Source organism: Psittacula echo (genome assembly GCF_963264785.1).
Source record: "Psittacula echo genome assembly, chromosome: 3".
In the NCBI taxonomy this organism is placed as follows: domain Eukaryota; kingdom Metazoa; phylum Chordata; class Aves; order Psittaciformes; family Psittacidae; genus Psittacula; species Psittacula echo.
The window spans coordinates 29339612-29400559 of NC_137736.1; the positions used below are offsets into that span (position 1 = coordinate 29339612).

At 40.6% G+C, this 60948-nt stretch overlaps 2 protein-coding genes across 3 annotated transcripts; one reads left to right on the forward strand and one right to left on the reverse strand.

Moving 5' to 3' along the window:
• The first annotated feature begins 5747 nt into the window (after nt 1–5747).
• SOD1 (superoxide dismutase 1) lies at nt 5748–10613 on the forward strand. The gene is made up of 5 exons (XM_080612454.1): nt 5748–5930; nt 6757–6850; nt 7344–7413; nt 9534–9648; nt 10024–10613. The coding sequence occupies exons 1-5, from the start codon at nt 5856–5858 to the stop codon at nt 10132–10134; spliced, it is 465 nt and encodes a 154-aa protein (XP_080468580.1). The 5' UTR covers nt 5748–5855; the 3' UTR covers nt 10135–10613.
• A 2685-nt stretch (nt 10614–13298) lies between these two features.
• Nucleotides 13299–58513, reverse strand: SCAF4 (SR-related CTD associated factor 4). 2 transcript variants are annotated; one of them, XM_080613864.1, is made up of 21 exons: nt 58292–58513; nt 46765–46848; nt 46098–46142; nt 45096–45257; nt 43468–43603; nt 40906–41045; nt 40181–40357; nt 39736–39833; nt 39185–39232; nt 37980–38088; nt 37445–37612; nt 35989–36074; nt 34368–34558; nt 31789–31889; nt 30648–30761; nt 29790–29946; nt 28427–28581; nt 23004–23166; nt 22790–22870; nt 22512–22691; nt 13299–14692 (listed from the first exon to the last, which is right to left on the reverse strand). In XM_080613864.1, the coding sequence occupies exons 1-21, from the start codon at nt 58319–58321 to the stop codon at nt 13851–13853; spliced, it is 3267 nt and encodes a 1088-aa protein (XP_080469990.1). In that variant the 5' UTR covers nt 58322–58513; the 3' UTR covers nt 13299–13850. The 2 variants fall into 2 exon arrangements, with proteins under 2 accessions (XP_080469990.1, XP_080469991.1); XM_080613865.1 differs by lacking the exon at nt 39185–39232.
• Nucleotides 58514–60948: the final 2435 nt, after the last annotated feature.

Here is a 60948-nt window from a genome sequence, read left to right on the forward strand (position 1 = left end):
GCGTGGTGGCAGTGCTGGACACGTTTCAGTGCAGATGCAGGCTTCGGTGGGTGCCGCAGCCTGTTCCAGAACAGCAACAAAGCCTGGCCCTGGCAGACACCTACAGGCAGGCTTTTAAAGGTCTCTCAATGCTTAAAAGTGAATGTGGAAGGATCCTTTCTCTTCTGTTCACCAAAACCAAAAGTCCCAGTGCCTGAGTCCTGATTGGGGACTTGCATATCTGCTCTAGCCACATTTTAAGGCAGCATTCCAGATCACACAAATCCAGAGGGACGATGGTTCCCAGTGTGCACCAGGGGTGCAAAGGCTGCAGGCTTTTTCCTGTGATGCCCTTTGTCCTTTTGGCAAGGCTGGAGATGTCTGCTGACCTATGGAAAAAAATTCCTAACAGATGCCAAGTGGCATCTGTTAATAATAATAAATATTAAGTACATGGTGCTGTGGAAATTGTATTACAAACTGGCTGATGCATTTTGCAGCTGCATTCCCACTTATTAATTGCTTGCATTAAAACAGCACCTCGCTTCATTGACAGCTGTACAAACCCAAGCTGAGTTCTGCTTCTTGCTCGTGAAAGAACTTGTCCACTCCCCAACCACCCAGTGTCCCCAGAGAAGAAATCACGTGTTTAAAAATCCAAATAAAAACACAACTTTGTTATACTGAAGACCTGCCCACATGTATTCTGTTTGGCACTCTTGGTTTCCCACTGCAGAAATGGGCTCATTTACTCTTCCGCATCATTTAGGTATTTTCTAATTGCACATTAATTAGCATTTTCACTGTGGTTTTGTACTGAAGCAAATGATTCCATCTCCAGCCTTACCCAACACAGCTAAGCTAAGCAAAAAACCCCAAACAAAATAAACCAAGAAATCACCTCATCCGGTGGTGCCCTGACACCCGCTGTACTACTAAAATGTAAATGTGGTAAATATTCAAGAGAGAGTGCAGAATACTTTGTGTTAGGGAATGCTGAAAAATATATCCAAATGAAACCACATAGGAAGTTACCTCTAGCATATGCTTATGTAGGGTCGGGATTTGCAAAGCAACTTACATCATCACATGATTTTAGGAGTTTGGTTACAACTATAAAGACTTTAGCAAATGAAAATCTACTAAAAATCTAAGAATAAGCTTTTTTCTCTCCTGTGAATTAAATCCTTATTAGGTTATTATATACGAACATAGATATATGAAAAGGCTTTCTTTAAATTTTTTCTTAGTTTTGTCCTAGTTGATATTTTAAACATATTTTCCTAATACATCTTTATAAACACACACGATGTTTTGCTTGCATTCATTTAGGTGCCCTTCAGTGGACAAAAACAAACCCATTCCTGAATGCATAAATGTTTTCAGATTCTCTAATTTGAAAAAATCTTTCAGATAAGCTTTCTGCACAAACCTCAGGCTTTGACCTGTTTCAAAGGTAATGTTTTCACAAAAACTTCAGTCACCAGTCACCCAAAGTGTGCTTTGCTGTGTTGTCCCAGCTCTGCTCCCTGCACCACTGAGTACCTTTAAACATGTGCGCACCCATTTTCTTCCCGGCAGTGCCAATGCTCGATAAGTGCTGGACACAATGTCGAGCTCGACCTGCTCCTGCTGCGCTGCTCCTGCGCTTAGCATAGGGCTGGCCAAGAGTCTGGCCTCACGCCAGGGAGCTCTGCTGGCGCAGCCTCAGGAGTTACTCGAACACCAGAAACAGGGTGGAGGACTCACTGGGACTTTGGTCTGCCCTTCACTGGCCATGCCAACAGCCCCAAGCTCCCTTGGGAGCAGAAAAACCCAAACCCTCTGGGCCTCATGTTTGCTTCCGTGAGTCCAGCTGCAGCAGGCAGCACCAGGGCTTGCCCCAAGCCTTCTGCCCAGCTTCCCCAGAAGCGGCAGGAGGTGGGGTCTGTGGGGAGCTGCTGCAGGAGAGGTGCACACCAGGTTTGCCATGTTCTGTGGCTGGTGGTTGTGGCTGTGCCTCTCTGCCTGTCACCCAAGTGCGCAAATAAACTGCTGAAGGTGGGGAGTGTATGCACTGAGGCTGATGGAGCAATGCTACTTTAAAAGGAGGTACATGTAGAATACCCAGCTGCTGAGCTGGAAAAATGGGTTAAGAATAGTCAAAGATGTGCTCCAGGTGCAGGAGGAAGGACTGCTGATCCAGCCCTGCTGGGATTCCCAGTCACTAACACAAACTTGCAGAGGAGAGACAGCTGTCTGCTGTCCTGCATGCTGTGATGAGCACACCAGTACCTACCTCACCAGCAGCCTCCCCTCCACACACATGCATCCAAGGTTGTGTAACAGGCCTATAGGAAGGATTATTATTCAAAATTCATATTATTTCCATTTGCTTTTCTTAAGGTAAGCGAACAAACAGAAAAAATTACATTCATGCAGATTTGTGGACAGTGATCTTGATGAGTGAGCACCTATGCACACAAACTCAGGCAATCTGGAGTGATGTTTACCACTGCAGTCTTAGTTTCACTGTGTATTTTTCCATAAATCACAAGTAGAAAATGCTATATATTTGCACAAAGCGCCAGAGGTATGGTTGCTATGGGAACCACAACCCTCAAAATTCCCTCTCTTCTAATCCATACAAAACCTCAATCAGAAAGCATGTTAATGCAGTGCATGGCCTTTATGCTTGATATGTGTCATATTTTTTCAGTACATAAGGGTTTGGGATTTTTGTCACTTTCGTACATTTTGCTTAAAAGTTTATTTGCTTCTGTCTACACAGATTAGGTTTCTGTTGACCTACATCACACTGTAATTATTTCATCTGCCCCTTTAAGTTGGAAAATTAGTAAATAACCAAGACTATCTTGAACCTGTGTTCTTCGGTGGCCCATGTGTGTCTACCCTTATGCAGTAAGAGCAACCCTTTTGATCCATACTAAAAACTGCTTCACTCCTGTGCTACAATGGGGGTGTGTGCTTTGCAGGCAACTACAGAACAGGGAGGACAGACAATGCTGTGTGTCCACCCAGCCTCAAGTTTGTCCCTCCTGTACTTGCTTCAACCCTCTGGGCTCCAGATCAGCCCACCTCACCATCAGTTTACCTCTAAAGCTGCAGCAGGGCCCAAGCTGTAGGCTTCTTCCAAGTTGGGATGGCAGAACCAGGATATGGGGTGAATGGGTATGTCAAATGAGAGGTGCCAGGGTTGCAGGAGGTGCCACTCTTTCTCTTGCCTGCCAGGTCCTCTGTCCTGCTGTAGTTCTTACTACTGAAGTCTGTAATCCCACCTTGCACTTTTTCTGTTTTCCTCTCTGCTTTGACTCTGATACTCCATATAACAAAATAAAGTATTGCTACCAACCACCCTGTTCAGCTTCCTTGGGGTGGTCTTTTTCCCCTACTGGTGGGATTTAAGAAAATAAATGAGTTATAAGGAAGTATGTGGAAGAAAACAGAACAAAAGTCTTTCCCTGGCTTCTTGTATAAGACTTACGTGAAATAGTACCCCTGTAAACTAATCCTTTTGTATTTCTGTCATACTTGTGAAAGAAAAGAATAATAGAAAACACTCTAAGCCAAGACTCATATAAGATTACTGACCTCTTTCTCCATACACTATGCAAACTCTTGCATATTAGTCCTTGAAATTCACATCTGTCCTTTAGCCTCCTACAGCTGACCTCTTCACCCTGGTGCTCCTTACCACATCAGAGTACCTTCACAAGTAACCTGACATTGAAGCCTAATGAGATAAACCTCCAAAATCATTACTTTACATTATTCCACTTCACATATTAAGAAGCCTGATGCATCTGGCTCTGATTCATTTGTTTGTCCAGCACTCATACAGAGGCATGAAAAAGGGCAGATCTCAAACTTATTTCCAAGGAGGAAGGAATAAAGCTGTCTGACACAAACACAGGCAGGTCTGGAGACAGGCCAAAAAATAAAACACTATAACGCAGCACTCAAGAGGTCCCTCTTTATGAAAGGGCACTGACAAGCAGAAACAGCAATATGGGAAGCGAAAGATGACTGAAAACAAAATGAGTCACTACTATCCTTCCAAGTTTACAAGCCATTTTAAATCAAATAAGATTCACCTTGGGGGCACTGGAATCTTTCCTCTTGATCTAGTGAGCACTCAGGGTGCTGCTGCATGTTGTGCCATGAGCACAGACGTATTTGCTCATAAGTAATTTACAGTCTCTTCACTCCAGGCACATTAGGAATTAAGCTCTAGGGAATTTTAACTCACAATGCCAAGATGCTTCCTAAACAGGAAGCTGCCCAGCTTTCCTTCTCCCTCAGCTTCTTACAGGGATTAAACTACAAATATTTATCTGTCTTTCAAATAGTTTCCATGTATTTATGTGGGGTTTTTTTTTTCCCGCTCCTTGTTTCTCATGCAGAGAAATACACCATTCAAGCAAATAAATTCCTGTTTGTTTCAGTCATGTCATGACCCGTCCCCCAAGCTATGGTATCATGAATGAGTCTGATGGGTGAAACAAACCCTGTATCTCCTTCCCTGACCTTATGGCATTCTCAACCACGTGACTTAAAATCACCTGGGCTTTAAGTTGTTTATACCTCAGTCATATATGTACACAGCTTACATAAAGTCCCACATACTGTAAAATCATTTTGTGCTTCTAATTTAACTTCTCCACCAATAACAGAGCAGGAAAACAAGCAACGTGGGCTTGCAAAGGGAATTAATTAAATGCATTTTTTCAGTCTTAAAACATTAAAAGGTCACAGATCTTAGAACAGAACTGCAGTGCTGTATGCTCCCCAAGTCTGGTGTTAACCAGAGCCCAAGCTCTGCCAGCATTATCAGCATGTAAAGAATCTACTCTGTCATCTCTGCACATCCCTCAGAAAAGGAGCAAGCCATGGCTACACCAAGACGCTTTCCACGTTAAGCATAGCTCCAAGGGGCATACTACACCCCCAGCCTGCTGCTGTGGGTAGCCTGCATGCATGCAAAGGTGCTTCTAAGAATAAACTCAGCAGCTGAGCAACAAATGCCAGCTTTGGATCCTAACTTTGATGGTTTCTGTACTAAACATCTCCCGGGCAGGGCAACTGCTTTGAAATGCAAAGCGATCCAGGGAGTTCATGACGTGACACACACCGCGGTGACAGGAGTACTATAAAATGGCCTGCAGGGGAAAAGAAAAGATGCAAAGACACTGAAAAAAGCGTCTGCTGCTTCTTCTCGCCTCAGTACTTCAGGGCACTCCCAAAGATAAAGGGCTTATGTCTGGGATTCATAACATTAGAAGACTGAGCACTGAAACTTGCTGATTTGAGAGGAAGCTTTTAAGTGAGGCTGCTTAAAGCACAAGGTCTCCTCAGGGCCAAACTGCCACCGCGGTGACACGCAGCAGCAAATTCCCTCAGGCTCTCGAGAGAAAACGCGGGGCAGGCCACAACACAGGGCCTGACCCCTTCTCCCCCGGGGGGCCAGCCTGCCCGGGCCAGGGAGAGCCCTCTTCGCCGGTGCCCCTACGGCGGCCGCTCCCGCTCCCCCCCGGCTCTGACCCCTCCACCAGCCACGGCCACAACCACAACCACCGCCACCGCAAGCACCGTTACAAAACTCCCCCAGCCGCGGAGGCGGGCGAACGAGGGGGGCTCACCCACCATTGGCTCAGAAGCGGGTGCCGCCGATTGGCCCGCACCCGCGCACTGTCACGACTCATCCCTCTCAATTGGCCGAGCCCGCCGTAATAGTTGCGCAAGGAGGCCAGGGAGAGTGCCTCGATTGGCAGAGGTGCTGACGGACCGCCCTATATAAAGGCCGCGGGCGGGGCGGACCCGTCGTTCTTGGGTACGGGGCGAGAGGACTTGTTTTGTGTGCCGCCCGCTTCGGGAATATGGCGACGCTGAAGGCCGTGTGCGTGATGAAGGGGGACGGCCCCGTGCAGGGCGTCATCCACTTCCAGCAGCAGGCAAGGGCTGACGGCGGCGGGCGCGACCCGGTCGCTCTGCACTTCCCCTGGGGGCTCGTCTTGGCCGTACTGCTGAGTCACGATGCAGGGCGGGCGGCGCGGTTCTTCCTCCCTCCCCCATCTCCTTCCCGCCGGTGGACCTGCGCTAGGCGGGCTTGTCCTGAGCTGTGGCCCCGCACCGCTGCAGCGGTGGGAGGGACCGGTGCTGCTTAGTCTCTGGGTGCTCCGGGTGCTGGGCCCGGCCGGTGCTGAGCCAGCCGGGCGCCGTGAAGCGAGCCGCGGCGCGGAGGGCTAAAAGGGGATGGCTGTCCTTCGCCCTGCTCGGGGGTGTGCCGCTGGGCTAAGTGTTGGAGCCGGCATTGGCCCTACTGCAATGCTTGTTTGACACGCTGAGAGTGGGGCTTAACGGAGCTCTAATTGCTAAATGGCCTGAGCTCCTTTATACTGTCGTTTAAGATTCGTTTATACTCAATAGAGAACTTGGGGTTTTATATGGGCAGTACTGTATCTGTAAAGGAGGAATGACTGCAGGGTTACTTGTGCTTGCAAGTGGAAGTACATAATTATTATTAAAAGCAAAAGATGTGGTAAAAGGCATTCCTTTTGTTTATTGTTGCATAATACACTTTAGGTGGCTAAATAAACGTAGGCATTCTGTGAAACACTATTGGCATATAGAATCAGTTAATGTAAAGTAGTTGTTAATATCTTTGTAGCTGAATTTGTAGAGAAGTCTCTAGTGCTTTCTGTTGACTAGAAGCTTCATTTGACACAAGGCTATTTAATGCTGTAGCTGTTTGTTGATAACAAACCGTTTCTATTAAAGGGTAACGGACCAGTGAAAGTTACTGGAAAAATCAGTGGCTTGGCTGATGGAGACCATGGCTTCCATGTCCATGAATTTGGTGACAATACAAATGGTAAGATGTGTATTCCAGCTTTTGAGTTACATCTGTTATGTGGTAGCTCAGGTTTAAAGAGTTTCTTCTAGTGCTGCAGCAGCAACTGGTAGAAGTCTACTTTGGTCTCATGACTGCAAATATGTGTTAAGATATAGGGACATTTCCTAAGGAATTGCTTCCCCTGTAATACTTTGAACATGTTTAGGCTGGTGTTCAAGGTCTCACACATCAAGCACTAACCTAAACGCTTTGATAACCTAGTGTTAAGAAGTAAGAAAGCTTTCAGCTGAGCCCTGAGTGTTCTAGAATGAGTAATCTTACTTTATTGAACTTGTAAATCTGTAGTAGGTTACTCACCTCTAGAGGTTTAGAACATCTAATGGGAGAGTAGCTGTTTCATCATCAGTGACTTCATGGCCTCTGGGTATACACATTAGTGTAGTGTATGAGCAGCAGATTTAAATTGGATACTGCAAAAAAAGCTAGTTTTGGTGGCTGTGTTCTGTTTCAGGGTGTACCAGTGCAGGTGCTCACTTCAATCCTGAAGGGAAGCAGCATGGTGGACCAAGTGATGCAGAAAGGTGAGTTTAATGTGTCTGGGCTGTTCCCTGCAGCAGCCATCTAAGTGCTACTTTGTGCTTGGGAAGCCACTTCATAAACAATGCTAGGACAATACCAGAAGAAAACTGGTAGTTCCTGCAGGACTTCTAGGGTCACTTGACAAAGGCTCTGATAAATCTACACTGATTAGTTAGATACCTTGTCTCCAAGAGTATGTGTAAAGCGTAGTCTTTGGGATATATTCGTGGTTTTGTCATAGCCTAGGGAGAAGAGGCAATATGAAAGTTCTTCGGCATGTTAGTGTAGGGGATTCATGTGTTAAAGCCTTCTTTAGTCAGTGGTGATTTGCTTCTGTTGTCAAAAGCTGGCCCTGAAATGGGGGCACTAAAACTCTCAGTTGCTGAGCTTGTATGCAGGCTTGTCATGTGGCAGGTCAGGTTCATCAGTAGAAGGTGCTGGGGCTGCAGGGGAAACTGCAAGATGAACACAAAGCTGTGTGTGCCTGGGCATGGTGATTCTCAGTGGGTGTGCTGGGCTCTTCTTAGCCTGTTAGCTTAGGTGCTGTACTGCTTGCAGTATGTACCCCTGAAGCTGTGCAACCTGTCAGTGCAGAGTGCGATGTTCGTACCTCAGTGGGAGCTGAGACCAGGCTCTTCCCCTGGAGGCAGTTTTCATAATCCCATTTATCTTCAGGGAACCCTTGAATGTTTGAGACCTGATGTCTGAGCAGCTGGTTTAAACAGTATGCTGACTGGGTTTGGAGATCGGAAGGGACTGCACAAATGCTGAAGACCAGTGTGGTAGTGAGTGGAGCTAGGAGCAAGTGTGAAAGGCTGGTCTTGCACAGGGGGTGTCTGGACTAGCACTGAGGCCAGTGTGGCATTTTGGTTGGTCTTTAAATGCTCATATTTATGTCCATAACTGCACTTTCTGTGACTGGTAAGTTTGCACTGGAGTGATCAGTTGCATGCCAAACCAAGCAAGCTGGCTGGTGGCCAGCTGTGTGGATGATAACAGCATAAAATGGTGTGTTCGTGGACTTCAGTGGCAGCCAACTGCTCTGGGGCTAAAGGTCAAAACTGCATGAATACTGTGGCTTCTGCTCTGTCAAATGCTGCTTCTGGTGTAAGCTGCCTGCTCAGGCAGCTGTGGGCTGGGGAGCTCATTAGGAGGGTGTGAGAACTAGGTTGTGGTTTTTACTAGTGTGGAGTTGAAACATTTGGACTGAAGCTTCTCAGAAGCTTAAAGCAAGCAAATTACTCAAGGGAAAACTGCCCTTGGCCTGATTTTGTAGGTCTTGGTTACAAATACAAAATTGGTACTATGCTGTCTTAAGAAGCTGGCAGTCAGCATGCAGCTATCTGAGCTGGTCACCCTGCATGCCTGTGGAGTTCTGGAAACAAGCTGGTATTCCGTGTTCTTCATCTGAATAGAAGAATCTTGCAGAACATCACCAACTTGCCATTTGAGTGAATGCTCTGCTTGGCACAAATCTGTAGGAAATAAGACACTGGAATGTCTGGAAGTTCAGTGAAAACTGAACTGCTTGAGGCTTAGTTCTTAAAGGAAGTCCCAGTGGAGACCTAGTGCTGATAAAAAAAACTATGGTAGAGCATAATGCCAAGTGTGTGGGGAAAATGTGAAGCAAACTCAGCCAGTCATCGCTGCTGTTCATTAGAACTTAGCTAATGCTTGATGCCTCCACTTTGACCTGTCACTTGACAACTGCTTTTACTTCCTATTTAAACCTAAATCCTGCAGCTGCTTGTGAAGTAGCTGATTTGTGATAGACATTAAGGGCTCTTAAGAGCTTTATTTCTAAAGAGCAGTGGCAATGCTTACACCAAGCCTTGTACGTGCAGAAGTGATGGCATTCCTTTCCCCAAAGTTGATGAACTGTCTACTATAAACTCCTTTAGTTTCAAGGGACAATTAAAATTTAGTCCTAGGTATAACCTGAACCTGGAAGTGTTAAAGGTTGGCTGGTGATGGTAAATGAGGACATAGTGAGTGCTGTTTAAGGTAAGATGGTGGAGTATTTGAGTGTAAGAACTATGGGTATTGCATTGTCCTGGCCAGCATATAGAAAAGCCTTAAATTCAATGAAGTTTTCAATGAGTCTCTCTGCATCTTTGTGTAGGCATGTGGGAGACCTTGGCAATGTGACTGCTAAAGGAGGAGTAGCAGAAGTGGCAATAGAAGATTCCATCATTTCTCTTAGCGGACCACATAGCATCGTGGGACGTACTATGGTGGTAAGTGTCTTGGTGCCTACTTGGATTACTACTCGCCTACTACTTGCTTACTGCTTGGGTACTTACTTGCCTACTGCTTTAGGGAACTGTAGAGCAGTCTTGACAGTAAGCAGAGGCTTTTTGATGCTGGAGGCCTTTCCCTGGTGTATGTTATAGAACTTGCACTGCAAGATTTCCAAGACAGGGAGTTATTTGAAACCTTGCCTGAAAGTCCTCTGTTCGTTAATTAGTGTGGCGCTTCACTGCTGTGAGATCGTAACTTCCTGCCTGATAGCTGGCAAAACTGCTTGTCGCTGCTAGTACTAGTGCAAGTAATGATAAATGTTGATTAGTTCTGCAATAACATGAACTAAGGTATCTTCAATTCTCTTCCAGGTCCATGAAAAGTGTGATGATCTGGGTAGAGGGGGAGATAATGAGAGCAAATTGACTGGAAATGCTGGACCTCGTTTAGCTTGTGGTGTCATCGGAATAGCCAAGAGCTAAGTGTTGTACCTGAAATGTTTCAGATGTTAGTGGTGAATGGGCTGTATTTCATTGCAAATGCTGTACTTGCCCTTTCTCATGCAAAAGATGTATCACTTAATCCCATTACTACTTTGCATTCTGAGTATCACTTAAGCTGGTGAAGACTGACTTAATTTTGTATGATGTATATTGCCATTAAAGTGACCCTGATGGAATGTCTCTGTAGTCTTCTACTGAAGCATCTGATGTAGCCATTCAGTACAACTTCACTTACTGGAATCCCTGCTCTTTCTAATGGCAGGTGGGTGGTAGTGGGCATGTTGTGAACACCAGAACCTCCACTATACTGTGTGATTTGGAGGATTAGCCTTAGGAGCTTTGGCAAGGCTACTCACTGAAGAGCAGGAGCCACTGTGTATGCATTGGGACTTCATCCTGATAGAGTTGCAGCATCTGTAGGTTTCAAACTTGTGTAATAAACTTTCTGGGCAAATACACTTTGGTCTTGCTGTCTATAAAAAAAAGAAAAGCTAACTAGCACAGCCATACCTCCTGACTTGCTAACAGGGAAAGGCAGGCCCATAGTTACCTGCTAAACACCAACAGCACACAGGGGGGTGCTGACAGCCAGTGTTAACCCAGGGGTTTTATTTACCTGAGGACAACTGCTGCTTTGCATTTCACATCAAGAAGATATTTCTGCTTGTGATAATCCCATGTGCTTGTGAAAGTGTGTGTACTCCTGTGGTGGGGAAGCTGTGAGCAGCATATGAGATGATCTGGCTTCAGTGTGTGTCGCTGTGTGTTGTCTGTGCCCCTGGCACTGCTGGGTAGTGGTGGGCTGTGTGAAGTCGAAGCCTGGAGTGGTTGGTGGAGCCAGCATTTCTCCAAGCAATGCAGGTGCCTAGTGTGGAACAGGTATTCCCTTTAAAAGGGTGTACATAGCTGCATGTTCTGTATTTAATTTCATAAAGCTCTGCAGCAGTGTATTTATTGCACACTGCTGCCAGCTTTTGTTATTTTCTTATATGTAGCTTTTAAATGTATTTCGAAGTATTTTATTAGAGAAAGCTACTAATTTTAAGGAAGACCTGTAAGAGCAGTTGGCTGTAGTTCTAGATGCCTAGATTCCAGTGTAGCATGTTACATGTGAAATGGCTTTTGGTAGTAGAGTGCTGTAAAAACACATTAAACTTACTTAGGTTTGCTGCAGGTTCTGTTACTTAACCACCTGTACCTGTTCCTGTGATGTAGTCTGTGCTCTGATTCAGCTGCTGCACAGAACTAAGTCAGCATCACTCGGGCTTCCTCTCCAGCATTAGGGTGCTGCACATGTAACACCCGTAACCAACCACCCTCACCTCGTTGCAGCTTGGAGGGTGGTTACAGTGTCCCCCCTTTCCCTGAGGGGAAAAAACAGAGTACTTGGGAACTGTAGGTTGAGCTGCAGTGGCACAAGGCTGGTGGCAGCTCTGCAGTTTGCCTTTCCTCTCCTGGCTGTCTTGGCACTGAACTTTGATACTTTCAAACCCTGATATGTGCCAGTCTCTGCTTTCAAACCTGTTTCCTCTTGGCAGGCTAAGTGACAGCCTGCTAGCCCTGAAGTCAGTGTGCTGTTGGAGGATGTACCAGTAATGCTTGGTTTATGTGTTAGTTGGTGTAACCTGCAGGTGTAGGCTTCTGTTAATTGCCAATGCTGTGTGTTGTCTATCAGTAATGGGTGCTGGCACTGAACTGATTAATCTTCATGTACCAACTTCTGGCATGGCTTATTTCAAAGCCAGAAATGTGGTAGTTGTAGAAGCAAAAGGTGCAGTTCCACTGGTGATGCTCCCTTGCCAGTAGGTTTATTATACACTTGCTGCTTCGAAAGGTGGCAAGAAACTGTTCTGCAAAGTACACCCAAGGTTTTCCTAGGCTTTGCTTTCAAACTCCTAATACAGGAAATGGAGACACTGAGGTGGCATTTCTGTGGACAAGCCTTTGTCTCTTTCACTCTTAAGTCTTTTAATTAAAACACTCCTACCTCCTTACAGAATTATGGTGGTTTTTACCAAGACAAGTGTTAAGTCTAAGATGTGAATGTCTGGCTTTGCAGGCAGATGGTTCTGCTGGCCCAGCACGGAACACATTAAGGACGTAAGTTTGAACACATGACAGTTGAGTTCAGTACAAGTGTGTAAACAGGTTTTTTCTCTCTTTATTCTGCTATTGCAAGAACATAAAAATAGATGTCCTTTCCCCCGTCCATGGCTCCACATTTGCTCTCCTTCCCTCCCACATCCCTCCCCCAGAAAAATTCCCTCTGCTGCGGAGCAGCTCTGAAAAATGTAAGAAAGCAGCTGCCCTTCAATTACTTAGGGGAAAACACCAACTTTAAAAGTCAAACACAGCTCTATCAGTATCAAGGAGGAAAAAAAACCAAACCCAAATTAAATACGCACAGGATTCGTACACCTTTTCCACTATGCTTCCAGAGTCAACCCAGCTCCAACCGCAGGGCCAGTGCCACCTGCGCAGCTAACGGCTGGGTGGCGTGAGGGCTCTGACCATCCAGAACCAGCGTCCACCCTCTCCAAACCTGACAGCGTGACTGGGGTGATCTTGTGAGGTGATGGTGAATCCAAATGCAGGCAGGAAAGTGCTCTCCTCCTCCGTCCCTCAGCCGGGTAGGTACAGCAGCACCAGACGGGCAGAGGTTTCACACCTGTGGGGCTACAGGAGGCAGACAGTGCTCACACAGGCAACAACCCGCATCTGCCTGAACGCAGAGGTGGCATTTTTACATCCTCATGCACACCAGCCCCACTTGGAAAAACAAAGTTTAGCATTTTATAGCGGGGTTTGGTGCCCTTTTGATCTCCCTTTCACCCCACTAGCACAGGAGCACCTGTGAGTACCAAGTCCACCAGCTGCTGACTGGGTCGGCGCCTCCCAGCCCGCCACGCACACATGTAATCACATAGCAGAGGTGTCCACTTTTTAAACAAAAGGCAAATCAGGGCAACATTGACCACAGAACCAGCTGGGGGCAGGGGGGGAAATAAAACAAATGAGAAAACCCTGATTCCATTGCAAACACTCAACAGTCAACTCTTCGATTCATCTTAAACCCACCAACTTCTACCCGCTCTGGTCAAGTGAGATCATTAAAACGCAGCACTCTTGAGAACCAAGATGACTCTTTCTTACAAATAAAAATTTGTTTCTGTGAATAGCTACACAAACAGATGTATTTTTTTTAACAAATATAAACAGAACAGTCTAATTTAGACTCCAGTACAGCATTAACAGTTCCAACTTTAAGATGCTGAACACTCGTTTTCCACTTCAGTGCAGTGTAGGAAGAATAGCACACCGTAAAGTTTGTTACGAAAATAGAGTTTATTAAAAACACATTCCTATGGTTTCAAGGAGCTTTCACCGTTACCTTTTCTTAAATTAAAAAAAAAAAAATAGAAAGCACTTCTACTTCTGATTTGTAAACTTTTTAAAGTCAAAACTTTAAAAAAGTTACAGCAAAAATGGGTAATATTTTAATCATATCTTCAGTATTTCATGTTACGCTGTGGCTATTTTAAATAGAAGGGAAGCAATCAAATTGCTTACAATTCCCCACCAACTACCGAGGGGCTGTGAGATCAGCAGAAGCAAATATAATACAGCAGACTGTACAACCCTAAAGCTCTACACTCCAACAAATGTCACTGTCGTTTCACGACAACTTCCAGTCCCTAGCGAGGAGCCTCCGACACTGAGCCCAGATCCTTTTCTGCCTGTTCCAGGGATGAGGTAGCCGCTGGTGTCAACTCTTCCGCAGGTTTTACACCCGTGGGTTCCGAGTCTCCCGAAGTGAGTTTGGAAACAATGTCTGCGTCTCCCATTTTGCTGCCATGAGATTCGTGGTTTTTGTCGCTGTCTGCCCTGTCAGTCATCTCCTGTTTTTCTTTCCCGCGCGTTTCCTCCTTGTCTCTGCGAGACTCCCTGTCTCTGGAATCCCTCTCCCTGTCCCGATGGCCACCGGAACGCCTGTTCCTGTCCTCCAAGTCTCTGTGTCTGTCACGCTCAGGGCTCCTCCGTCCCCACTCTCGCCTGTCACGACTACCAAGCCGCTCGTGATCTCGTTCGTCATTGCGGTTACCGTAGCGGTCACGATCGTTTTCTACCCGATTTCCATAAGACCTCCTTCCAAACCTTTCCTGGTCTCTGTTGGGCGTGAATGTCTGCCTGTCATTCCTGTACTGCCGCCCATCTCTGTTCTCCTCAGGTCCACCCGGTGCCCCACTTCCTGGCATCCCCCCAGGTCTCACAAAGTGACCGGGAGGTGGGAAGGGGGTTTTCATTCCGTGGGGGGGAGGCATCCCAAAGCCTCCTGGCCCTGGCGGGGGCCCTCTGTGCATCATGTGGTGGGGCATGTGTCGTGGTGGCATCAAGGGAAACCGCTGCAGAGGAGGGGGTGGCATTCCGGGCGGTCGCTGGAGTGGTATCAAACCCGGCCGGGCACCCAAGAGGCCAGTGGATGGAGTCTGCAGCCCAACAACAGGGGCTGGTGGCGGGGGTGCAACTCCTTGAGTGCCTGAAACAGACAAACACAGACACACCAAGTGAAATCACAGGCTGGTGGGAGAGGACAAAAGAAACAGCATTTTCATCATCTCAAAAACAAGCACTCTGAAATTATCCTATAAAATGAGTAACACCAAAATTGAGTGGTGGTGTGGGGAGAAGAGAGCAGCCTGCAACATTTCCTGGGCTGGCTTACATAGTGTTAAGAGAACATCATATTTAAACAGCAGTTTGTGCCATGCTACAAGTAATTAATAGTGCAATGGCAGTGACTAATCGCTCATTCAAAGGCTTCCTTCTGTGAAGAAGCTGTTGTGCAGGTCAGAGATCTTCCTGATCTCCAGCTCAGTGTCTTGCTTTGTCAATGGAACACCTTCCTAACAGGTCACGCTTCCCAGGCTTCTAATTAAAGCCACCTCACTCCCTTCAGTTAGTTTTAAAACATCCCTCCTCCATTCCAAACATCCGTGGAATCGTAGCTGCTAAAATGCCTGAGATTTGACCTGGCCACCAACAGGATTTCTCATGTGTGGGAGAGGTACAGAGGGAGAGGCAAGGTCATAACAGGGCTGGAATCCAAGTGGGAAATCACAGAGGGCTCAAGGTACCATTCCACAGAAAAGGGATGCAACAAAGTTTAATTTAGTAGAATAAACCCTGCAACATAAACTAAAAGGAAATGCAACAGGTAATGTCTGGATTTATTCCTGGTTTTTTAAACAGTTTTCCATCCTTTACACCACACTCCCAACACCAGCTGCTTTCCATTTCTGTTCCTGGACTCCTCTTTTTACCATGGTCTTCATAAGAAAGAAAAAATTAACTCTCAAAAAATACTGTTTCAGAAAGCTCAGCCCGAAGCTTGCTGGCATCAACACAAGGAGCCAAGACAAGTGAGGATTACTGAGCTCCAGAGGAGTTCCCACCAATAAGCGAGTGCCAGCTTATCTCATGTGCCTCCTTCTGTTGGAACCAGCAGCACTATCATCTCAGGCTCTCTGTAGCCTTCAGGCTGCATCTATCTGCCCTTTCTGTTCACTAGCAGTTATTCACCTGAAACTAAGCTCCCTATCTCAGAAAGCATGTGTTGTTTTTAAACTCCCAAACTGAAATATACAGGAATCAACAGCTGCCACCAGAACAAACACAAATCCTTCCTAATCCACCTTGCACTCCTTTATACATTTGTTTAGACTACGACTAATGCTTTATTAATGTATATTAATAAAATATTGTATATTAATAATGTATATTAATATTAATAATGTATATTAATAAAAATTAAAGTTAAGAAGGCAGGTTACGTAGAATCTTGTGACCCCTGTTCTGGGTAGAATTAGAATGTGAATTAATACCAGATTTACATACTTGGTACAGCCACCAGTGAACACTGCACTTAGATGGCAGCTGAACGAGCACAGCGGAGCAGACATCCTAAGTAACCTTCCCCTTGGCTGTTGCAGCTTCCCTCTTCCCCTGGCTGATTTATTTAGTGTCTCTACCCCCAACATGCCTGCGCCTTCTGAAGAACACAGATGTTGCTCTTTCACCTCACTACTTCTTATGCTGAAGAACATCTCTAACAGAAACTGGTTTTATCTGAGTGCGCTTTATTACACTTTGTGGTTCAGGAGAACTCAGGTCACAAAGATGTGAATACTCTTCCACCTGTGGCATCCATCACCTTACCTTCCCCTCCAACAGTCCCTCTTAAGACACGGCTTGACAGGTTACACTCTTTGAAAGAAATATTCCAGCAATAACAGCCCATTTCTTTGGTGTGTACCCTTCCCCCTTTTTAACTGTAAAATGCACAGCCCCCCACCACCTCCTGTTCCACATCAGGGCTGTAAGTCACTGAGCTTAAACTGTTCCCATGACTTCGTATGAGAGACACATGGCTAGTGGTATCTTCCAAGAGTGTTATTTTGCTGAATTCTGAGGTTTGGGGATCATTTTTGTTGGTAAGTAATTTCTTCCACAGAAGATTAAAAATAAGGCAGAAAAGACTGAGATCGAACAAGCTGAAAAGGAGAAGCACATGCTCCTGCTCTATGGCACCAGAATAGAGGCGGGTTACAACAGCATGAACATGAGGCAAGTGTGACAAGCTTTTCTGAATTTAACAAGTAGTTTAACTTCTCAGTCTTATTTCTACACGAAATGCAGCACAGAAGCAGCAGCATAATGGCAGCCAAAACCCATTCTCTTTCAATTTGGACTGTATCAGGAGGGTAGCAGCACCTAAAGGTTTCAGCTCACTCAAATGTTGAGGCTGAAGCCACATACTTGAAAGAACTGTCAGGAGTTTCCTTGCTGTATTGACAAATCTGGCACCAATTACAGACTTACTCTGAAAGAGCTGTCCAGAAACACATCCAGCTTTAGCGGAGATGCTCATGAAAATCAGTGGTACAGATTGCACATGGCAAGTCTAGGACAGCTGAAAGCCCTTTGTTGTCTTATACAGGAAAAGACGGTATGGAAAATTTAAATAGTTTGTCAAGTACCGGAGCTCCCAGAGAAACAATAAAGTGATGAAATGACCATCCTATACCTGTGCAGACAAGTGACGGAATTTTATCTGCCCCAGCCTGTATTTTATCCATCTGTTCCTAACTGTGAGCCTTGCCGCAGTAGCTAAGCTTGCCTTCTTGCTTACGGGTATGAAACACAACCATCCCTTTCACCAGCTCCTTGCTCCGCATGACTTGGCTACCACATGGCTTTTACTACAAGACAGGGCTTGTATCTAATGCTGGAGATATAATCCTCAGGCCTCACACCCAGTATGTTATTCTGTTCAGATGTGTAAAACCAGACTGCATTCACAATTCATTTTCATTTGTAACTTTTACCAGTGATGCAGTGAAAGGTCCTCAGAGCCTGCGAAGAGTGTTCACTCTGCAGAGCACAGATGCAAGTGCTCAAGGAAAACCCATAGCCAACCATGAGTGTTGTTGCGGATGTGCAAGAACAATCACACAGTGTTAAAAGTTTGGTATTTCCACTTTACTCGTAAGACAGCTCCAGAAGCTAGAGCTGTCCTGAAGAAGTGTCTTCTATCCAGGGAGGTCACAGGAGTCATCCTTACTGTTTGATAGATTAGGTAAACAGCCAGATTTCTGCATCACTGTAATTCCACTTCTGATTATCTTCTCTTCTGGCTGGACAAAATCCCATGTTCCCTTGTGATACTATCAGTATTGCAAATGCTAATGTAACTGAAAAGTGTAGCAGCTGATTTCTTACTTTAATTACTTTTATTCTTTATGGAACTCTGTTCAACAAGTGATTAGTGTCTCTTATAATCCATCAAATTACTTCTCAGCTGTGCTGTTACAAGAAAGCAAGCGGAGGAGTTGTGTTCTCCGAGTCTGACACAGCAATCCTGCTTCACATACACCTCCTTTGCAACTCTGATGGCAATATATATGAGAACAAGTCAAAAGCTTATGCTTCCAGCAGGACAGGCTAAAGGTTTACACACCGAGTGCGATGCTGACATTCTGCAACATTTAGCAGGTTACATTAATTCTATCATTCTCAAGTGGGGAATGCTGCATCTTAAAACTAGAACATTAAATACTACCAGGAAATTCTTCAAAGAGGGACAGTGGTGTAAGTCTTGTGTCTTTTTCTGGAGTTTAATATGGAAACCTTTAGACCAGGCCAAGACTGTAAAGAAAGAGCCCCAATTTAAGAGCCTAAATACTGACTCACAGCTTAAATAACTTGCCATAAATACCAACATTTTTCAGGATAGTCCATGTCAATCGCTGAAGCCAGGAGGAGCTTGCTCCTATTCATTTAAGATACTTAAACAAGGATGTAAGAATCAAACTACATTATGGGTTGGTTACTGGTATTAAAACTGTTAAAATTCCTGCTTTGTACAACATGGAATACTAAACCGATCCAGGTCAAGGGAGTTATCAAGACAAAACTGAATTCCATGAATGGTGCTTGAGAGTTCATGTTCCCTTACCTCTGAATTGTCAATTTATGAAAGCAAGTCATATATACCATTAGCAAACATGCAGTGTTTCTTATGCTTTTTAAATGGGCTATCACCAGAAACTTGTATTAGGTTTATCACTGTTCATATCCTGTGTTAATAAAAAGCTCATCCTTCCTGTGAAGGAAGCATCCACTCTGTAAGACAGTAATATTTGGGTGAGCTCAGAGAATATTGTGTAGTCTGTCTTTTATAATTTAATGCAGATTACAAAAAGACCATGTAGTGTCTTAAGAACAAAGCATCAAGGGAGAAAAGAATGGTAATTCAGCACACATTAACAGGAAATGAATACCAAGTTCGATGACAGCTACAGTATAATTAATCCTTGATAATATGTAATTATCATTGTAGGAATTTTGGTACAAAGAGCAGTAGACCAGAACCTACAAACTGCAGTACGGTGTATTTAATCAAGATAATAGATCACAGAATCTCCGTATTCAAAACACAGCACCTGCATCAGCAGTTTATTACTGGTCCAAATTACAGCATTTGCTCAACACTAACAAGTTGGCAAATCAAAAATGATTTAAAAGCCTGCCACTTTCTGCAATATGCACACGGAAAACAAGTCTAAAAATATCTGCTTTGCAGATCATTTAGAAAATTACATATGAGCACATACTCACAAAACCAGTTACAGTCTGGTAGTCTTGTTCAAATTAGGAACAAGAAATTATAACAGCAGCGAACAAGATCAAGGATACAACCACAATCAAAACAACCAAAGGGTAGTTTTTAGAAATAAGCACAAAAAAATCAGACAAGATGTCCATGAGGGATCACTCCTCTGAAGCACAAACATGTCTTTGTTGGAAGTGATGAAAGAATTATATTGGGGAAAATAATTAGCGGAAATGGAACAGAACATAACTTACATTCCTAAGAAAGCATATGAAATCTTACAACCACCAATTTAGAGTTACTTTGTAACATATCTTCCACATAAAAACTGCACAGATAGATAAGCTTCATTTTTAAGTTACAAACACCAGAAAAGAGCTCCTGCGTTTGTACAGATTACATAAGGCATTCTCAAGCAAGGTTTAGATTTCTATGACAGTCTCTTCAGAGCAATCTTCACTCCTTGAATTCAGCCTGCTGAAGTAAGTTCTTCTATCCTCCCCAAATAGCCGAAGAACATTTCTTCATTCTTCACATGACACTACTCAAGCCCCTTCATCCCTATTTCCCCAAGCAGAGTCCTCATTACATACTTCATGATGCTGTCAAGCACATCTTTCTTCCACCTTCTTATCCTAGCTTGGAGAGCCACATCATGGGAGTGTTTCATGAGAGTTTGAGGACTTCTTGAGAAATCAGTCATGCCATCAGTCATTTATTCCAATTGCTAAAGCATACCCTTGTGAACATTAGGTCTTTCAGTCTGAACACTTGTCTGTGCTTTCCCATGGATAACTGAGGGCAATCCTGTACCTACTCACTTACTTTGTCCAGTTCATCTGCCTCTGACCTGTGCAAAACACAGGTCATCACTAAGGCTACATTTAAATTGTCAAGCCTCCAAGTATTTCTGGGCTCCAGGACTGCAATGCATATGCAGATTGCATCTCATGTCCACACACATGGTAAAACCCTGGCCCACTCCACTTCCCATGCTTTGATTTCCCTAGGAGTGAAACCTGACACACAGAATGAGAAGGTATGACGATGCAGCTTTGCCAGCTCTTGAACTCAGAGGACAGGGAGGGCAAGACTGTAAGGGACACTTCTTTGCTATCTAGATTAGCACCAGTGGTGGAAAATGTCACCTCTTTCCTGTTTTTCTTCTAGCGTAAGGAGAGACTAGACCTGAACTCTCACAAACAGAGCTAAGCTCAATTGATGAGTGAATCAAAGTGGTTTTAAGAAGATCATTTCAATTGTGTTAACTTACTGGAAAGTTTTAAAAGCAAAGACAACTGATATTAAACTTTTCCCTTTAATAATGTAAAACATTATAATCTGTTTCTTCTTGGTTTTTTTTTTTTTTTTCTATCTTGTGAACAGTCCACCTTACCTCTGAAATGTCAGGATGGAAGGATTTTACGTAACCCCTTGACTATAAGTAACTACTTCTTGAAATAAGACACTATCACTTAAGTAGACACACACATCTCTAAGCTATTACTTCAGGACTACTCTGGAAGCTCACACATGCTATCTGACTAAAAGGAAAAACTCTTCTATCTCCTTGCTGATGAGTTGTTGATGAATGTTGAGAGAAGTTGTCCATGTGGTCAGAGTGACTTCATCTGCCTCACAAATTTAATAAAACCAAAGGCAAGTTCTTGATCAGATTTATCAAATTCAGCTTCCTTGGATTTGTAGGAATAAAAACAAAAAAGCTACTGTCCAAGTAACTCATGTGGGTGCATTGTTCACTCCAATCTTCATTTTGTAAGAAACGTACACATTTTCTTATGTGCATGGTGATACAGCAGATTGCAGAGTAACTTAACACATTGGCATAAAAAGTTCAAGCTATGTCGTACAAGACAGTACCATGCAACTTCAAATATCTGGTAAAGTATATTACAATTACAAAAAGTGTAATATGATCATTAGGATGTGAATGTCTCAAATGTACAGCCTGACAATCTGTACCGCTACAATATTCTGTCAATCCATGGCGTCACCATAAAGCTTTTTAAGCTTTTCTCTGTTTGCCAAGTGTCCCAAGATACTCTGAAACAATTAAGCTGCTGAGTTTGCACATCTGCTTTGATGGATTTTAAAAAGCAGACTCATTTTCAGAGAGAAGCAGCTCTTCACTTTTTGAAAGATGCCCTTATTTTGAGTTTCCAGCACAAATGATCCAAAAATCACTAGTCGTGGCTGGACAATTCAGCCATCAAATAACCCAACCAAGCTGTAAGTGATCAGGGGGATAAATCTTTTGGGTTTGGTGGGGTTTTTTTTCAGTGTACCCTGCAAAGTTCTGGGCAGAAACACAGTAAAACAAAACCAGCTTTTTCATTCACTTGTTAGGCTCTCATTTAGAGGTCCAAAATCCCACAAATGTGCTAATCTCATTAAAATTTGTAGGAAACAAGTCTCTTGAGTATATGCTTGACACTGAGCTGTAAAAGGCCACCCTAATATATGCATTTAGCAGACCTCTGTATCATTAAACAGCGTACACTCTCTTTAAAAATATAAGTTCATATCATACCGTGAAAAGTAATTTATGCAAGATATTCAAAGTTAGCTTGGTTTTGCTAGTCAAAACACCACTTTGTAATATTTAAAGGAGGTGACATATTGGTAAAAAGGCTGCAAAACCTGTAATACTGCAGGGCTGAATAAAAGCACTTTCCCCATTTTATTAAAATTATTTATTCCACACATTAAAAGTATAGCGCATTTTCACAATTTTAAAAAATACATTAAAAAATACTGTTTGTCTGTAAGTTTTACACATGTAATAGTTGAGTCTAAAACACAGCTCATATGTCGTATGGATGTTTTGGTGTAAGTTATTTTCTATATGGTATAAACCTCATTTTGTTCAATGTAGACAGCATTTCATTCTGTCCTGAATTTGTACCTTAAACATTACAGACTTTTTGTTTCTTCAAAAAACAGATCTTCAATAATGAAAGTAAATTTACTGCTTCTTTGTGCAAAACCAAGCCTCTAAACATGACTCAAGACTCAACAGAAGGGCAGAGATTTCAAAAGTTCAAAAAAAAAGTTCAAAACTCTACTTTACTTCCCCATGAACTGTAAGTCAGTGCAAAATCAAAACTGTGTTTTAAACTCAGGGGAACAATAAACTGAAGAATATACACAAAAGTGAACTTACCAAGATGTGGAATAGCTTGGGTGACTGGAGCAGGTGCATTAGTAGGAGGTGGAACAGTTCCATATATTTTGGAACTTTCAGTAGTTTCAGCAGTCCCTCTGGATCCAGAAACCACTGTTGGGATGGGATTTCCTATAGATGAATCTTTTGTAGTGTCTTCATTCACACCAGTTGCTGTAGCTAAGAAACAATGCATTGATGTATTAAAAAAACAAGTCAGCTTTTCTGCTCACATGATACCTTCCTTCTACTGCTGCCTGCCCAAGACTTAAACTTACAATTTGGGATGTTTACTGCTGGAGTGTGAGGAACTGATACTGGAGGAGTTATAGGTGGTGGTGGTCCAGGAGGAAGGAAGCCTATAAAAAAAGGCGTATATTAACACTATGTATCACTCTACCAAAATATACTTGTGCGGTTTATATGGCAGATGTTTTTATTTGCTGCATGGTTAAAAAAGGACTTAATATTCCTAAAAATACATAAATATACCTGGAGGTAAATGCATTGGGTTGAAACCAGGTCGCAGAAATGGAGGAGGTGGCGGTGGTGGCACTCCAGGAGCAAATCCAGGAGGTGGGATTCCTAAAGGTGCTGTGAAAGCAGGTGGTTGGAGTGCACCAACCACAGGAGGACCTGATGGATGTGGGGGAACCTAAGAAAAAAGGAAGGGGAAAAACGTGTTACCTCAAGACTGAATGGATTATTTGTTGTTCACCTGTGGACTGCTGTCTTCTGTGTTCCATCCATCAAAACAAGGAAATTTAAGCTACCTTAAATTACTCTGCAACAAGGTGACTTACGTAACTGATCTAATCAGCAGTCAAAGAACTCCTACAAGTTAAAATATCAATAGCGATTTTGTTCACCTTTGTACTTAAAGAAAAAATTATTCGCTGTGCTAAATCAGTATTAATGCATGCTGCTAATTCATCTAAATATACTCTTCCCACTGTAGCTGGCATCAAGTGATCATAACTGACTCACCTCCATGGCCATCAAAATTTCAGAATTACTGTGTCAAGACCTTTCATAACTCACTGTTTATTTCTAAAGGAGAAGCCTGTACTGGTTTATGCTCAGAACTGAAAGCAGTGGCATCAAACCAATGTAAACAAAATACTCTTTAAGCCTGGAGAAGACACAAAAGCTGCCAAACACCCAATAGCACTGCAAAGTTCTGTTCCAAGTTCTTTACCAATGCCTAGGTTAGTGAGTTGACGCACATTAACACTTGTACTATTAGAATTTTAAAATCTATTACTTACAATACGTTTTAATTCATTACGTTTTAGTGCAGACCATCCCTTTTTATCTTTAAAGGGGTTATTTATTGGTTTATAATAACCCGTTGATTAGGCCCAGGCCTGAAGTTAAGCTAACTGAGCAAGATACGAGAAACTACCGGATGTGGCACACAAATTGCCAGACCTGACAGGTAACAATGTGCAAAGCTGGCAAAAGTTACGCCCTCAGGGATGGCTGGATTCTGCAGGTAGCTAAAGGGATATTATGTGAACAAGAGCCAGACTTCAGAGAGGAGTTGAAAGGAACACTGGGGACCTTCTGGGGACTGGGACCTTGCAAGGCCAACATTGTGCAGGTAAACCTATCTAGAAGTACCACATAAGGCCAAGAGGAACATTAGCTTTGAGTAACCCTAAAGGTGTTTCCAGTGATCACAGTCAAAAGCTTTAGAAAAAGTATTCCAAACCCACAGTAACTTAGTAGCCCCAGTAGTTCTTTTTGTTTTACAGGGCACTCCTTCAGGAACAACTTAAAAATCAGCTAGAAATAGCAACTGATCCATTCATCGTAGCAACGTTCCATGAAGCAAACGTTCATGTACAGAGCACTCAGAACGTGTACATGGCAGAAGGAACTGAGGATGAGTATCAAGAAAGCAAAAAGGTTAAAAAAAAAAGAGGAAAAAAAAAACCCACAGAGGAAACTTGCTAATTGCTGTCAGTTTTTAAGTAGTTAAGAGGTGAGACAACTCTGGATGAAGCATGTGTACCCTTGGGTACAAAAGCAAGGCTTGAGAAGGCCTAATGAATAGTAAAATATGATGGAACCAGAATAGAATATCAAAGGAAGGATGATTTAGATACATATTAGAGGATATTCATACCCAATTAGCCAAGTTTAACTGCTGTAATTGATTTTTAAATAAAAAGTTAACCCTCTAATACGTCACTGTAGGCAGCACGCTCAAACCTTTCCTTTACGCAGGAAGAAAAAAGGCAAGCAGTAAAAATCTATGCATAAATGTCACAATGTCTAATGTAAAAACACAATTTGAAATATAACGTTTTTCTGTCTTTTAAAGAGATGGAACCAGTGGTTAATCAACACTGACAGGTAACAAACACAAAGGATGGGTGACCAGTTTCAGAATAGCAGCTAATGAATTGAATAAAACAAAGTAACAAAAATGCTACTGGGGAGACCTTGTATTAATGGGGAAACAAACATCAGGAAAACCTGGTATTTTACTGGCAACGCTGGAAACTGGAATAACCAATCTCTCAGTAACTGTAACGCAGACTGCAAGGTGCATCTCAGTGAACACATCTTGGGGTTTGGCCTGTGTCTGAGTACAACCACTATTTCTTAACTACCCAAACTGAGACTTGCAGGAGAATCACTGGCCCCGTGAACTAAAGGAGCACAGTCTACTGTGCTACTTGGAGCATCAGTGCTCCAAGACAAGTAAATGTATATTTAAGCACGCCTGGATTTTCCAGCAGGACGACTGGAAAGTAGGAGTCTGCCAGTTTCAATAGGAAGGGTATGAGATGAATACTGGACCAAAGCATAACTCCTACATCTAGTTAGGTAGAATGAGCATGTGGGATTGAAAAATAGATCAGGAAATTTGGGAGGTACATACAAAACTTGGATGCTGGTTTCTGGCTGAAAATCCATTAAATGAAGAAAAGGGACTTGGGGTTGGACTGGAAAACCTACAGAAATGGAGACCACAGCAAACCCCTGGACTTCAATGTGTAACCCTGGCAAAGCCTGAGCTTCACTGTAAAAGAATGAGTTGACTGAGTTCACTGTAAAAGAATGGTAGTTTTGGTAGGGTAACACCAAACTCTGCCAGGAGAGTGGAACATCAATTGCTCAAAACCTCATCAACAACTGCACAACAAAAGTGGTCATCACAAATGCTATTAACAGAAACCAACTCTCAACAGTGTGTAAGTAACCATATCCAGGAATACTGTAACAAGGACATATTACTTAATGGCAATGGCATCATAAATAGCAAATCTGGATCCCAGATGCAGCAAAACTGGGACCAACATGATAAAAAATAATTAGGGGAGAGCTGTTTACTTGGGAGAAGACTGGAATGGAGAAAGAAAGGAGAAAGTCCAAGAAAAAGGAAGGTCGAGAAGTGAGAAAAGTTAACGTGAATCCTGCTGTCAAAGCTGTTTGGGTTATCTGCCAGGCAGCCATATGCTTGATCACTGCAGCCTACACCAGGACAACGCATGAAGCCTGTTGTGAATTACCACGCACGTCAATCCCACTTCTCCAGTCAGAGGGACTAGGGTGGGCAGCGTGCTTTCCATTGCTAAGCAGGGGAGCAGCAACGTGGACAGATTGAGCAACCTGGTACTGCTGTATGTGCCCATTCCGCGCTGGGCAGTGTCAGTAGCTACCCAGCACTCACAACAACCTCCCCACCTCTTAGAGTCCCAAACACCGAAGCCAAATACAAATGAAAGCAGTTCTGCCTGCATCAGGGGATAAAACCACATCAGGTAATTCATTAAAATGCAGTGATGTTCCACAAAGTTATTTAAAACAAAATAAGTGGAATATAATGAGCTTTTTCCTTTAGGCACTAGGTCACATTTGCATACTACAAACACGTTACTTTTACTACTAACCACCACTAATGTCATCACAGCTGAACTTCATTTGAAAGTTTTAAGAACTGTTTAAAAATTATTAAACAACTGTAATTTTAGGGCCAGCTAAAACAAATGAATTGGTCAAGTGCAAGCACAAAAGTTCATAAGGAAAAAAATATGAAGACTCAATACATTTCCCTGATCCTGGCCTGAATTTGTGAAGATGCAAGTTTCTTTCTCATAGTAAAAACTGAAGCTGATGAGGCAGAGACAAGCAATCAGCATAACTCAATATATTCTCAAATTGCCTGGTTTCTTCTTTCTGCTTTCTTTTTCAGCATGGATTTAAGAAAAATAAACAAAATCACTACTTTAATACAGTAATAGCTATTAAAACTCTCTGAAATTACAAAATTCATGTATGTCCTCGAACCACATAACTGGTTAAATTATGTGTGTCTTCAATTAATTTCAATTATTGATCTCTTCGGAGTGTCTACGATTACTGTAGTTCATAAATCATATTTTCTCAAGATACAAAATAGTTTTCTTCACACTTTTTGCCATTTAGGATAAGCATACTACTATTTTAACAGTTACAAGGAAAGCTTTTAATATAGAAGTTGTAACGTGGCTGTCAATAATTACAGTTAAAAGAAATCACTGCATAGTTTCGGAAGAGCCTTAGAGATCATCTAGTTCCAACTCCCCTGCCACCAGCAGGGAGACCCTCCGCTACCATTCTATTATTACATGTGTTACTGAGTAATAGTTACTACACACTACTTAAACTAATGGTAAAATTTCCAAGTGTTCTTTAAGTGAATGAACATACAACATCAGCTTCAACTAAAGAATCATCATAACAATGCAGGAATTCCCAAATGCTGTTCAAAGAGAGTATACATAATACCAACAAACATGAAAGCAACGTGCGTATTTTAGAAGGTCTATAGCACATTAAAGTAACCAGTGAGGAAAATTAATGGAGGAAAACAGAGAAAAATGCATTCATAGAATTGAGAGGACGCAATTTAGCCTATTAATAAAAAGAATCTACTGCAATAATGTATTTGGGACTGAGAGAACAGATATTAGAAGGACAGTCCTACAATGCTTCAAATAAAGATCTGGCAGATACACACAGGCTCTGCCTACATTAGCATGAGAGCACTCATGAGGTTTTGGAGCAAACTCTACACTGTTCCCACTAACCACATGCTGACTCAGCTGCCTGGACTGTTCTAGTACATGCAAACTACATCCCTTTTCAGAGAAATCAAACCAGACGCTTTGCCCCAGCTGGACACAAAACATGCTCCAAAACCTAACAGGTTCAGGTTTTTTTTCAAGTTTTCCATTGCCACTGCAATTTGGGGCTGTTCAGCCTGGAGAAGAGAAGGCTGCGTGGAGACCTCATAGCAGCCTTCCAGTATCTGAAGGGGGGCCTACAAGGATGCTGGGGATGGACTCTTCATCAGGGACTGTAGTGACAGGACAAGGGGTAATGGGTTCAAACTTAAACAGGGGAAGTTTAGATTGGATATAAGGAAGAAATTCTTTACTGAGAGGGTGGTGAGGCACTGGAATGCGTTGCCCAGGGAAGTTGTGAATGCTCCATCCTTGGCGGTGTTCAAGGCCAGGTTGGATGAGGCCTTGGGTGACAATGGTTTAGTGTGGGGTGTCCGTGCCCATGGCAGGGGAGTTGGAACTAGATGATCTTAAGGTCCTTTCCAACCCTAACTATTCTATGATTCTATGAGACTGTATTGCTTTTTTACATCAGGAGCTCAAATAATGGACTTCCTGTGCCACAGTGAATTTACAGCACAGGAAAGTCAACTTCATAAACTGACAGCATGGCCAGTCTGCTAAGAAGAGCATTTTTAACTGGGGACAACAACGTGACAAACATACACACAAAATCAACTAGTTACTATTCATTGTATTTTCTCCCTCTCTTTAATGTACACATTGCCATACTGAGTTATTATTTAAAGTAAGTTTTTGTTTAGATATCCAGAGCAAATGAGAAGCAACTCTCACCTGTGGAGGAGGTACTGTTATTGGTGCAGGCATGGGAACAGGCATTGGAACAGGTAAAGCTTTAGGTATAGGTGACACAGGTTCATTATGCGCAGCTTCTGCACCTCCATTTTGAGCTACCTCATTTTCAGATTTCTTGGGAATACCCTTCCACTCTATTTTTAAAAAAAAAAAGAAAGAAAGAAAAAAGTATCAGCTCAATAGAAACAGACAAATAGACAAGTACTGCCTTGTGAAACTGCCATGGTTTGTGAAGTTTAAAACAATTATGTAACCAAATTATTCAGATACTGAGATGCACAACGCAAAGACGCATTTAAACCTATTTCTGACAATAAAAATTCCACATTACTTTAAACACAGTACAACAAATCACTGAACCATAGCAAGTAAATTTATTCATTTCATTAGTCATTTAACAATTCTTAGCACTTGACAGCACTTATATATGTCCAGGGCTCTGAAACACATTATCTGCAACAAAGCCACTAAGGCTGCTTTGGGACAAGCCTTCAACAGATTCATTCCATTCCTCTTGTGCAAGAAGGCAGCAGCTTCTTCACTAATTTGAGAAGTCACTTCTGAAAAAATAATATTTTTTATGTCTTGACCAAGGAAAATGGGAATACAACAATAAAGAATTGCAGCGAAATAAGAAATAAGAGAAACATCAAATACAGCATTAAACTCATTTTACAGAAAAAATATGGCTCCTGTTGTTTGTCAGGACTTCCTGGGAAAAGACAGCTAAGCAGAAAAAAGGAATCAGTGAAGAAGCATTATGGGAAAAAGCATCAAGAAGACACCGAGGTTATGTTTATCCTTCATTACTTTCATTTTAAATACACACTCAACTTATTTTTGTGTATTTATCAGGAAGAGATGCTACTACTTAGAATAACCACCACTTCATTAAGGCACATTGGACAGAATGACAAAACCCTAAAATAATGATTAAAAAGCCAGCCACATAAACCTGGGGGTTGGGGGGAGACATGACAGGCACACAGACAGACACAAAACAGGACAGAGGACGGGACCACCAAACTGGCTCTACGACTAACAAATACAAGACATTTGCATCATTCATTACCATGAAGGGCAAAGACTTGCACAGCTGACAGATCACTTGGTATCCACATGCATCTGTAGCTCAGCTGCACAACTGCTGATGAGGGACTGTCGTGAACTGCTTACAAACTCTCTCCAATTTATGGGTTACACATGCTGCACTTCTCAACCATTTCAAGAATTTTATATGTACCCCAGAGTCATAGAGGTCAGCCACACCAACTCCAGCGCATCAGCACAAAGGACAATTTCTTTTTTTTTTTAAGCATTTAAAGATGTAACAATGATTTACCTGGACTAAGAGTTTCATTGTCCAACATTCCTCCTTCACAGAAACTTTCAAGATCTTCAGGTTTCACTTTGTCCCATGGTATGTAAGTAACACCCAATTCTACATCCCAATACTGCTTGTAATCTGGCTTTATTCCTTTATTCAAAGCCCATGCAATCTTTGGGGGAGGGGGAGGAAATACATGTAGTCAGTAAATTTTTTCCATTTTAATTGATTTAATACGTAGTTCTCACAAAACAGCATTACCATTTGAGGTTAAAAAGCAAAAGAATACTCTTAATTGAAACAGCAGGAAAAAAAGGTTAGTTACAGAACTCTGAAATAAGAGGGGTTTTAAAGCAGACTTAGCACTTATTTCTTGGCCTGACTTCTGCACCTGATTTGTAAGCAAGTATAAAGGCAGCTGCTTCAAACATTCCCTAGTCACTAAGATTAATTCTGTTTCTCTTCAGAGGACAGTGTCACACTCTAATATGATATTCTACAAAAGGAAGAACTTCACGAATGAATGCCTTCTTTATTTCGTAGTAGTCCTTGTAGGATTATCATATGTAATTAAAATCTGTTATAAGACAAATAACCAGCAAGAAGAAAAACAGTTACAGTCCACTGCAGTGACTAAAAGGGCACCATTTTTGTTGGTTAAATAGAGAACTGCTGGCAGTCTTTCAAGGAAACTGATACAAGTTCCACTAGTCACATTACATCACAGGAAGAATACTTATCAAAAAAAGAAGTGGCCCATTCACATAAATTTAGAGAATACCATATCCAGAATACATGAAAGTATAGAACAGATGAAAAAGGATTACATAACTACAGTAACTTTAGAACAGCCTGACATTTCCCAAGAAGTACCTTTATAGATTTCTGATTGACTTTGAAGTTTCCTCGGCTAAGTTTTTGTAGGGCACGGTAGGCATCCTGCCTGTGAACCATTACAATATAGGCACATCCTCTAGGCGGTATCATCTGTGTTTTAAGGGAAAAATAAAAATAAAAGGTTTGCTAGTACATAAGCAAAGTAACGAAGAACATACAAGTGTTCAGTTACAGTGAGCTGGAACATCAGCAGGTGTTTCAAAAAGGACTGTGGAAGTAAGAAAGAAAACGATAGTTTAAAACACTAGGATACCCAGTATCTTCTGGAAATACAAATTTCTTGTGAATTAAAAGCAACTTGTTATGTGCAAAGTTTTAAACTCTGTTCTGTGAGAGAATATGGACAACCATTGTATATTTATTTAATCCTTTAAAATTGTTAAGCAGCAGTGTTCATGTAAAAGCTGTGGTCTGGCAATTAGTTAGTTTGCTGGAAGAAACAAGACACTCTAATACCCTGCTTCATTTCAGATATCACATGCTGCCAGCTGCACCTCCACATTCAGTTTTATCTGCAGTTTTGTAATAATTCTTGTTATTTGTAATGCATTTGAGAAAAATCTTTGATGTTATTTTACAAAATTCAGGAATAGGAAAAAATTACAGTCGCTTCTTTTTGTTTGTTTAAATGAAATGTTATAGCTACCAGAACAGCTATTAAGTACAGCAAAGCATAACAAGTTCTCCATTTTATGACTAAAATGACAAAAGAGAAACAAGCAAAAGAAAGAAGAACACCATCTGAGAGTTTATATTTCTATAATCAAACAAAATGGAGCGGACAAGGAACTCTGTACTACAGCAGGTAATTCTGTACCCATCTCCTCAATAGCCCTTTCTCATTCAATTCTCAACAGAGAGAGTATGATCTTTTTAATGAATATGGGATAATCTTCTGTATTACCCCCAACAGCATTTTTAAACTGCAAGGAACTAAAGCAATTGCCGTCTTGCCAACTGAATTTACACATTAGAAAACACAACAATACAGGAAATGAGAGCTCTTGAATCTTTTGAATGTAGCAAAAGTAAAGCTGTCTTGAAACAGTCTGAAAAGACCTTCTCTAATCAAGGCCTACGCAGCAAGTGTAGCTTACACTGAACCATTTATACTTACATTTATTGACTCAATTGGGCCAAACTCCTCCAAAAGACTTCCAACATCCTGTTGAGTTGTCCTTTTGTCAAGTTGTCCTACCCAAAGTGTAGTACTACAGACTACAATCAAAGAGTTAACACAGACTGTAAGAGCACTTGGAAATACACATTTCACAAGTCAGAATGTCAAAATACTCATTCTAATATTGTCAATTATACAAATAAGAACCAGCTAAAATTAATGAGTATATTTTAATCTTTAGGAGTGTTTGGAAAGAAACCTCTTTTTCTTGCCTGCCTAGAGCTGTACTAACAGTTAGCCACAGCAGCTACATCAGAATGACTGTTAGAATGCACTAAAAAGTTCTCTAGTTAACTAATATTGAAGTGACCAGCAAGTTCTGATGATTGTGAGTTGGGCAAATGATCACAGAAAGGGAAAAAAATGTTTTGGTGCCAACAACGCTCCATGAAATATCCCAACACATACAGTGGGTATTTCACAATCAGGTAACTTATTCTGCTTAGTGTGAAATCCAAGCTAGGGGCCACCATTACAAGTTATGGATGTACTTACTGGCAAGATTATTATTACATTGCTTATGGTGATATACTCACCACTAGCAAGATTTTCCTGCAGAATGTGGTGACAATTCAACTACAATGAGCAACCAAATTTTTAAACTCTTTAGTATTCAACGCCATTTCTTTCTACAGTTAAGTGTATTGACACAAGGAGCTTGTCTTTCAGGAAAGAGTAAGCACCATGCTTATCTCACTTCATGCTTCAAGGTAATAAAACAGCAGATTGAGCTCAAAGTATCACACTGCTGACTAGTGCAGCAACATCTAACACTCACTGATGTTTCTCCTACTAAGTGATATAAAACTGCAAACATAAAAAGCATTAGGTGACAGAATCTGGAGAAGACTGGCAAAAGCCTATGTTACACCACTAAAAAGCCAGTAAGCTATTATGGAACAGCTACTAAGTCTTTGCAGCCATAGAATAGTTAGGGTTGGAAAAGACCTTAAGATCATTTAGTTCCAACCCCCCTGTCATGGGCAGGGACACCCCACACCAAACCATGTCACCCAAGGCCTCATCCAACCTGGCCTTGAACACCACCAAGGATGGAGCATTCACAACTTCCCTGGGCAACCCATTCCAGTGCCTCACCACCCTCTCAGTAAAGAATTTCTTCCTTATATCCAATCTAAACTTCCCCTGTTTAAGTTTGAACCCGTTACCCCTTGTCCTGTCACTACAGTCCCTGATGAAGAGTCCATCCCCAGCATCCTTGTAGGCCCCCCTTCAGATACTGGAAGGCTGCTATGAGGTCTCCACGCAGCCTTCTCTTCTCCAGGTTGAACAGCCCCAACTTTCTCGGCCTGTCTTCATACAGGAGGTGCTCCAGTCCCCTGATCATCCTCGTGGCCCTCCTCTGGACTTGTTCCAACAGTTCCATGTCCTTTTTATGTTGAGGACACCAGAACTGTACACAATACTCCAAGTGAGGTCTCACGAGAGCAGAGTAGAGGGGCAGGATCACCTCCTTTGACCTGCTGGTCACGCTCCTTTTGATGCAGCCCAGGATACAGCTGGCTTTCTGGGCTGCGAGCGCACACTGTCATCTCACATTCAGTCCTTTTAATATAGTGGTATTATCATTACAAGGTTTTGCCCAGTTCAAGCTCTTTAGTTTTCATCTCTCTTATATAAGAAGAACGTTTCTCATTTTATTTGCTGACCCCAGAGAAGATTCCACACTCCCCAGATATATTCAGAAGACAACTACTATATTCTGTCTATAAACACAGGCAAAGCAGAGATTATTTCAGAAATCTGAACATTAGCCTGTGTGTTTTCCAGGTCAAAGTTCCACTCCAAGTTTGAGACACACACATCAAATCATTAGAAGAAATGCTCAACTTCTTGCTGCTCAATCTGCTTTACCTTGTATGTCAAGCTAAAGGATGGAAAAGGAAAACATGGTGTTTCAGCTTTTTCTTTCCTCATTTTACAGCCAAAATATTTGTGACTTGGACATACTTCAAAGATGCCAAACTATCTACTATGAATGAGTAAAGGAAGTATAGGGATGTGTGGTGAATTTAATTCTTACCAGCTTTACAACAATTCAGAAAATAAATGATAACAGAATTTACTTTAATTCTGTCTGGATGAGTCTTGGAACCCACATCAAGTAGCATTATACTCAACAAAAAAAAAAAAAAATTAAAAAATAACACACATTAGACCAAGAGGTTTCTTCTGGGATATCCTGAGCAGGTACCGGATACTGAAGATAAGTGGACTCATCAACATTAAATTTTTTTTTAAAGTCTGATACATACAGTTAGATAATTAGTTTTTCTAAAATACCCATTTGTCTTCCTAGTATTTCATTTTACACAGGCATAGAATCTACTGTAGCATCTTCAACTTCACAGAACTCTAAAATTCATTATAGAAAATAGTGGGCACAGACAAAAAAAAAGCCCATATATGAGCCAAAAGGTGTTGACCATCTGAAAAAATGGCATTACAAGAATTTGCAGAGTTGCATCAATAATAAAGAGAAAGAATAAACTTACCACTAACAGTTTCTGACTTGATCTGAGGAAGACCTTTTGACCTGCGTTCTCTCTCCCGCTCACGTTCACGTCTTTCTTGTGACCGAGACTTAGGAGAGTGTCGGCGTCTATCCCTGGACCGAGACCGAGATCGACGATGGCGTGACCTTCGAGACCGGGAGCCAGATCTTGAACGTCTCCTTTTAGGTGACCTAGTTCAAGTAACAGCCATGTACATTCAATCTTTCTGACACAGACACTGACAGATAGGTAAGTATTTCAGATATTTATTTAAATAATAGAGCAAGTGTTCAGTCAATTAAAAAACCTAAATCCAAGTTCATTCACATGCATCTAAAACTAGAATATATTTTAACAGCAGCTTTATTAATGCACTCCAGCTGAGCAGTTTGTTACTTTTCAATTTCTTCTTTTCATTTTGTATTGAAGTTGACTATCAAAATTATGTCCACACTAACACAGAAAAAAAAAAAAATCTGCTTATATGAGGAGTATGTTTACTGCTTTTACAAAAGAATGTCTAAAAAACAGATTAAACAAATTCTGTCACTGAACTTGTATTTTACATCGTGTTCCAGTTCTAAACCACTCAAGGTCTGGAAGAGAGAGTAAGAAAGTCATTCAAAGAAGGCATATGAAACTTGGCAAAGGGGAAGCTTTGCTTTAATACTGGAGCCAGATTTGTTAGGCCACCTGAGATATGGGATATACTGCCTCTGTGACAGGCAAAGTCCCATGGTATACCGGATCACAGATTTCTTCATAAGAAGAGTGCCTTTAGAGCATAGACAAAACTAAACCATCATATTCTGCTTCCCTAAAATTTACCCAATATTAACAAGTATGGAAGTAACTACCAATAGAAGACAGCAGTACAGACATCAAATTTTCCTTAGAAGGTAGATGACTTTCAGAAGTTCACAAGTCTTAAGAGTCAATAATCTGTTTCTTATTTCAGTACTGCACTGTTTCCGAAGTACATACAACATTTAGCTGTACTTATACACAACTCTGCTCAGACATAAGAAACTTAAAAGGTCTGGTTTTGTTCTCTCTTTCTGAAGGGGAATTCAAATAAAGCCTTGACAGTTTTGACTTTACTAAGAAATTTCACTAGTGTTGTCCATACAGAGAATAACATGCAGACAGTAATTTCTTGTAATTAATCTTTAGATTAAATTGAAATGGACTATTTTGCTAAACATGTCTTCCACATTTAGTCATAGAATCCAACTTTTACAGCGTAATTGTGCACTTACAAGAAACTACTTCTAAGGAAGTATGCTGAGCAGGGCACCCCTCAAGAAGCCAACTCGAAATACAGGTAACAGGACTATGTCCTAAGGCACTGAAAAAGAGCTCCACTAATAGTTCAAGGAGTTCGATCACCTCTCACCTATTTACTGTTATCTCAGTTAGAAGTTACCACCCCCACAGTAGATTCGGCAGCACAGCACCAGATTATCTGCGCTCCAGATAATCAGCATTAACTCTCCTCAGCACTTGTAGAGAATTCGTAAAGCTTTTCTAGTCTTTAGACATGACACATGTAAGTTCTTACACTAAAATCCAATATTTGGTATAATATATACCCTCACTAAAAGAACTTTCACTAGTTTACCTTGATGCAGATCTAGATCTTGACTTTCTGTTGTCAGAAACATGACGTTTTCCCTCTTGAGTAGGTGGCTGTTCCACTTCCATATCCTAAAAGATGAAGTTGACTGGTGAGTAGCACAAGCATTTTACTTCATTTTTTGCCTAAACTCAATTATGTAACAGCACTAAAATTATATTTCAGATTCACACATGTGAAATTAAAATGTAGTGCAACTCTCCTCACAAGCTTCACCACTGCTTTGTAGTCACTAACAGGGAGACAGTCCAGTATTAAATGAACTTCAGACAACCACTGCAAAATATAATAAAGTTAATTTACACAGAATTTTCATTCTCAATTTGCCAATTACTGTTTTTCCACAGAGTATGATTATATTCATTAGAAGGCAGCCAGTGATCTTGCTCTGTCTACTAGAACACTTTTCTCCAAGATGTTATAGAAAACTACTTTAAGCCATATAAAAAAGCCAATTACAATACAATACATTTGAAGAATGAAGCAGTAAGTCATCAAAACACATCAAATGTAAGAACATACTTTAAAAAAAACATTAAGTTCAACACAGCTCTTCCTTCCTACTCCAAATCTTCTACAGCTTCCCAGTATAGAACATACTGTGTCCTGCCTAAACTAAATAGTTTTCATGATGCCACCCTGGAAAGGAACATCCAAACAAGCAATATTTTAGAATGTATTGATTCAAAAGAATTCAAGACTAAAAACTAATTAAAAAACCCCAGTCTTGAGTATTGTCCCTTTATTCCAAGAGTAAAGCAAGAACTTATTTCTAGAATCTGCAATATCACAGGTCACCACATAAAGACAGCGTGGTACCATCTCTATTTCTCATTTTAGGATTTCCTTTGATTGGAACAAATACATTCAAGTTCTGTTGTTGTGGGTTTTGTTTGTTTATTTTGTTAATTACAGGCTCATCAACAGACCTGCTCTTTGATGTCTTCTAAACAGCCAGTTACCAAACCAACAATATCCTCCAAAATCTTAGGAATGAGAGAGAGGTGCCTGAATACACTTGAATTTTTTAAAACTTTTACAGACCTCCGAGTCCATTTCCACTACATTAATGATCTACCAGGCCCTTAAAAGTTCACTTTTCCAGATCATTTCTCTCCAGAATGAGATTGCTTCCTTAGAACTCAATGGAACACAATATTCCTGAAGCATGATGGCGACATGAAAGAAAGTAAGAATGAAATCCTAAGACTTTGACAAAAGGAGGCATAAAGCATATATAAGCTGGTTTTACTAGGCTTCTGAAGTACCAGACTTGTCATGAACAGCACTGATGCTCTCTAACTTTCTTTCAGATAAGCAACATCTCATAGCCATCTCTGACCATGGTTATCATGAAATTTCACCTCCTGAACAAACTACAGATGTTTGAGAAAGAGACATATTGGAACATCACAGTTTGTTTACTGCAAAGGGTTCTCACCTGTTGATGTGTTTTTTGCATGTGTGATTCACTCTGTACTGGAAAAGGAGACTGAAAACTTTGCTGTGTAGGTGCCGCTGGTGGAATCACAGGCTGAGCCATGGGTGGGTACTGAGGAGTAGGCAAGAGACCGAAACCTGGCATTTGCCCATTAGGAGGAAGTGGAACCTTTGGAGAAGAAAAAAAAAAAACCCCACAAAAACTTCCAGTTAGGGAAAAAAAATTACATTAATTTTCCCAGTTTGCTAATGTAAAATTGTACCTCTGCTCCAAAGACACAATTAAAGACTAGAAGCCCAAGAAAGATTAAGTAGGTTGAGCGTTCAGGTGTATAAAATAAAAATCTTTATTTTATATTGTCTGTTCTTCAAAGATCGACTAGATCAGAGAACAAATATATGTTTCTTGGGAAAGCTGTAGGGCTAAGCCATATTTGCTGTTCAAGAAGAACACTTCCTTAATTCTGCGCCAAAGAAACCCACAAAAGAAAGAAAATGTAACACAACAGAGAGACAAGGGAAATTCCTGAAGTTACCTGGTGGCGCATTGGATCCTGCTGCATTCCCATCATTCGCTGCTGGAAAGGATCCATATTGGGAAGTTGAGGAAATACTGGCTGTTGCATACCTTCTGCTGGAAATCCACTAAAACCAGTAATATTTTGGTGAGATAAGTCAGTATTAAGATTTTTTTTCTTTATTTTACTTATTTTTATATATATTTACACATTCTTGCTTCATATTTAGATACAAAAATTATTATAATCCCACTTACGTTCAGAAAAAGCAAAAACAAAAGAGTGGCTTCCTTATCTTTTCTCTACTCTTAAGAGTAGTCCTTTATCACTTGAAGAAAGGTTATATGAAAGTTTAAGCATACTTATACTGTACTTATATGATCTTGCTAAAGATCTGTCTATGGAAATCCTTCATGAAGGTTGTCTGCTCTAGGCTAACTTCCTTTCCAGCTCCTCTTTTGGGAACAAAAGTAAGCCTTTTCCTCGAAGAAAATAAATTTGCCATACTTTTGCTGGAAAAAAAACCCCTTTAGTTTGGGAAGAATTTAGGGGAGAGGAGAAAGCGGTATGTGTATCACACAAGGATGACAGTAATGCCATTCACTTCCCAATTCAACACACAGAATGGACAGTGCTCAGGGAATTAATGAGGTCTGCACAGTTAATAGGACCTGTTGACAGGATGCAGTTTGTGTTAGAAACTGAACAGGATTTCAAGAAGATAAAGGAATTTCATGGTGATGCGAAATGGAACTTTGTAGTATTTTAAGGCATAATCTTGGATGATTCTTGACAGGTCAGAGTTTCATATGAAGTATTACTGATTTTGTGTGCCCAAAATGAGACTACTGGAATCCAATCTTCAGAAGCATCTGACGCAACTGTAAGGACAGAGGCTTTGAAGTGTTACCAACAGAACATTTTGAAAAGCCTAGCCCAGTGATCTTTAGTTGGGCATGCACAAGCAGTGCTTACATTTGACCTACACCTCATCTTTCTGTACTCCAGAGTTCCATCTGTATTATAGGCAAAATACTACCAATTTATTCAAAAAGCATTTCAATTAACTTGTGGAACATAAAAGTGCTCAAGATGATAAACACAGCAAGAAAGCTAAGACAAAGTTAGTGATTCTTTTTTTGAGAGCAGGGTTTGGATGTCATATACAGAAAGTAAGACATAGGGCCACATACTGAAGCAGGGAAAAAAAGAAATTGACTAACCCAGGTATTGAGCACCATCCAGCCTGTGCACTGAATGAGAGAGAGGTCCTGTGGAAAAAACTAGTATGTGATCATGTAATTTAAGACTTTATCATAATGCATATCGAACGGGAAACAGGAGTTTGAGTTTGTGTGAGTATTCAGTGTTGGAGAATGTAAAGCTGCAAAGCCAATTTTAATTTTTTAATACTTAAAGCTATCACAATGTTTGGAACAGCATTTATTTCCCAGACAGCAAAGCAATTCAGCCGATTACTAACAATGCCCTGACACACTCAGTTGTGCAATAAAAACATGAAAACTCATGTTGAAACCAAACCTGAGCTTTTCTCTACAGAGCACATTCCTCAATCAATGATGCAACATGCCAAACCTACACCAGATCACCAAAGACAAAAAGAAAAAAACAAATCCAAAACCCACCAAAAATTGTTAACAACATTTTAACTTTGGACTGTAACTGTTAAGTACTGAAGTGACTCTTAATCAGTTTTCCAACCTAAAGATTTTTTAGAACAAAGATTTGCTATTGTATAGTGACACAAACTCACAAAGCTGGCTGAGAAACTGAAGAAGGAGCTGAATCTTCTTTCTTCGAATCTTCCACTGCTTCTGGTTCATCATCATAGTCAAACCGATCTAGCAGCTTCTGAAAGAAATTACATTGAACCAACTATTTTTTCTGTATCTTATACAATTGGCAGCCAAAACAGCCTTATTACTGACGTCTTATTCTAACAGCTCTGAAATTAAAGACGAGGTTAGAACCAGAAAATAAAAATCTAGTACAGAATCAGAAATTGTCCGAGACCAGTTCTATTCAGCTTCAGAAAATGCAAAGGCTATAAAAGCAGGAAGCTGACCTCCAAACACAAAGAGAAGAAACTAAATTTGCATCATATTTCTCTCAAAAAAAATGGAGGACATTGAGGCATTCATCAAACAGTCTTCTACTGAACTGAGAAAGTTAAACACTAAGAACAAACGAAGACTTACTTTGTCAAATGATGTTTTTTGCTCAGGTGGGGGGAAAGCAGCTTTTTGTTCTGGCTGTTGTGCTGCTGTAGTTTTCAGCTGAGCAGTAATAGCTTGAACCTGAGCCATCACAGTGTTATCTATGACAGGTGACTGGGGTTTTTGAGGCTGTTGAAAAGTCTGGAGAATTTGCTGAAGCTACAAAAACATATGTAATATTAAGCATATTTTCTTATTTAAATACATCATACTGAAGGAGTTGTAGGATGCAAATTTTACATCAAATCAGACAATAACACAGGATGACCACCACCAATAACCTGACTGAACTATGGAGAACTTCCAGCAAAACCAAAAGTCACTTTTTAAACACTTTAGTGGCAACACTCAGCAGATCCCGTGATTTCAGTATTCAGGCCTTTCAACACTGTAAATGTTTAAGTGTACTAGCAATAGAACTCAATGTTTTGTTTGATATAGTTTGGCTGTTCTTGAAACTTTGTAACTGTACCAATTCAGAACTAATTATTGAGAAATATGTTACTGAATTTTCCTCAAATACTTTAATTACTGGATGGAAGGTTCAAACCATTCAAACATTGAGGTTAACTCTTACAAGTTAACACTGAAGACCTTAAGAAAGCTTTTTGTTCTGCTTCAAATCAAGGCTATTACTTCCATCCTTTCTTCCCTCCCTCATTTAACATAAAACCCAGTTAGAAGGGAATCAAATACAAATGGGTTACCTGTTGTCCTTGCGTTGTTTGAAACAACTGAGCTACAGCTGCAAAGGCATCAGAACTGGGTAACTGTGGCACAGTAGGTACTGAGTTAGCAGTAACTTGAGGGGGCTCTGAAGTAACCTTCGCTGGAGGGGGTGGCGAACCTGGGAGTTTCATAGGAATTGAGAAAGAACTACATTACTCCGAAACATTCACCTTACTCTTCAGTGTGTACACCTACTTCCTCAAAACAAGAGTCCATCTGCAATAGTGTACTTAACCCCAAAAGTCCTAAGGTACCCCAATTGCATATTTATTCATTTTGCCTTTTTAACCGCTCAACTCACTGCTCACATCTGCGCATGGTATACACTAAGAAAGCAAACAAAGAAAAACACCCTGTCTGAAAGCTAATCCAGCATGGGAACACAACTCTGTTCTTGTAATTACACAATTTTAGAAAAGTTAAGAGAAAAACTATTACTTAGTGATTACATTACAAGCAATGAATACCAATACACTTCAAATATTAGTTCTGGTTACAAAGTACTGGACTCATTTTTTTGGATGAATACTTAAAACGAACCATTAGATAACTGATTTGAAGAGCAACTGAGTTTCGCTTAATACTTTCTTCTTTCAAGCAGTAACTGAACTTTTGATTAAATGTCTGGTAATAATTAAAGGTTTAAAAAAGAAAAAACTATTTCCCAAGCAACTCTCTTGCTTTGCTTGGGTTTGTTCACATGCAGCTTTGGCACAGACACATGCCAAAACATAAAAACAATTTTTACTAATTCTTCCAGGAAAAGACTCCCATTTTCACTGAGCTTTACAAAACTGAGATTACATTTTAAGACATGCTATTAGCTTTTTCTACATATGCAGCTTTCCAATTCTTTTTGCTTTATACTACAATACTTTTTTAAAAAAGTATGCTTGTCAGTACAAATTAGCAGTAACACCATCAACTCCCACATGCTGTGAGCAAGTAGCTATTCTTTAGCAAATATATTTTAATGGACTACTAATAAAACTGTACAAGGAGAGACAGATTAAAAAATAAAATTTTTGTTTGAGACACTAAGCAAATGTTTGCTTCACAATACCAACTCTTTAAATCTATTCATCTGTTTGCAGTTCAAATAACTGCAGTGTTGACACGCAGCAAGCAGAGACAAACATGCTGAATATTTTCCCACAAGTCAGATGCTACATAAAAATACTGCAAAAAGATATGTGATTGTTTTAAAATACAAATTAACTTCCAAATTATTTCCTGTATCTGTTCAGAAAGCTATCTGCTTGCTCAAGGGAAAAAATCTGCATTTCTCCCTCTTTTTTAGGCTAAAAAGACTTTGTAGCATTATGAGCTAAACAGATCCTATTTCACATTATGCATTAATATATTTCTTATTATTCATTAACATATTTACTTCAGGGCCAAATTACCCCCTCTGGTGCATCTGGATGATCTCACTGAATTCAGTAATTCTGTACATGAAAATACATGCAGAAGGCAGCCAACCTGTTAGCTATTAGTGATGAGACTAAGATGGAAAATAGTGCCACTCACCTGTCATATCAGAATTAAATTGTATAGTAACCAGTCTGCACACCAGCTCAGAAGCTAAGATTTTCCCTTCTCCCTGCCACGCCATATTTATAGAACATGGCAATAGGATATGCTTTCCTAAACCACTGGAGATCTTTCACTTATGCTACTGTGCATCATTATTCTGTTTGTCACTACACCTCCCTTATTCCATTACATTTTTTGCCAGTCCTACTCCAACATATATGAGCGCAGTAAGGAGGTCACCAAAGCTAAGTCTGAAATATAAAGTGCAAACTCAAACAGAAAGCCCTCCAGAGAAAGAGAGAATTGTGGTTATGCATATTCTCATCCATGATTCAGTAACCTCACTACCAGCTTTTTATGTGGCATAAAATAGGCCAGTGAAAATACTGTGGGAAGGCAGTCATTACTTTATTCTTTAGGTCAGTGGTTTTCAACCAGCAGCCTGTATAAAAGCCTACTTCCAGGCATAAATTTACTGTTCAAGAATGTGGATTTGAAACACCAGTTAAAACATTTCAGGACTGCACACTGAAAGAGACTGGCAGCTGTTCCTTTCAGATACTAAGTTAATTCAAAGAAAGATAAAGCTGTTAACTTGTCATTTTTTCAAAATTAGAATCTGGATAAGAAAAGCATGCTCTTACATCAGAATTATAAACCTGATAAACAGAACAATATTTGAGACTAAAAGAAAATAAACATTTTTTTAGGAGGGAACACTGAAATTACCTGTAAGTAAAGCATGCACATTATGTATGTACATATGCACACACGATATAAATTACAGATATATTCCAAATAAGTGTTCGCATTCTGATAACTTCTGAAGTACAGTATCAGCATTTATTTAGAATGAGTCAGCTGTTCCACATAATTTTGAACACAAAGTTGAGTTTATTAATATGCTACTGTTGAAACTAATTTTAGACACTTTAATGTGGAAGCAAACAAGCTATTATCATTCATCCTTTTAAAAGAAGAATAAGTTATAATGTCATTCATACCTTCATTATTAGTAGCATTTTCTGTCATTGGTGCTGTGGCACTAGTTCCTGCTGCCATATCCAGAAGAGGCTGAATTATTTCAATTTTAAATACTCCATTTTTCTGCCAAAGGTTCAGGACACGGACTATTTTACTCTGTTGAAACAAAAGCAAGCATCAACGCTAAAGACAGCTTTCCTAACTCACAAACGCTAAACTGATGTTCCATACATCGAGAAGAAAGGTTTGAAGAGTACAGGAAAATTCAACATAATCAGGCATACCTATTTAACAACCTCTGTGGTGTCGACATAGGTCAGCAAGACCCTTCACATGGCAAAGATAAAACCTGCCAAATTATTTTATTCTCTGCTTTAATAAAACACAACTTGTGCCATTTTCCTAAAATTGTTCTGGCCAATCAGAAAATCCAGGTTTGATATACAACAGCCCCACCATTTCTTCACAAATGGTCATAAAGGGGTGAAGCAAACAAATGGGACAAGACAGAGAACATGAACTGGAAAACCCTAACAAAGAGAGGGGCAAATAGGCCATAAAATACTAGAACAAGACTTTGAAGTTAAACAGAAGACTATTTGCTTGAATTTTTTAATTCTAACCAACCCAGTTCTATGTTGACACCAGAAAATCCATCTCCATTATTCAAAAGATCAGGAAAGCAAGTGGAAAACATTCTAACTGCTCACGGCAGTATGATTAAATTAGAACTTTTGATTGTCAGCTGTTATTTTAAGCTCACTTCTTTTTTTAACATTAAGAACGATGAAGCTTTCAGGGACCAAGCTGGAAATTAGTCCTTCCTTCTTTACCCAGTATTAAGCAATAATATCTAACTAGCTGTGCAGCTTCAGCTGGAACATGCAGGCAGGTAAAAGTCAGAATACAAGTCGTATTGACATACCTGTCCTTTTTGTGTACTTAGTCATCCGACTTGCATATACATTTTAAGTACTTTTACTTTAGTTGCTAAGAACGAATCGATTCTGTTCCCTCTTGCTTCAACAATAAAATACCTTACTGTGACTCAGTTATATAGTTACATACACCCTTGCAAATCCACCTGTACTTTCAAAAGCTAAGCAATTAAGGAATTCCACAAAGTGTTTTCTACAATAAGATCAATTAGAGAGAAACCAGAAATGGGTACTTTAATGAAGATTTTGGTCTGAAAAAAGTTAACTTTAATTTTTTAGCTCTGGGTACACTATCCCTCCAGAAGATTTGAAAATTGTATGAAGCCCCAAAAATGCATGAACTTAATACTCTTAGTTTTAGTCACATATTAATGAAGTGTCATTCTCTTTGGATATCAGCCACAGCTGTATATCTGCAGATACAGGTTTTTTGTTTAGGTACTAGAAATTCATTAAAGCACTGTTGGTTGAAGTGTCTACGTAGGCAAAAAAACCTGATGAAGTTAGGGAAATTAAGTATTTTAACTCAAAACTTCCACTTAACTATCACCTTTGATAATCTTTCTCAGCATGTTTTACTATTTCATATAACATTCACAGACATAGACAATCACCAAATTAGCTTTCCACATTAGCTTATATTTCCACATAAGTGGAATCACCAAGGTAGCACTCATCAATTCACAACACTTGAGAAACTACAGCTGTACCTTGTCTTCAGATGGACAGAGATACAAATACTGGAATGTGGCAGTAATATTTTTAGAGAATCTTGGCCCAAAAACATCTTTGTCCGTTCCAAACTGGTGACGAGACTGACGAACAATAGAGTCAATAACATACAATCCAGGGACTTTATATTCCGGTTTGCACTGAAAACATAAAAATAACTTTCCATTATGCAGTGACACTAACAAGGTAACAGGCATTCACCTTAGATCCTTACATGAAATCTATACTTAGTATACTTGGGGAAGAAAAAGAAAAAGTATTAATTTGTTTCTTGTAGTGCTTTATTTTTGTTTTGCGTATAGAAATGGAAAGAAAGGAGAAAAACATGCTTTCACATTTGGGACAGAGCAAATGTACTTGGACAGCTTGGAACAGCCTTTATCTTCTCAATCATTGCTTTTAAGGTACCTTTAGCTTGATAACATGTGACTGCAAACACATCTACTACATTGCAGTACAGACTGCCACAACTCTACTGTCAAGCTACCTCACACTCAATGCATTGAGCTACGTCCACCAATTCTCCAGAATTAAATGAAAGTCCTTCTCTTTGGAGGTCTCTGAAGACCTCTGAATGAAAAAGCATGTTTTTCCCACTTCACTCAGAAGAATTTAGTTTAGGCAGCATGATACTTTGGTTTTAGCAAGTATTACATTCTAGCCTGTTGCTCTACACGCCTAGGCAAGCATGAAAACTGCATTTTTTGAAAATATGTATTATCTTAGCCAGTGAAGATTAACTGGAAGTTTGGTACCTTCAGTTTCCTCCCCAGGTGCTGGGTAGAGGAGGAAAGGGAAATTTCAAAATTTTCTTCTCCCCTTATGTACTACAGAAAACTTAAAGGAGATTATAGACAGAATTTCGCCCCCTCAATCCCCAAATAACAGAAGCCCTTTCTGTCATTTACTAGCATTATTAGTAATATCTAGTAATGGATGCAGACAATATCTTTATCAGTAGATTATTTTTCTTTTTTTACCTTTTTGATAAACTTCTCCACAATCTGGACAACATGCTTGTAGAGCTGCAAAATAAACACAGACTAATTTATCTACTAAACAGTGCCAAATCATTTTAGAAGTATTTTAACACTTTGTGCTTATTACCTTTTAGGAAAGACTACAAAGTATTTTAAGCTACATTCTAACAAGAAGTATGTTATCAAGCAGAGAGGAAACTATTTCATGAAGGGAACAGACAAAACAAGTCGTCCTTTCTGTAAGATGTGTGTCAGTGCATACACAAAAAACACACTGATTCTAGAGTATTAGTGAGAGCTTTCTGCATTTACTTTCTAAGCAAGTCTGCTACATTTTAATACGCTATTAAGGTGCAGTTGCATCCTGCAACATTTAAAATTTGATTACATAGAAATCACAGCATCCTAGTGGGTGTCACATAAAAAAAGCAATGATTCAAAGAAAAAAAAAAAAAAAAAAAAAAAATCAAGCTAGCATTACACTACTAGTCCAAAACCAAGAGATGATATTCACCACCCACTTGTTTCTAGATAACATTCTTAACGCCAACTAGAATAAAACATCCATGAAGCTATGAGTGGGAAATCCAGAAATGTCTTTACTTAGAAGTAAAATAATTAAACATGGCTACTGTTACAGTTTCAGGTTTATTCTACTGAACTTTACCTTAATAGCTTTAATGGCAGCTTTTGTGATGAGAATCATTTTTGCTCGGGAAATAGGAGGTTTCATCTCCATCAGTGAAAAAAGCTAAACAGAGAAAACAAGCATTTAAAATGTATTAACCAAAAAGGTAACATCTCTAAGAACTGACTGATTATTGACATTCCACATTCTGTATCGCCACAACGCCAGTTGGCCCTTGAGGAGCCAACAGGCAGCTCTTTCTAGGCTTTGTGAACCTGGCTTACAGAATAAATCTGATCTCATTTCTATATCCATAGTCCAGGTACACTATTTTAGAGAGTTTTAATCATATCAGAAGTTAAGATTAGTACTATTCTACCAGGACCATTAAGCACAAAAAGAGATTCTGCAGTGCTAGATTAAATACTCGTTTGGTTTTTTTTTTTTTTTAAAGTCTGAATTCACAGAAAGCATATTCTATATTCAAAACATGCAGGATACAGTTAGAACGTTCAGCTCTTCACATCTGAAAATGTGACTCCAAGCGAAAAAAACCCAAACTTCATTTTCACAGATAGCATCACCATGACTTACACCTCATGCGTGAGGAAATTTATCACAAAACACTTTCAAAAATTCTTGAAACTAAGCATTCAGAAAAGACCACTGTCTGCCAGTATTGGCCATAAACTCTGGAAACAAGCATTAGCTTCACATTTCAGAAACTGAGAGAAACAAACTTGCACACAGAACAGTCAGAGCCACTGAAATATCCACAAAAGGCTGAACACAGGAAGCTGAAGGAAGAGGGATACGTTTTCCTCAGGCCCCCAGCACCATCTGAACAGCATGATATTCTTATTATACTTTGCTTCCTGTAGAGCATTTTAAGAAAATAGGGAAATAAGGGATTTGGGGAGGTTTGTTTTTAAGTAACTGGCACTCATAAGCATGCTCACACACACACCAGAAAACATCAATGCACATTTCACCACTTTCCAGACCACTCTGCCTACTCTGGATTCACAGTGAATTCTATACATTCCATAAGATGCTGTTGTAATTCACATTGCAAAATTATCAGCTGCAAAACTACACTGTATGCTACACTACATTTTTGTGGCATGCTATACACACTTCTGTTCTACTAGTCATTAGACACGGAAGTATAATCAACACTGGCTTGTCTGGACCATTCCCTCTTCTCCAATCTTCCTTCCCATCTTCCAAGCAGAAAAGAGGAACCAGGATGCCCCAGTATTACTTTTGAATTCCACCTTCTGTAGCACAGATCACATTTAGATGTTCTTCCTCATTAAATACTATTTTCTATTCTTTCCATAAACTTAACTTCTTATTCAAGCTGTGGCTTACTTAGTAAAGGTAGAATCATTATATTGTCGTAATTTATCTAGTGCAAAAAAAAAATGAGATCTTTAACATTTCCTATGCACGCATAATCATTTTACCTTGAAATATTCCCCCAAAATCACAGAAAAAATGGTTCTGCATTACCTAATTTGATTTTGCTTTTCACAATAAAGAAAAAAACAGAGCCCCTGAATACTAGCCAAAAATGTAATCAATTATTTGCCACAAAGCAAGAGAATAAAAGTATCTTCATTTGACAGTGTAATGCAAAGTAAGATGTCATTTAAAAATTTATCTCTTATTTTTCTATTAATTTATAGTTCCAAGAAACTTGTGAAGTGGCCAAATTACATAGATTTATCTACTGCCCCTGTTAAAGAAAAAAACAACACAGAAGATAAAAATACTCTGCCAAATACCTGAAGGCAAGTAAAGGGATAACAAGGCTTCCAGCAATACAAAATGAAAGCCTTGCACCAATCAAATAGACAAGAAGGTACTTTATTAATTCAATTCCTATTGTGAGAGATACAAAAGAAGAAACTGTCCTTCAAGACAGTGATAGCCAGAAACCTTTTCCAACAACATCAAGTCAAGACCATAACTTTCCATTACAAAGCACCATAAATGGCAAGTTCTATTGCCAGAATGTTTGTTTTTTCAAGGCATTCAAGCTGCAAAAGATATTTCAGCTAACATCCCTGCTTGCTGAGAAATCACAGCACAGACAAATAAAAACTGACAGATAAAAGACAGAAGGAGAGATGTGGCTGTGAGTTGACTTGGTTGGTTAGGGTTTTCTTTGGTTGGTTGTTTTTTTGGGAAAAAAAAAAGAAAAAAAGCTTAATTTCAATTTTGAATTATATTTCTTTAGAGTAAGTGCAAAGACTCTGGGTGAACAAAGTCAGTGCTATTAATAAAATTCAGGAAAATCTGTTTAAAGAGGCAATGAAAGACACACAAAAAAATCCAAAACTCAACACCCACAAGCCAACCACCAGAAGGCTCAAAAAAATGAAGTGGAGGAGGAAAAAACATTAAGACAGGCACTCCATATCCATTCCTCTACACACCAAGAAGCAACTGGTCCTCCTGCAAAAGGAGCCAGTCCCATATAACAAAAACAAATGAGCCACTATGAAAGCAGCATTTCAGCATTCATATTTCAGGAATATAACTGGAGAGAACCAGGAAACTTGGGAGAGCAGGGCAGAAGACAGCAATAAATAAGTGGCAACAAAAATAAAAGTGTCTTAAAAGGTATCCCAAGCACAACATTGCAACCAGGGGAAAACAAAGGGAGTGGGGGTTGGGAGGGGGAATTAAAAAAAAAAAAAAATCCAAGGAGAAGAAAATGCTGGGGCAGGAAAAAGGAAATCAGCTGGATGCGCTGAAGTAGCCACAGAGGATGCAATAAAGAATATGGTAGCTTGGAGAAGTCACTAATTAAAGAACATGAGAGGATGAAACTTTGCCTAATAATGCAGAAATAAACAAGAGCTTTGGAAGAACAGGATTGAGCACTGTAAACTCTTCCTTTGCTGTTACAGACAGCACTCTGCAACAGGAACAAAAACACAGTAAAAGCTATGAGGTCAGTACACACAGATATTTCCAGCTCAGGATCAACTACAGCTGAAACATGCATCAAATTGAGCTACAAATATTTTTAAATACAAATACATATGCACACATATGTGTGTATGTATATATATATATACACACACCTGTGTTCTGCCCACTTTTCATACACACACCCACCATTATCTCTTGGAAAAGCACATCAAAACTTTGTTGATTTTTTAAATTTTCATAAGATTTTAGAATACCAAATGACTATTTTGAAGTTGGTTTTTCTTTAGTTTTCAGTATTGTACTTAAATGTGTCAAAATCATCTTTTAAAGATGGATAAATCTGAAATTTAACAATCTTACTAGTTCCTCATGGATTTTCACTGCTAGAAGGGGAAACTGTTCAGTAAGACACCCATGTACTTTTACATTTGCATACATTCAATTAGACTTGGATCTTCTTTTATACACACTTCCCAAACAGTATATGAAAAAAAAGCAGTGCTTTCTAAGTGCAGTCCTTCAAATAATACATGTAATTCTTAAAATGGCATCATGATCAGCTCAAGAAACAACCTAGACACAAAAGCTTACACTTTATTTAAAAAATAAATGTAATGGATGTAACAATGGCAACAAAAATTTGCAGTTTCAGGGTGTTTCCAATTTACTGCTTCACAACAGGAGCCTGTGCCTGGAATGGTCTGCCCTGCAAAGCTTCACTTGCTAGAAATGACTCCCTGTTTTTATGGCCCATAACTGGATGTTTGGAGAAAAACAAACAAAACCCACAGCTACTAGGTGTTCTCAACCTTCCTTCCCCATACAATGACACCGCTGGCTAAAGAAAAAAGCACTTTAGCTCCGCCTCTATTTCTACTGCCCACCGTACCCAATACATCAATTTGGGAATGAAAACCACCCAGAGTGTCCTGTTCACTAGGATGGAGGGTATCATAGGGCAAAAGACAGCACGGAATTAAGAGAAACTTTATTTTTACACAAAAACTAATTAACCCAAGGACTAATCAAGACATGAATCTTCATTCAGTTTTGATCATTTCAATAGTTTAAGAATTGTCTCCTCCAGTCTATGTGGATTCTTTCATATACAAAGAAAAAAAAATATAGAAAAACTAGTAGAAAGGCTTAAACACAAAATGTTATCATAGAATCATAGAATAGTTAGGGTTGGAAAGGACCTTAAGATCATCTAGTTCCAACCACCCTGCCTCACACCAAGCCATGTCACCCAAGGCTTTGTCCAACCTGGCCTTGAACACCGCCAGGGATGGAGCAGGCACAACTTCCCTGGGCAACCCATTCCAGTGCCTCACCACCCTTACAGTAAAGAATTTCTTCCTTATATCCAATCTAAACTTCCCCTGTTTAAGTTTTAACCTGTTACCCCTTGTCCTATCACTACAGTCCCTAATGAAGAGTCCCTCCCCAGCATCCTTATAGCCCCCCTTCAGATACTGGAAGGCTGCTATGAGATCTTCACGCAGCCTTCTCTCCTCCAGGCTGAACAGCCCCAACTTTCTTAGCCTATCTTATCAAAATCATTAAGGCAAAAGTTGTAAGAAAAACTTTCATATTTAGGTTATAACCGCCACACCTGCTGAAAGTAGCATGAGAAAACCCACACTTTCATTTTACACAAGCTCTAGCTTAGGATACAATTTCAAGTTCTGAATCCCCACACACTTCTTCAAATGTAGGCAGGGAGCTTCCCTGCCTGTATTTGAAAGTCTGTGCTTCAGTGGCACATATTTAAAACCACGTTTTCAAAAGAAGTAATTTCTTTGTTGCTCCGTATCAACCCTTATACTACAAGAAAGTGGAGTTATTAAAGAGCCTACTAAACTCAAGCCACAAAATATTGATTCAAGAGTATTTCTGTGTATTTTTCATAACAGTACTGAAGTGCAGGATAAAATATCTATAAACCCAAGAACCTCAAAGGCAGAAAAATCACCTGCTCATTTTCAGGCTAATAAATGCAATTCAATTAACAAAGATGAGCCACTCATTAAACCATAGCAGATAGTAAAAGGGAGTCTAACTATACTGCCTGCTATTTAAAGAGCAAGCTAGTAACAATCCCAAATTAAAAATCAATGTAACGTACCAAGTACTACAGGAAACGTGGCAGGAGTGAACTAAGAAAACCTTTCAACTCAAACTGCAGAACCTGCTCAGGTTCATGAGCCTCGGTGAGGTGTACTAGGAGGGGTGGGTAATGGGAGAAGGAACAGGATGATGGCCTGCAGTTTTCAGTCTTTCAAGCAGCAAATTATTAATTTCTGCCATTCTACAATTAATCCCCTTTGAGGGTCTAATTAACACAGAAACCTGAGAATATGTGTTTTTGAAGCAAAAGGAAGAATAACTTTATCCAAATTTACTCACAGTCTTACCTTAGAATCCTAAAAAGACAGCATGTCTGGTCACAGTATGTCTACAGAACAAGAGCAAGTTGAAATGTAGAAAAACTATACTGAATTCATTACAAGAAAAGCAAAACCAGTGATGTGTACATGCCAGTAGAGAAGGAACAGGGGTTCCAAGGGAAAAACATAAGACATGGTCAAAGGAAAAAAGGCAGCTTATACACTCTCTGTATCTGAAACTGCTAGGGAAGAAGTGAGAGTGTCATCCAGTGAGACTTATCCCACTGGCACAGAAAGAAAAAGATCAGGCTTATATCCTTTGGTGTAGCTCAAGCTTGATGTTGATCTTAAGTTTATTTATCTGTTTTAAGCATGAGGTAACACTGCAGGAAAGTAAAATACCTTTAAGACTTGAACAGACTTTCCTGGTTTCACTCTCTTCCTGAAGTTTCTTTGCCATAGAAAGGTCTCTTTACTCACAAATAAAAGGATATGGTTCTGTTTTACAGACTTACTAAATAAAACCCACAGAAAAGAAGCAGCACAGATAGAAGCATGATCTACTGAAAGAAACACAGTGTTTAGTGATTAGTGGATATCAAGCACTCAGGACATTGTTACAATACTCCCATTCTTCCCTTTTCCAATTTTCAGAGTAGCCTAATGTGCCCTCAGTAATTTCACCAAGCCTTAGGTGTTCAAGAACATTTCTCTCAGCAGGCTCCACACACACATGACAGTGCCAGTACTCTGTACATTCATTCATTATTTTTTGGAATGTATTTTATTTACACATTTAGAAACCACTCGATAGAGCCAAACTAGAAGTTTATTATTATACAGATGTATAAATGTAGATATCTGTTCATGTGCCTATAAAGTAAAAAAGGACTGAAGATGCAACTAACAAGCACAGATACCATACTATTCTGTTAACAAAACACTACTATTAATGCATGGTCAGATTTTTAAAAGGTCATATGTTTTAAAAAATACGCATAGGTCCAAAGAAAATCTGTTAACCACATACATTTTCCTTCCTCTATAAAACTCATTGCTTCCTTTCCTCTTCAGGTCCCTGTTCTTCCTTAAGCTACTAAGAAAATGAAGAAAATAGTAATGTCCACTAAACTTCTGTTGCTAAGTTGTCTCAGTTTTAAATTCTTGACCATCAGCTGTGAAGCATACCAAGTATTAGGTGCTGCCAAAGGTAAGAGATGACCATAAGATTCATGGTTGTCAGGCTACATCCTCTGGAAAATAAAGTGAGATTTAAATTTGACCACATATGAACCCCAGGCAATGAAGCTAAATAGTACTTCATCAAATAAGCTATTTCTGTGGCCTGGAAAGACCATTCACAAATTCTCAATCACCAAGGAGGAACACCTTTACAAAAGATACTCATATGAGAATTACATCATCAAAGTACACAGAACAGAATTTTGTTTCCTACACAAATGTTTTAGGAAATTATTTTGCCTCTCAGTATCAGTGCTGTTCTCGTAAGCCCAGCATGTATCCTAAAAAGCTGTTCCATCTCATTTCTTCTCTTACCAAGAATTTCTACTACAGCTTTCAATACTCCTAGGAACAGTTCAGTCCATAAGCAACAGACACAGCAATCTCTGGATTGCAGCGATGATGAGCCTTCAATTACCATGATATAGTAAAAAAGCAACTTCCATCCCAAAAGAGACACACATTACTTCTCTAATAATTTCAGTCTGGGGCTCACAGTTTAAAAAAGGGACTAGGAGCACTCTCTGATCTCCCTCTACCCTGCCCAAATAGCATTTGAACTGCTGCATAAGCACACCCTCAGGACATGCAGGAGGCAGCATGGACTTAAAAATACAGCTTATTGCACCTAGTGGAGTATAGGAATCATTTCAGGCAGCAACAACAGGTAGCAGCTTTCACCATTTTCTTAAAGGGACAAAATGCACAAAAGACTATATTAACCTTTCCTCCAACCACAGATATTAGTAGTTGTGTCCTTGCTGCTTTGCCATACAGCAGAGGGAATCTAACTGGGGTTCGTGAGTTCCAGTAACTGCTGAAGAAGCACTGTGAAGGATATCCTGCTAGCCTCTATTTATAGGACATGGGGAGGGGAAGAACAAGGAGCAACAGATTGTAATAGAACATGCAAAATGAAGTCTTACCATTGGCGTAAGACAGCTACACCGGATGACAACCACAACTGTCCAGTTCACTGAATATGGACAAACAGTAAAGAAGCAAGCCACAGCTCTAACTTGAAAGGAACAGCCTCCAAAATATCTATCCTGTCTGTGATCTAGGCATGCTTAGAGTGGGATATCAATTGTTTCAGTGGTACAGATTAACTATTACTAACCTGAAACACAATTAAGTGAATACACTGCATTACTCAATACAAATACAAGATTGCAAAATAGGAAATTGACTTTACTTCCAGCAGCAAGACTGTGAAGAAATTTCCATTTCTAATTTTTTATAACCAGTAAACTGTTATAACCAGTATTCTTCAAGTTTTTCAGATGAAAGGAAACACATATCCTCTCAATTAAAACATGACAAGGATTAAAACCTTTAGAAACCATGGTGGATGTGTGGGTTTGGGGTTTTTTTTGTTGTTTTGGTTGGGGAGAGAAGGGGTTGGTTTGTTGATGGGTTTTTGGGAGTGAGGTTGTGTTGCTGTTGTTGGGTTTGGGTTTTTATGGGTTTGTTTGGTTTTGGCTTGTTTTTTTGTTGCTGTTGTTGTTGGTTTGGGTTTGTGGGTGGTTTTTTTTTTTTGAGGGGTTAGAAAAAAATGTTTATTCATTTTCTTAAAAACATAAAGTTTTGCACCATTATCAAGTTACATTTTGTGATTTACTTATACTGTACTATTGATTTAACACAATGTAAACACCTAACAGTACATGAATTCTTACTCATTCTTCCAAGATACAATTTGAACTAATTTCTTCAGGGAAAATATACTATACTACATAACTATCAAATCCCACCTGTTCAGCTGATAGTATCTACTCAGAGTACTGCTGGATAAAAATAAAGCAGCAAATGTGTTCAGTTAATAGAAAAAAGGTGCTTGCTCCCATAGAAAAACAGAATTTTTAAGAAGCCCATTTACTGATAAACTTGTATTCAAAGTATAGGTCTAAAGAACAGACTAAGGGAATGGACAACACAACCAAACCCCGTGTAAGTTACCACCCATTGCCAGAGTCAAACTAATTGACTTTAAGTGTTCCCTTCTAGCTTGCCACAATTGCCAAGTGCAACATGCTAGCTCTAACCTCTGTACTTAAGTTTTAACTTACAATTCAGATGGACAGTTAAGATCACATACTTATCGCAGTTAGTTGACAGGCAGAAACTTGTTACTTCACTGCAACATAATCGTACATAATGCCAGAAGCCTACAACCCAAAGGGTTTCTGACTTCTGAGTAGAACTGGAACCTAAGTCAGCCAAAACTACTAATGGCTTCTACCGGAATGGGTGAGCAGCTTCAGCCAAAACAAAACGGCTCAAATTGCATAAACAGAAGTGTTGCTGGTACTTTTCTTTCCTAAGCTCTTTTGTCTGAGGAGAGGATACCAACCTAATAGCTTAGAGGATACCTAATTTACAGCCATGATTTGAACTTGGGACCTACCAACATTGAAGAAGCATCTGTTATCACCAAACCCACCTCCAAAAATGCCAAATGATCTTATCACCTAAAGAAGTAAGTGGCATCTCTCCTTTCACTTTCACAGAAAGATTGAGAAGGAGCTACAGGAGAAAAGATAGTAAAGCCAGAAGCACATTGCCTCTATCATGCATTTGAAGTCCAGCACTTCATGGCTGCAGTTAAAGTTGCCCATTATAAAATCATAATTCTCCGTCTACCGTAGTATCGTAGCAAACTAGCCAGCAAGTTCAGGAGTTCTTGACCTACAGTGTATTGTGTAGATATCCTCATCTTTGCTGTTGAAACTATTCCACTTTCAATAAAATAATTAACTATTCAGGGAACAGAGAATGGTACCTCTGTAGTCCTCACAAAGTCTGCGCATTATAAGCCAAGTCTTATAGACAAAGTGAGTTCTCACACACTCACTGGCCTGCGCTATTCCCACCATTCTGTGAATAACGTTGAGACCTTTTGTAAAATAGCTCTTTCACTTTGTCCACTTTCACTGAGAACGCCCAGAAATGGAACAATATCTGCCTGCAAATCTTACTCTCCTAAAAAAAGCTTGTGATGCTTCACACTTCATTCTAGCATGCATTGTTTTGCATTCACAGCTTCAGGCAACATATGCTGCAAAGTTAAGAGGACAGTTTAAGAACTGGACTTTTATGTTCTTAGCTAATATCATAAACACACCTTCTGAGTACAGGCAGTAATTACACAAACCCTGAATTTATTAACATGCTAGCTTTACACCTAAGTAGTCCTATGGAACTAGTGACACATACAAATGATTGCAGAACAGGCATTTTATAGTTTTCTTCCCTATAAATGATGTTTAAATGAAATCCTTTCAGCAGCCAGCCATCAGAATTTCACTCAATATTTCTGACTGCATCAAACAAAAGCACCACACTTTTACTACATCTGAGAGGAAGATGTATGAAATAAAACATGCCCATTTCTAAAACAAAGATTAGTCACAGAATACCAAGAAACACTGTTCGCACTCTCAAGTCACACATACTTTCACCACCAGATCAGCAAAAGGAGTGGAATTTATTCTTTGAGAAACACTAAGCCCTGTCTGTACAATAAAGTTTTATCAGGTAACAACATGTTCAAATAAATGAAGTGAAAGCAATCATCTGCTAGAACTTCTGTTTATATTTAGGCAGGTAAGAATATTTTTGTGTTTACGCGATAACTGAAAATGCCACATGCATGCCGTTCTGTTAACATCTTTGGGAACCTTGCTTTGTACTCTTCCATACCACTCCTTCAAAATATCACAATATGCCCTTAGCATGGGCACATAAAAATAAAACTGTTAACAGGAGGTGCATGCTACCTACTTTTCGCTTTGTACTTCTATAATTTTGCTAAAGATAAGTAGATTTTCAGTGGGGGGTGTATGAGTATGACAAGCAGTTGCAGAGAGTGAACTTTACACAGCATGACTTCATCACATGAAAGCAGTCTGCCATTTTTCTTGTTTCTGTTCAACAAGCATGCACACAGCAACCTAACCCTCAAAACATATTAAATATTCTGGAATAGGTTCTAGCCTCACTTCCATTATCTGCAACAAGAACATGCATGTTCTGTAGTTCATACAGGATCTGCAAAAGTCAAATCACTGAACTGAGGCGGGAGGGTCATCTTATCTAAGAATCATCTTAAGTCATGCGTCAAAAACTTTATAGAGACCAGAGTATTTTATTATATATTACGCAAAAAGCAACCACAGTCCATTTTGTTTCCAGTTCTGATAGGCTAACTAAGGAATAAGCAAAAAATCAGAATAAGACAGACATCTTCTGTGTCCTAGGAAAGGACAGCGAACGCCTTACTCTTTCCAGCCTAACTCCCATGTCGCTAGCGCTTGGGTCGATCCCTTACTCCCATCCCCACGCTTCGTTTCTATAACAAGGCAGCCCCCCCTTGCAGCTCTCCCTCTCCCTATTCAACCTCCAGCCTATCCTAACTGCCGCCCGTTCACATGGCAGATCTCTCGCCAAACCAGTGCGAGGAAATAAAAGTGCCTCGCGCGCTGAAACGCGGCTTCCCCCTCCTTAACAACACGCACGCAGTGGGAACGCCTTGTAACAGGGATCCCAGCTCGAACGCTCTCCAGCAGAGCGAGGAAGGAACTGAGAAAATGAAGGGACAGAAATGGGGGCCCAAATACTCTCTCTCAGCCCCCGGCCCACGCGGGAACGCGAGCTGCGGCGTCGCTCAGGGAACGCTCCCGGCCGTTGCAACCTCCGCGGCGGGCCTGACCACGCTCGCCTCCATTTTACTCAGGAGACGAGATCTCCCCTCACCCGCCCCTGAGAACGGCGGGAGGCCCCGCTCCGAGCCAGGCCCAGCGCTTGCCCGGGCCCTCCCCAAAGCAGGCCTCTGGCGGCGCCGCAACGGGCCCGCGCGGCCCAGAGCCGGAAGCCGAGCGGCGGGTTGAGGGGGGAGTGATGGCGCCCACCCGCGACCCCCACCCCGACCCCTCAACGGCCACCCGGATCAAACCTGCTTCCCCTCACTCCCATTCCCCGGCTCTCACCTCCTGGTTGAAGGCGTTCACGGCCTCCATGTTGGCGGCGGCGGCTGATGCGGGCGGGCGCCCGCGCGGGGGAGGGAAGGTAGGGGACGGGAGGAGGAGGAGCAGCAGCTCGGTCCTGCTCAACGGCTGCGCGCGGACATGGCCGTTCGGCGGCGGCGGGGCTCGCGCTCTCCGCTCTCCCCTCACGCCCTCGCTGGCTCGCTCGGTGCGAAGTCTCACTAGCAGGCCCCCGGCACAAACCGTCTCTCCCAGCGGGATGGCGGAGCCCACGCCGCGCAGAGCACCCTGGGATCGCGCAGGCCTCCCGGCCCCGCGCCACCCACAGGCGACAGAAGGGAAAGGGGGAGTAGAGAATAGGGAGGAAGGGAGGGAGGGAGAGCGCGCGGTGCGGCGAGGGCACCACGTGACCAGGGGACGGGTTACCCCCCGAGCCCCGCCATGTCAGCGCTGGCTCCGCCCGGGGGAGGGGAAATGGCGGAGATTAGGTGGCTGGTAGCTGGCCCAGTTGTGCTGTTGGTTGTGTTCCGGTAGGCAGTTTCTGTTTTCGGCTGCTGGGTGAGCAGAGCCAGGAGGCTCCATTGCTTGGCCCCTTAGGGAAGGCTGTGGCTTCGGTAGCGGTGTTGCCGTTGCGTGGCCCGGTTCCCTGAGGGAGGTGGTGTGAGGGTGCACGCTTGGGCCATGCTGCTGCGGTGCTGTGGTGAAAGCGGCACCCGTTCACGCTTAAAAACTGGTCTTTTTCTTTTAATCTCACGCAATAGTATTTAGCAGGTGGCACAGCACCCCATGAACCCTCTGTGAATAGAGTAAAGGAGCGGCGCTGGGGTGCGTTTTGATGCCTAGCATGGCCAGTACCGGCACGGTGGAAGAAACTGCTGCTTGCTTAAATACAAGACAAACCAAAACTGAAAGGCTGTTCTCACAGTCAAATGCTTTGCGCCGGTAAAGAAGATCGTTAATGACTGCATCCACGCTTACAATGGGAGTTAATGTTCAAGAGAACAGGGCATGTATGCTGCAAAGTGTAATTTCAAGGACATTAGCTGGCTATTGGCAACTTATTTAAGAGCGCATTTGTCAAGTACACTGTCAAGTGCGTTAGTAATGCGTTAGTGTCAAATCGGAGTGAATTGAGGTGTTTAACTTACAGTTTCATTATTAAAGGCTAGTTCAGTACATCAGCAAGGGAATAAATAAGGAAGAGACTCGGAATGTTACAAAAATCTCACAAAAACTGTATTTGGCTTTGTGTTCTACTGTTAATCTGTAGCTAGGGTTTGGGTTGTTAATCAAATGCAGATTACTCTCGGAAGTCTCTTCACTCTGTCAAGCAATTAGTCCTTTTAAAAGCGAGTATTTTGGAAGTTAAAGTTTATATTAATTGGAACTCTTGTCGTACTCTAATTATAAAATGCATAAGGAGGAGTTTATGTACAGATATATGGTTGATGGAGGATTTTTTTTTTAACTAAACAGGTTCTAGTGGCAAGTGGAAAGCTCTTCCAGATGTCATGAATTCCTATCGGTTGATCTTTAATTGGAAAAAGTCATATTTCTAGCTTCTTCCCTCCCACCTTTTTTAAAGAAAGCTGCCAAGCTAGAAAAGAGTGAGGATGGGGAAAAGATAATATTGCCCGTCTAGTGTCTTTATGTTTGGTGTTTATTTTTTTTCTCCCCGTTTTAACATGGTAAATTACTTCCTATTACATAGGAAGTAATTTACATGTTACAACTCTTGTCCATGTCATTGTCCAGAAGTTCACAAAAGGTAGCTTGTTTTGCCACCTGAAAACTAGGAAAGGCAAAGGTAGAACTAGAGTATGTGGCAAGAAGCTGAAAAAAAAAAAGGCAAAATATCTCTGTCCAGTTCTTCCTTCAACTAAAGAGCTTTCTGAGAAGTAAGAATGGTGTTTTTGAGGGCTCTTGGCTTACAGAGAGAGAATGAGTGAGAATGGACTTCCTGCACCGGTGATTCATTTTTGGGTTTGAATCCTAGGTGTTGAATGATGACAACTATTTCTATAATGCTGAGTACCTGACATTATATTCCTTTCAGTGCATACTTAGTGATACAAATGCAGCTCCCTCAACACCCTGTTAGCAGCTTATTTTGAGTACAGAAAACAAAACAAAAGCTTCCAAGGACAGGAAAGGCTACCAGCAGTTCTGTAAATTCACATTAAACCAGGGAGTTCTTTTGCTATTAAAAGTTTTTAAGTATTCTGAATCCCATATTTGCCTGTCACAGGGTGTCACTACGAGTTTTAGAGACTCCTCTAAAAACTTTCTGTTAAATGCGTTCAGTTTTCCTCATTGTTATTTATTAGGTATTGTTGTATTATTAATCTTAATTTTTTAATAAAATTGCTTTTTATAGCACGTTTATAGTCAGACTTTGTGCATAATTGGATTTTACATAACTTGGGGGGGGGGGGAGGGCGGGAATGGGAACAACGTGGATGTATCCCAGTGTGTTTCAGAATTGCCTAGTATTCACCTACCAAGCTAAAGCTGGTGTCGTTGTGTGTGCTATGATATGGACCTGGTTCTCCCTGCAGTATAGACAGTTCCTTAGGGTCTGTAGTGTTATCCCTGGCAATTTTTGTTCATTGAGAATTAAATTCTGATTCCTCAGGGGCTGAATGTTAGGATTTGGAGGT

What these genes read in the sequence shown, in the direction of transcription:
- SOD1 (XM_080612454.1), top strand. Translation starts at nt 5,856, where the DNA reads ATGGCGACGCTGAAGGCCGTGTGCGTGATGAAGGGGGACGGCCCCGTG. An exon ending in ATTTGGTGACAATACAAATG is followed by an intron (nt 6,851 to 7,343) that starts GTAAGATGTGTA and finishes GTTCTGTTTCAG; the next exon opens with GGTGTACCAGTGCAGGTGCT. An exon ending in TCGTGGGACGTACTATGGTG is followed by an intron (nt 9,649 to 10,023) that starts GTAAGTGTCTTG and finishes ATTCTCTTCCAG; the next exon opens with GTCCATGAAAAGTGTGATGA.
- SCAF4 (XM_080613864.1), bottom strand. Translation starts at nt 58,321, where the DNA reads ATGGAGGCCGTGAACGCCTTCAACCAGGAG. An exon ending in TCAATCAGAAATCTATAAAG is followed by an intron (nt 29,947 to 30,647) that starts GTACTTCTTGGG and finishes CCTCCCCCAAAG; the next exon opens with ATTGCATGGGCTTTGAATAA. An exon ending in CAATGAAACTCTTAGTCCAG is followed by an intron (nt 28,582 to 29,789) that starts GTAAATCATTGT and finishes TTTTAAAAATAG; the next exon opens with AGTGGAAGGGTATTCCCAAG.